Here is a 72,089-nt window from a genome sequence, read left to right on the forward strand (position 1 = left end):
GAATGCGGGTTTGACACCATGATGTATGAGTCCTTGATCAATTCTTGGATCAATCCACACCGCAGGCTCCTAGAAGAAGATTACAGACCGCACCTCACTTATGCTGAACCCCCTGCTGATGGATACTGGGATATACCAATTTCTCCAAATGCCAAGTACTTCACTGTATTTGAGCAGTTTGACCAAAGCCTTCCAGATCACAAGAGACTGCCAATGGAGTTTGAGAGACTTAGTCTTTTTCACGCTAAACATGCCTCCTCCATTGAAAACATATGGTCTAACGACAGACCATCCGCAGTCAAGAACTACAAAGTCAGGAAATTTATGAAGGCTGACTACATCCAGTATACCCTCACCAGAAGGGAGCATGACTACATCCGCACCCAGGCAGACTTTCCTTGTATGAATCTGGAAGAAATCTTTCTTATTGCCAGGGTGTTCCAAAACAAGTCAGAAAAGCACCCTAAAATGCAGATAGCGCTTGAAAAAGCCAACTCTTTTCTGAGGGATACGGTCTGTGACTTTGCCAAGATAGATGTAGATATCTACCCCACCATCCTCAAGAAGTTTGATCTCCCTCCTTTTGAACCTGTGCCAATGCCTACCAAAGGCTTCCAAGAAAGATCTCTAGGCGCAACAAACTACCCTGAACTTGGAGTCATATTCAAAAGAAAGACTGACAACGTTAAATATTTCATTCCTATGACTGCCATGCACCGCCTGACCAAGAAACAACTTGACATCTGCCGGACCGCAATTGAAAGGTCGAAGCATACTACCGCAGAAGTAAAGTTCGAGATCACAAGAAGAATCACATGGTTGGAAAACGTCAGGAAGTTCTGGTGGATTTTGATCAAGTTCCTCAAACTTGATAGCTGAACCGGAGTTAAAGAGGTCACTTAGGGGGAAATTGTTGAATCATACAAGTGACCCTCTTGAACTCAGCTACCGCAACCATCTTTCTACCGCAACGGTTCAGCACCCTGAGTCAATCTTTTTCATCAGCAACCGCATCAGCAACCGGAGTCAGCTACCGCAGTCAACTTAGCTAGATTACTTTATTTGTCTTTTATGTAATACACTCTATTATCCAGTATGCCTTGCACGGCTGCTTATAGAGTTGTAATCTAGTGTGGTTTCTAAGTCTCTATAAATAGAGACTTACTCTCTTTGTATTCAAAACTGAAGAACCGATAACTTATGAATTCTATCTGAATACACATTCTGAAGTTATCTCTCTATCTTTCTTCACTCATCTCTTCTTACTTAAATCTTATCATAATTCTGCTGATCATAATCCCTCTTCGGAGCAAGTCTTTAAGACTTAATCACTAAGCTTGATCTTCCTTATTAACTTGGAGTGAATGCATTCCTTGTTATGAATCAGCTTAAGTGTCTTCTTGATATAACAATTGCTGTCATTTCCATTCCTCTACATTTCCGCAACTAACTCTCTAACTATCTAACTATATTATTGTTGAGCTTTTAGATCCTTTGAGATTAACTATTCCACATTATACTTGTTCTAACTTTTGTTCAAGTGTGTCTCCAAGTTTTTCTATCAACATTTCCCTTGCTTTTCCGATACTATTGATGAACTTGAGATTATGCTCAAAGGGAGTTATGTCTATGCCATGTGCGGTGAGGTTATTTACCTAGATTTTATAATGATTTGTTGTAGATGTCACAGATTCACCAAGAGGGTAAAGAAAGTATCATAGTCATTTACGACACAGGTTAATATTTTGTCATTGACTTTGTCAGAACCTGCAAACAGGTCTTTGAGTGTATTCCATATCTCTTTTGCAGAAGTGAAAAGCTTGATAAGCTCAAAAACAGATGAATAGATACCAAAAACCATATTAGATAAAGCAATGTCATCATCACGTGTCTTTTATCCGTCCATTAGAGTTGGAGGTGTAGCTTGAACTTTTTCTTTCCCCAAGACTTGAGCTGCAGAATCACTAAAAACTTGTCGTGCAAGAATATGATGACCTTATATGACAGATCTTCATATTTTGGCACCTTTATCTTTTGATTTTAATAAGCTTCCCTTTCCCATTATCCAACGACCATATTCTTCCATAACTAGTAATCGGGCTCTTGTGAGGCAACCTACACTGTTTTCAATTTGGATAGAATAAAATGGTTGGTTAGGATTAGAAGCAACCAATGTTGTATTATAGTGAGTACGACTGGTGTATATGAAAAAATTTATATCCTGTTGATTCAGATTTACAAGAGAAAACAAGGTATTCCCAATCAATTATAATATGACCATATGAATTCAAAGGATAGCCACTATGGCTCTGGTACCAAGTGATAGGAATTGACATATCACAAATATGCTTCGGACAAGGTATAATGAATTATACCTTGACTAAGGAAGTTTATAACTTGTTCTAGTTAAGTCTAGATTAAATATCCAGTCAAGCCTTGAAGGATAATAACCAAAATATTCAATGTAATTATTTAATAGTAAATGAAGTAAATGCAAAAGGAAAATGTTTTTAGAAAATGACTGATGAATTTCTTAATCTGCTAAATGTTAAGGATTACAAGGGTTGGCACTCCTATATATAGAAACTAGGAGAACGTAAGGACAATGGGAACAAAAAGTACAAGGCGTGAACTGCAAATCTACAATTTTATATCTAACAAAAGATTATTGTTGATATTGTCTCCTATTCTAATGCAAACATAAGGCAAAATACAAATAAGTTTATTTTCTCATAATGCTTAAACTCGGAAACAACTATATTTTGGAACCACTAAATAGCTAGGAAACGCTTTCTATCTCTGAAAGACTTTAGCTTAGAATCTTCACTCAGTTCGGATAGCATAAGAATCATTTTTCTTGTACTATCATGGGTTTCATCAGTAAAATCTCCTTGATTAGAATATATTTTCATGTGAAATGTGAGGATCTTGTATCTTCTAGGCTTAGTAAACCTGAAGTAGCTTATCTCCACTGACAAGTACCACCTACTGTAAGCATATGATTAGCTCCCCATGTTTTTGTTATGGTTCAACATTGTTAGTGTCTATCTTCTTATAATCAATTTATTTTGTCAATCAAACACATATTATTGTTCAATAAGAACTCATGTTTGAGTATCATACCATAAGAAATGTTTATCTCAAATATTTGTTTGTGATTTTTTTAAATATAATCAATTTAGTTTGTTAATCAAACATATATTATTGTTGAATAAGAATTATGTTTGAGTATCATACCGTAAGCAATGTTTATCTCCAATATTTTTTTTCATTTGTTTAGTACGCCCTTCTTGTGTTCCAATAACAATTTTATTGCTTTTTCTTCTAAAAACCCTACTCTTTCACCATACTCTGGATAAAGGGCTGATAATTGGATTTCTTAACTCGTATTGTAACATCCCTCTTTGGAACGTATCACAATATTGCCCGTTTTGGGCTCCCAGCATGAAACTTCCGAGGGGGTCACCCATCCTGGAATTGCTCTCGCCCGGGCACACGTAACTGAAGAGTTCTTATGGGATCTGCTGCCTTCACGTCTTTATAACGTGTTGTGACAGGGAAGGTATCCACACCCCTTATAAGGAATGTTAGTTTTCCTTCTCATCCGATGTGGGATCAGGTGCAACCCACCTTTACCCCCCCCCCCCCCATTATAGGGTTCAACGTACCTATCGAACACATCGACCCATGCCTTAGCTCCGATACCATTTGTAACATCCCCCTATGGCACGCATCTTATGAGATATGATGCCCTCATGACTTTAAAACACGTTTTGATAGGGAAGGGATCCACACCCCTTATAATGAATGCTTTGTTCTCATTCCCATCCGATGTTGGATCAGGTGCAACCCAACTTCACCCCCATTATATGGTTCGACATCCTTGTCGAACATATAGACTCGTGCCCTAGTCAACTGTGACATCCCCAATTTTTCCGGTCATTTTAAAGTGTTTATTTATACATATATAAAACAAATTTTATTTATAAATGTGGAATTGGTCCCGTAAAGTATTTTCGAAGAAATACTTTTCATTAATTTATAAAAGTGTGGGATGTCATCACTTATACAAAACATAAGCATAAACATGCCGTAAGGTATCTTAGACTAACAGGCTATATCTCTTTGAATCTCTCATCTTCCGTGTACCTTTGTACCGCTATCTATTGTATAAAGAAGCTGAGTGGGCCAGGTTGGGACACCTAGTGACTAAATAGGGTTTTCAACCCACAATAATATAGTTAATAAATTTAATTATCAAAAAATTAACCAAATTACCCATCCCCATTTTCTTTTATATTTATTCTAAGATCCTTTCCTAAGAATCATCATCTATATCATCATTTCTTATATAATTATCACCTATCATCGCAATTTACACTTCCATCACTAAGGAATTTTCCTAATGTTCATTGTGTAATTATCGCATTGAGTACATGGTTCTTACATCGCCTGAACTCGTAATTTGTTAGTAGAGTACATCGCATGAATACACAGTCCATACATATCCTGAACTCGTAATTCGTCGGTAGAGTACATCGCATGAATACACGGTTCTTACATCTTCTGACTAATAATTCATCACCTACAGGTTGCAAACCTGCCAATGTTCCACTGGACTGTTTAGATTAATACATGGTAGTAATCTATACTCTAGTAGGTGACTACATCTCAATCTTCGCAAATATCGCAAGTAAGGGAAATGATATCTCCTAATCATTTGTCATCTCTCATCACCTATCACTACCCGATATATTTATAGATATATATACTTGTATACGACAATACTTATATGATAAAATCTAGTAAAATGATATCATATAAGTTCATCCAACACATGTTGCAGATGACTGGAGCACATATCATTTAATTATCTAAGTACTTCATATATATATATATATATATATATATATATATATATATATATATATATATATATATATATATATATTTATATAAGATGAAAGTAACTATGCACTTACTTGACAAAAGTGGATGACGGACGATTTCAGCAGCGCTTTGCTTCGTACTTGGAAAAGACATAGATGTTTAAAGTACTAATCCTTAGTCTAGTTTTGTAATCCTGGTGACTATAATAATTATAGTCTAGATTTCTCATTAATATCAATTTCTACATCAAGATCTATCATGTACGGAACAACCATGTATGATCATATGAGAGGTAGGGTCTGTTTCGTATACAGAGTATATTGTTTGGAAATCCCACTTTATACAACTCACTAAATCCAACCTAAAAATCATCCCCGTAAGTAAATCAATCAGTATATTGACTTGGAATCATTGATAAATCTTATTTATAGGTCCATAATAACGACTTATTACTATAAATATAAGTTACACTGAAAGGTCTAGAGTGTAGCTTAAAATACAGAGATTTTCCTGACAGAAGTCTAGAAATTGCACTGGCAGAGCTTCTACTTGATTGCTATTACTACTTCGGGGATCGCAGGGCTTTGACAAAGACTAAAACTAAGAGAATATAGGCCAAAATCAAAGGAAACAAGAGAGAGAGAGAGAGAGAGAGAGAGAGAGAGAGAGAGAAAGAGAGAGAGAGAGAGAGAGAGAGAGAGTGAGAAGAATGGGAAGTGTGGAAAACAAATGAGGGTGCCTGGCTATTTATAGAAGTTTTTTTTATCACATGTTATTCATACAAGGTATGGTATGTGTCGTGCACATCAACCTTGTTGGCTCCTATGGTTGCTCGCCACATGTCGCGCTCAGATTCGTCCACCCATGCTTCTTCTAAAACGTATCACCTTTTTATGGTATCACGTGTCATAATATTATGGATCCACATCTCCATGTCTTAGAAGAAAGGGGATCCCTGACCATGCCACAAGGTGCTCACTCATGGTGCCACGTCATCGTGTGAACTGCGCACTTCGCGCGCAACCTCTGCCTAACCTGCTGAATCTGCTCTGTCGTCTTGAGCGCTATCTCACTGCTACCCATCACTCGCTGCCCCACCTCTCCCCAACAAATAGGAGTCCGACACTTTCTCCCATAAAGAAGCTCAAAGGGAGGCATACCAATACTCGAATGATAACTGTTGTTGTAAGAAAACTCAGCCAAGGGAAAATAAGTGTCCCAACTTCCTCTGAAATCCATAACACATGCACGCAGCATGTCCTCCAGCATTTGAATCGTTCGTTCACTCTGCCCTTCTGTCTACGGATGGTACGTGGTACTGAAGTGTAATCGGGTACCCAACTCCTCATGAAACTTTTTCCAGAATCTGGAAGTAAAACGCACGTCTCGATCTGACACTATCGAGGTCGGCCAATCAATTCGCGTCAACTCCATGTGCAGTCCTCGGTAACTTGGTGATAAAGTCCATCGAGATCCGCTCCTACTTCCACTGGGGAATCTCCAGCGGTTGCAATGGACCGTATGGGCGCTGGTGCTCTGCCTTGACCCGACGACAGGTCAAGCACCTCTCAACTACCCAAGCAACATCCCTCTTCATACAGGGCCACCAGTAATCTCTCTTCAGGTCCAAATACATCTTAGTGGCTCCTGGGTGGATTGAGAATCTCGATCTATGCGCCTCCTACATCGGTATACGCTGAGCTCCGCCCGTATAGGGCACCCAAATCCGCCATCGGAAAGTCATAAGCCCTCGGCTATCCGTCACAAACTCGAACACCTGCCCAATCACCCGCTCCCTCTTGCAGTTTTCCGGTCTCACGGCCTCCGCCTGGGCCTCTCGAATGGTATCCAAGACAAGATTCATCATTGCCTTCCTCATACACACATCTCGGATCGGGGCACTCTCTGCTCTGCGGCTCAGGGCGTCGGCTACCACGTTAGCCTAGCCCGGATGATACAGGATCTCACAGTCATAGTCTTTCACCACATCCAACCATCTCCTCTGTCGCATATTCAGGTTGGGCTGTGTAACGCCCGTGTTTCTAGGCTAAGCACTAAAGATGATGTAATAGTCTTGGTTAACCTTTGTAACTCGTTTTAAAGTAATAAAGAGGAATTATGTGAATATTATTTGAATATTATGTGCTTACACTTAATTATTATGATTTAATTAATTAATGATAAAAATAAGCGTCGAAAATAAATATTAGATAAAGCCGATATCTTTTAAAAAAGTTGTGGCCGAAACAATGATTCCAGAGATATAAAGAATACTAAAATCTGAGTTATAACGAAGAAGTTGTGACCTGTTGAAGTTTCGCGACAGAACCGGCACGACGCTGTGTGACGTAAAAAGTGATTTTAGCCTTAGCGATCTAAACGAAAATTGTAACGATCGAAAATCTCAAATTATATAAGATGTATTTGGTCTGAATACATTCATGAGTAAACGCAAATAATAAAACAATATTTTTATGTTACACCTGTTTTTAGATGATATATTTTACGATGTTAGTCATCAATTATTAAATTTGGATAGTCGTAAAATAATATTTATTATATATTTGGTAATATTTTGATATAAGGATAACACTAATTTGAATTTATATTATATATTTGTAAGTTATGGTTCTTATAAACTACGTGCGCGTATATATATATATATATATATATATATATATATATATATATATATATATATATATATATATATATATATATATATATATATATAAATAAAGAGGTCAACTTATGTAATTGTAACAAAATAGACGTCTTATGTGATATTACTCTAAACAATTATTTTTAAATATTTTACATCCAAATAAAAAATAAATAGTCGTGCATGCTTTATAATAAAATAAATATAAATTTATTATTTAAGTTGCATATAGTTTATTTTATTAAAAACAAGAAAAGTATTATATGATCTTTGTATACGTTATATAAGTTTGGAGTTTGTGGCTTGTGTAAGAAATCAAAATATGATCTTTGTATACGTTATTTGTAAGTTATGGTTCTTATAAACTACGCGCGCGTGTATATATATATATATATATATATATATATATATATATATATATATATATATATATATATATATATATATATATATATAAGAGGTCAACTTATGTAATTGTAACAAAATAGACGTCTTATGTGATATTACTCTAAACAATTATTTTTAAATATTTTACATCCAAATAAAAAATAAATAGTGGCGCATGCTTTATAATAAAATAAATATAAATTTATTATTTAAGTTGCATATAGTTTATTTTATTAAAAACAAGAAAAGTATTATATGATCTTTGTATACGTTATATAAGTTTGGAGTCTGTGGCTTGTGTAAGAAATCAAAATATGTACATATATACACGTAATTACCAAACCATACAATGATATGGTGAACAAATTAAATATACATATTAAATGTAAAACTTAAGGCCAAAGGAAGGATATATTTATTATATAAATAAAATAAGTACAAGTCATGATACGTGTCTAATTTATAATGGTCTTAGTCACTTTTGGGTAACTATTAGAATGTACACATGTTTTATGGTGAACAAATTAAATATACATATTAAATGTAAAACTTAAGGCCAAAGGAAGGATATATTTATTATATAAATAAAATAAGTACAAGTCATGATACGTGTCTAATTTATAATGGTCTTAGTCACTTTTGGGTAACTATTAGAATGTACACATGTTTGAGATATGGGCATGTTGTTAGGAATGTTTGAGATATGGCCATGTTGTTAGGAAAATACGGTAGTTACCCACATATGTTGATAGTATAAATAGAAGTGTTTTGATTATCTACAATCATAAATTTTAGAGTTATTTGATAATTTGGGAAAACATCCCGGTTTTATTGGAAACGATCGTTTTAAGAAACGAAGTGCTGCCCGATTATCGTCTTATCAGGTGAGTGTATAGTCACTTTCATCTTACACATAGATATGAAGTATTTTCTATAAAATACATGCTATGTGTAATTATATTGATTGTTTATTTGAGATGACTGTTGAATAGATGTTTTATAGAAGTTTTAAACTATATATGTATTTTTATCTACAAATATGTTGGGTAAAACATGGGTAGACGAAATAGTTGATGTGTGTTAAAATGATGAGAGGCCTCGATGTTGTTGTTGTTGTTGTAGTCATATATCGGAGTATAGATGACGACCACGGGCCTTTCTAGACAGTCCAGTGGAAAGCTAGCAGGTTCGCAACCTGTAGGTGTTGGTGAACTATATGTTCGCTGGTGTACTCCATCCCCCTCATGGTTGCCTTATTTGGCATAAATTGCTGAGGAATCCCTAAAGCAGTGTTGTCACCCCGATGAAAATCCTTAGACTAGGTCCCTTACGATAGGTGTTTAGGGACGTAAAGTGAGGATAACGGGAATGGGTAATCAGGGTTATTGTTGGTTGATGAAATTAATAAATTTATTTTTAGTTGATGAATTTAATAAATTTATTATTATTTGTAGGTTGAAAACCCTATATGCTCACCAGGCTCCCAAGCCTGACCCACTCAGCTTTTTATATTACAGGTAGTGGACCCTGAGCATAGTCGGATGATGATGAGAGATTTTTGGATTATAGGCCAGTAGTTGTAAATAACTGTTGTAAGGCTTATAATGTACTGTTTATGCTTTTGATCTGTATCGGAACATGACATCCCGAGGTTTTGATATAAAATGAGAATATATATTTCTTTAAGAAATGTTTTGATAAATTTTTATCATGTTTTGTTTTGGGGACAAATTCCGCAACATCTTTAAAAAAAAGATTACTCTGATTTTATATTAAAAGCATAAATTAAATCGGTCTTTTCTGGCCGAAAATTTGGGGATGTCACAGTTGGTATCAGAGCATTAGTTTACACGAACTAGGAATTTGTAGCATTTCTAGACTTAAACTTAGAATGGTAAGTGATGATCGTGAGATGAGTGTCTACCATATTTTAGACACGAGCACTAGTATATTTTACGAAATATGCCTAAAATGTTTTTATGTGCTAAATGTTATATGTTTGCCATATATGCCATTATTTGTTCGGATCTATGGTCTGTTGCCGACCGGATCTGGAAACCTTATGTGTTCAAGATTTTAAGCATACAACTACGATATTAGAACTAGCATGTAACTTTTAGGAGTGATAATGAAGATTTAAACGTCTATCGTTAATAAAGATCTAAATTCCCCTAAATTGGTGTATAGATCAAAATGGCAAGAACTCGAAGTGGAGCTGGAAATGCAAATAGACATCAACAACTTCAACCCCAAGTGATGGAGCAGGTGCCAATAGTAGAAGCTGCACCAGAACCGATCACAATGGCTGGAGTACAAGCCACGATTTAGACAATGATGGCTGAACAAAGGGAGGAAATGAGACAACTATTGCAGAACAACAGGAATAAACCTTTAATTCTAGTTGAACAACCTGAATTAAATGACAGTCAGTCTGAGGAAGGGACTTACAGTAGATCTGTTGGTCAAACTGAACCGTTTGTGGTTAGGAGGAATAACCACGAGGACGGAGTGGAGAGAAATGGATGCAAGTATAAATACTTTATGACTTGAAAGCCATCAACTTTCACTGGAAAAGAAGATCCCGTCGGAGTAATGGATTGGATCTCGGAAATGGAATTGGCTTTCATGACATGTAGTTGCTAAGGGAAGTTACAAACCATATTTGCAGTGCGTCAGTTCAGAGGTGGCATTGTTTGCTGGTGGAATACTCTGGGGAAGACCCTAAGCCCTAATGAGCCACTGCAACTGACTTGGGCAGAGTTCTTGGTGCAATTCAAGCGCAAGTACTGCTCGGCCCAAAATGTGCTTGAGCTAGAAAAACAATTTCTGACATTGAAGAAGGGAAGTATGTCCATCGATGAATACACCAATAAATTCACAGACAAAATGGAGTTTGCTTTGCGTATTGTCCCAGATGAGCTGACAAAAATTGACAGGTACGCAAAGGGACTTCCATGGGAGTATGCGATGCTAGTGCGTCAGGCACTTACTTTGGAGGCAGCTATCTGGGCTGCCAAGTCTGTTGATGATATGATTAAAGGGAGAGCCTCCAGCAAGCTTGAAGTTGGCGAAAAGAGAAAGTTTGAAGGAACTTCAGGTTCCAATAAAAAGAACAAATTCTCGAAGACCGGTTCGAGACAATTCGGAGGAAGAGCCGAAACGAAGTGGTGTGACAAGTGTAAAAAGAAACATGTTGGGAAATGTAGCAAGGAAGTCACTTGTTACAAATATGGAAAGCCTGGGCATTATACCAATGAATGCACCTTCAATATGAAAGTCTGCTATAGGTGCAACGAAGAAGGGCACATTTTGAAGGACTGTCCAAAGAAGAAGGATGCAGCAAAGCCCAATCTCCCACCAAAGCCAAAAGCCAGAGCTTTCCAGATGACACTGGAAGCTGCAAAGGATGCAGTGGATGTCGCATCAGGTACCTTTCTCGTAAACGAATTGCCTTCTCAAATTTTGTTTGATTCTGGAGTCAACTACTCCTTTATTTCGCATGAATTTGATAGAAAACTAGCTTTTCCTGTTGATAGACTAGTTAATCCTTTAATAGTCGAGGTTGCTAGTGGCAAGTTTGTACCTGTTAGCCATCGTATGAAAAACATCTTCATTGACTTAAATGGGAATAAGTTCCACGAGGAATTATTGTCTATTGAGTTAAATGATTTCGGCATCGTGCTGGGAATGGATTGGCTTAGCGCCAATGATGCCGAAATATTGTGCAGGAAGAAGATAGTAAAAGTAAAACCGCCAGGGAAAGAGTCATTTATGGTGTATGGATACAAATGCAGAGTAAACTCTGGAATCATTTCCCTAATGAAAGCCAGAAAGTCTTTGATCAAGGGATGTACATCATATCTAGCATTTGTGATCGATGCTAAGAAGGAAAAGAAGGAGGTGCAGAATATTCCGGTGGTGTGTGATTATCGGGAAGTCTTTCCCGAAGATCTTCCCGGATTACCCCCTGATCAACAAGTAGTATTCCGTATCGACTTGTTCCCCGAAACAACGCCAATAGCAAAAGCACTGTATCGACTAGCACCAACAGAGATGAAGGAGCTTATGACTCACCTTCAGGAATTATTGGACAAAGGTTTCATTCGACCTAGTTCGTCACCCTGGGGAGCTCTGGTGTTATTCGTAAAGAAAAAGGACGGGAGCATGAGAATGTGTATAGATTACAGAGAGCTGAACAAATAAACAATAAAGAACAAGTACCCGTTGCCAAGAAGTGATGGTCTGTTCAATCAGTTGCAAGGTTCGAGCTATTTCTCGAAGATCGATCTTAGGTCAGGATATCATCAACTAAAGGTAAGAGAGCAGGATATTAAGAAAACTGCATTCAGAACAAGATATGGACACTATGAGTTCTTGGTTATGTCATTTGGACTAACCAATGCTCGAACAACATTCATGGATTTGATGAACAGGGTTTGTAAACCATTCCTTGATAAATCTGTGATAGTGTTCATAGATGATATTTTAATTTATTCAAAAAGCAACCAGGAGCATGATAAGCATCTGCGAGAAGTGTTAGAAGTTTTGAAAAAGGAGAAGTTGTATGCAAAGTTCTCCAAATGTGAATTTTGGATTCAAGAAGTCCAGTTTTTGGGTCATGTGGTTAACCAAGAAGGGATAATGGCTGACCCAGCAAAGATTGAAGCTGTGATGAAGTGGGAACAACCGAAAAGTCTGATATTGCCATATTTATACATATTTTTAGGCAATATTTAAGTACAATTTTATATATATTTTGGTTATTTGCCAAGAATAATGGTACTTATAAGGTTAAATTATATTTTGCAGCCAAAAAGAAGACATTTTGAAGAAAAGGGACTAAAAGCGTTAAAGAATGGAACTTTGGAGGTTGAAGGCTTGAAAGACAAGAAAATCAAAAAAATGCGTACTCACGAGGTGAATCTTAATAATTCACGAGGTGAGTATAGCCTTCTAGAAGATAAACATTGCAGATCATGAATCCGTGTTGTATACGGATATTTACGTATTCACGAGGTGAATCTTAAAAATTCACGAGGTGAATCAGGCAAAATTAAAAACTATATATATCCTTGATCCCTACGACTTTGAGGATTTTTGGCTGAAGGAAGAGGTTCCAGGAGACGATTCACATCAGAAATAAGGTTCTGGAAAAAGGGTTTTCAACACCAAAAGAGTAAAAGTCCATAATTAGTTTACTTGTTTGATACTTATGAACATGTTTTCTTATTTGAGTTGTGTTTATGTGTTAGTTGCTACTATGAGCAGCTAAATCTTGCTACTCTTATCTAGCTAGATGAAGCTTCCAACTTATGAATAGCATAATTTTATATGGATTTATTTAGTTGGTGATTTGCTTGTGTTTGATTTATAGTTACCTAGCATGCTTATGTTGTTGCTTTAGTTGCTTAAATTCATGTTTTGTGTAGCTTAGTGACCATTAACTGCATGAACTTGATAACCTAGTAATTTAGTGAACATTGAATTGCTAGAGCTAGGATCAACCAATATCTTAGTTAGTAATTGAAGTAATTAACTCTGCTGTGCTAGAGAACATAGATTATGACCATAATTGTGTTTGCATGATAAATCTTACATAGCATATTCATAAACATAATTGGTTCTGTGTTTAATTATGTGTGACCATACATAGTTATACATGAATTAATTAACTATTGGTAAATTTAGACCTAAATTACTACTATAATAACAACAAACTTAGTAATCCATAATTATTAGCTAGCCATAAGGACGAAGTGGATTCGAACTAGATAAGAGTGTTTTTAATTATTGATTGAATTTGAGTTAAGTTAGTCTGATCTTGCAAAATCAGATAATTTTATATGGATTTATTTAGTTGGTGATTTGCTTGTGTTTGATTTATAGTTACCTAGCATGCTTATGTTGTTGCTTTAGTTGCTTAAATTCATGTTTTGTGTAGCTTAGTGACCATTAACTGCATGAACTTGATAACCTAGTAATTTAGTGAACATTGAATTGCTAGAGCTAGGATCAACCAAAATCTTCGTTAGTAATTGAAGTAATTAACTCTGCTGTGCTAGAGAACATAGATTATGAACATAATTGTGTTTGCATGATAAATCTTACATAGCATATTCATAAACATAATTGGTTCTGTGTTTAATTGTGTGTGACCATACATAGTTATACATGAATTAATTAACTATTGGTAAATTTAGACCTAAATTACTAATATAATAACAACCAACTTAATAATCCATAATTATTAGCTAGCCATAAGGACGAAGTGGATTCGAACTAGATAAGAGTGTTTTTAATTATTGATTGAATTTGAGTTAAGTTAGTCTGATCTTGCAAAATCAGATAAAAACTGTAATGCCCGTGTTTCTAGGCTAGACATTTATATTGACATTATAGTCTAGGTTAACCTTTGTAACTCATTTTGAAGAAATGAAAATGAATTATGTGAATATTATGTGAATTATGTGTTTTATGCTTAATTATTAGGGCTTAATTAATTAAGAATAAAAATGAGCGTCAAAAAATTAAATTTTAGATAAAGCCGATATCTATTAAGAAACTTGTAGTGGGCGTGACAAGGATTACGGATATATAAAGAATGCCGAAATCCGAGTTATAACGAAGAAGTTATGACATGTCGAAGTTTCGCGACAAACCGGCACGGGTCCGAATGTCGTAGAAAGTGAGTTTATGATAAACTACTTTTTGGCCTTAGTGATCTAAGCGAAACTTGTAGTGTTCGTTAAACCGAGAGTATGTATAAAAAGAACGTCCAAATCTGACTTCGTATGAGGAAGTTATGATTTTTCGAAGTTTCAGCTTAGCAGTTGACAGCTAAAAACTCGAATTTTAGATCGAATGATTTTTAGCCGACACGACCTAAACGAGAATCGAAGGTCTCGTCATTAGTAGCACAACGGTAAAAAGTCTGACGAAAACGGACGTCGGATGAAGAAGTTATGAATTTTTAACGGATTTCCTGTCCCGGTCTGTTAAAAATAATAATATAAAAATTAAAGTCAAAATTAGCCGACGAAGTCTAACCGAAAGTTGTAGAGCGTAATTTTACCTACGCGTGCATATAAAGAACGTCAAAAACGAAGCTCGTATGCGAAAGTTATGGATTTTAGAAGTTTTTGCACAAAAACTGAGAAAATTTGCATAGTCACGAGTTGCCACGTCACCCTCGCCTCGCATGTGCCACGTGTCTGAAATGGTGAGTCATGCGAAGCCATGTGTCGGATTCTGATTTGACCGAAGGGAGGCCCAATCTGAACCTCGCACGCCACGACTCCGAGCCTCACACATGGACTGCGAGTCTGCGGTCCAATCAGCAACCGCCACCGAGGCCCTCGCACGTGCTGCCATCTGCGCACCTTCGCCTGCGGACCCCACCACCGGAGCCGACTTTGGACTCCTATAAATAGAAGCCTCCTGCGAGCCTTCTCGGATACTTTTGAGATTTCACCACTTTTCACCCCTTTCTTCATATTTTCTTCATATTAACATCCCCCGAAGCCCCGGTATCGATTATAAGCCCCGGAATACGCCACGAAGAGCCCGTAAAGCCCGAAAAATTTATCTTTTCGGTTTCGAAGGCCGACTTTTGCAGAGCCCGGTTTCTCAATAAAACTCCCGGTTTTATTAGAAACGAACGTTTTAGGAAACGAATTGCTGCCCGATTATCATCAAAACAAGTAAGTGTATAGTCATTTTCATTTTACACATAGATATGAAGTATTTACCTTATAATACGTGCTATATGTAAATATATTAATTGTTTATTTGAGGTGACTGTTGAGTTGATGTTTTATACAAGTTTTAAACTGTATAAGTATTTTTATCTACAAATATGTTGGTTAGAACATGGGTAGATAGTGATGTGTGATGAAATAAAAGTGATGAGAGGCCTCGTTGTGATTTGTGATTCAGTCATCTAGCGGAGTTTGGATGACGACCACAGACTTTCTAGACAGTCCAGTGGGAAACATTAGCAGGTCCGCAACCTGTAGGTGTTAATGAACTTGGGTGTTTATTCGCTGTACTCCATCCCCCTCATGGTTGCCTTTAGGACATGTATGGCTGAGGAAACCCCTTAGCAGTAGTGTCCATCCCGATGATATTCTTTAGGCTAAGTCCCTTGTGAAAAGAGTTTAGGGACGTAAAGTGAGGATAACGGGAACGGGTAATCAGGGTTATTGTTGATTTGTGAACTTAATAAGTTTATTATTACTGTGGGTTGAAAACCCTATATGCTCACCAGGCTCACAAGCCCGACGCACTCAGTTTTTTTATGATTACAGGTAGTGGACCCTTAGTCGGAGGATGACGTGAGATTTTTGGATTATAGGCCAGTAGTTGTGAATAACTGTAGTAAGGCTTATAATGTCTTGTTTATGATTTTGATCTGTATCGGAATACGACATCACGAGGTTTTGATATATATGAAAAATATATACCTTCTTAATGAAGGGTTTTGATAAACTTTTATCATATGTTGTTTGGGGACCAATTCCGCAACATCTTTTGAAAAGATTTCTCTGATTTTATTTTAAAAAGCATAAATTAAATCGGTCTTTTCTGGCGGAGAAATTAGGGGATGTCACAGTTGGTATCAGAGCATTAGTTTAAGCGAACTAAGAAATATCCTACGATTTCTAGACTTAAACTTAGAATGCTAAGCGATGATTGTGAGTTTAGTGTGTCTATTATATTTTAGGTAGTACACCTAAATTTAAACGAGCACTAGTTTATTTTAGGAAAGATGCCTAAAATGCCCTTATTTGATAAATGTTATGTGTTTGCCATGTGTGCCATTAATTGTTCGGATCTATGGTTTGTTGCCGACCGGATCTGGAAACCTTATATGTGTAGGATTCTAAGCGTATGATTACGAGATTAGAACTAACATGTAAACGTTTCGGAGTAATAAGGGAATTGAAATGTCTAACAAGGATAAAGACCTAAATTCGCCTTATTCGGTATATAGATTGTAATGGCAAGAGCTCGTAGTGGAGTTGCAAATGCAAATGGAAACAGGGATCAACAGCCTCAACCTCAAGTAGTTGAGCAAGTACCTGTTGTAGGAGCTGCACCTGAGCCAATGACGATGGCTGGGGTACAAGCAATGATGCAGATGATGTTAGATCGCCAGATGGAGGAGACGAGGCGATTACTACAACAGAATAGGGAAGAAACTACGATGCCTGTTGAACAACCCGTATTGAATGAAGGGCAATCAGTAGGAGGGAACTATAGTGGGACTCTTGGTCAAGCCAACCCACCGATAGTTAGACAAAATAACCAGGATGGAGGAGCTGATGGACGCGGGTGCAAATATAAAGATTTCATGGCATCTAAACCACCATGTCTATCTGGGTGTCCGACACAGGTGGAAGTCATGAACTGGATCTCCGAAATGGAGACAATGTTTGAAAGCTGTGAGTGCAGCAACAAACAAAAGACCGCACTTGCAATTCCTCTGTTAAAGTCTGGTGTGTTGAGCTGGTGGAAATTACTAGCTGATTCGATGCCCAAGGGAGAAGCTAGTAAGATGTCTTGGGAAGACTTTGTGCTACAACTGAAATTACAATACTGCTCAGAGCAGGACCTTCTGGAAATTAATAATGAGTTCCAGAATTTAAAGAAGGGAAAGATGAGCGTTACTGAATACGCTGCTAGTTTTACTGAAAAGATGAAGCTTGTTCCTTACCTAGTTCCAACTGAACTCTCTAAGGTCAACAAGTTTGCCCTCGGATGACCAGCGGACTTTGGTCCGATGGTTAAGCAAGCAACCACTTTGAAAGCCGCCATCTGGGCTGCTAAGAATGTGGAGGTTCAGATCAAAGAGAAAGGTCTGGAGAGGGCAGAAGTTGGTGAAAAGAGAAAATTTGAAGGAACTTCAGGTTCCAACAAGAGAAGCAAATTTTCTAAGTCTAAGAAGTTTGGAGGAGGAGGAAGTGAAGTGAAATGGTGTGAGAAGTGCAAGAAAAATCACTCTGGGAAATGTAGCGAGGAGGTGACTTGCTACAAATGTGGAAAGACTGGGCATTATGCCAACCTGTGTCCATCCGACAAGAGGGTATGTTTTGAGTGCCATGAAGCAGGGCATGTTTTTAAAGACTGTCCAAAGAGGAAGGATGCAGCAAAGCCCAATCTACCACCAAAGCCGAAGGCGAGAGCCTTTCAGATGACCCTTGAAGCTGCAAAAGAAGAAGTCGATGTCGCTTCAGGTACCTTTCTCGTAAATGAATTGCCTGCCCAAATTTTGTTTGATTCTGGAGCCAATTACTCCTTTATATCGCATGAATTTGGTAGAAAACAAGCTTTGCCTGTTGATAGACTAGTTAATGCCTTATTAGTCGAAATTGCTAGTGGCAAGTTTATACCTGTTAGCCATCGTATGAAAAACATCATCATTGACTTGGATGGGAATAAGTTCCACGAGGAATTATTGCCTATCGAGTTAAATGGTTTCGACATAGTTTTAGGAATGGATTGGCTTAGCGCCAATGATGCCGAGACACTGTGTAGGCAGAAAATAGTAAAAGTAAACCCGCCAGGGAAAGAGTCGTTTATGGTGTACGGAGACAAACGCAGAGTAAACTCTGGAATCATTTCCCTAATGAAAGCCAGAAAGTGTTTGGCCAATGGGTGTACATCATATTTAGCGTTCGTGATCGATGCTAAGAAGGAAAATAAGGAGGTGCAGGATATTCCGGTGGTGTGTGATTATCCGGAAGTCTTTCCTGAAGATCTTCCCGGATTGCCCCCTGATCGACAAGTTGAGTTTCGTATCGACTTGTTACCAGGAACGACGCCGTTAGCCAAAGCACCGTATCGATTAGCGCCAACCGAAATGAAAGAACTTATGACACAACTTCAGGAGTTATTGGACAAAGGTTTCATTCGACCTAGTTCATCACCCTGGGGAGCCCCTGTGTTGTTTGTAAAGAAGAAAGATGGGAGTATGAGAATGTGCATCGATTATCGAGAGCGGAATAAAGCGACAATAAAGAACAAGTATCCGTTGCCGAGGATCGATGACATGTTCGACCAGTTGCAAGGTTCGAGATACTTCTCGAAGATCGATCTTAGGTTAGGGTACCATCAACTAAAGGTGAGGGAGCAGGATATCGAAAAGACTGCGTTCAGAACAAGATATGGACACTATGAATTTTTGGTTATGTCGTTCGGATTAACCAATACCCCAGCAGCTTTCATGGATTTGATGAACAGGGTTTGTAAACCATACCTTGATAAATCCGTGATAGTATTCATAGACGATATCTTGATCTATTCGAAGAGCTAGCAGGAGCATGACAAGCATCTGCGTGAAGTGCTAGAAGTTTTGAAAAAGGAGAAGCTGTATGCAAAGTTCTCCAAATGTGAATTTTGGATTCAAGAAGTCCAATTTTTAGGTCATGTGGTTAAGCAAGAAGGAATAATGGTTGACCCAGCAAAGATTGAAGCTGTGATGAAGTGGGAACAACCAAAAAGTCCTACGGAGATTAGAAGCTTTTTAGGATTAGCCGGATATTATCGCCGATTTATCTAGGGCTTTTCTTCGATCGCTACTCCATTAACAGCTTTGACCCACAAAGGAGCTACTTATGCTTGGAATGAAAAGCATAAGGAGGCCTTTGAAAAGTTGAAGAAGAGACTGTGTGAAGCACCGATTCTTTTGTTACCTGAAGGAGTTGATGACTTCGCAGTTTATAGTGATGCCTCTAGAGTTGGGTTAGGATGTGTTCTGACCCAAAGGGATAAAGTGATAACGTATGCATCGAGGCAGTTGAAAGAACATGAAAAGAACTACCCCACTCATGATCTGGAGTTGGCAGCGGTAGTATTCGCCTTAAAGATATGGAGGCATTATCTTTATGGTACTAAGTGTAAACTTTTCACTGATCATAAGAGTCTTCAATATCTCTTTAATCAGAAGGAACTGAACATGAGACATCGGCGCTGGCTGGAACTGCTCAAGGACTACGACTATGAGATACTTTACCACCCTGGTAAAGCAAATGTTGTTGTTGATGCTCTCAGTCGGAAGGTAAATCTTGAAAAGAGAAGGCCAAGAGCGTTGAGAATTGAAGTTTTCTCGACAATTGTGGAAAGTATAAAGAAAGCTCAGGAGGAAGCTTTAGAGAAGATTGACCGGAAGGAGGAACGTTTGGGAAAAACGTTGGTGTTTGATACAAACGGTCAAGGATTGAAGGTATTCAAAGATAGGATTTGGGTACCTAAGACAGGAGTAGTAAGAGGTCTTCTGATGGAAGAAGCTCACAAAACCATGTACTCGATTCATCCCGGCAGTACGAAAATGTATAGGGATCTAAAACCCTATTACTGGTGGCCGACGATGAAGCTCGATGTTGCTAAGTATGTGGCCGAGTGTGTAACTTGTGCTAGGGTTAAGGCACAACATCAGAAACCATATGGGAGTTTAGAACCTTTACCTGTACCCATGGCTAAATGGGAAGATATCACTATGGATTTTGTGACTAAACTGCCCAGAACAAGGAACGGTCACGACATGATTTGGGTGGTCGTTGATCGCTTCACTAAGAGTGCACATTTCATAGCCGCTAACGAGAAATGGTCTATGGATAAACTTGCGAATTCTTACGTGAAGGAAATTGTGAGGCTACACGGTGTTCCGTTAACGATTGTATCCGATCGTGACAGCCGTTTTACCTCAAGGTTTTGGAGAAGTCTACAAGAGGAATTGGGTACCAAGTTGTGTTTGAGTACAACTTACCATCCGCAAATTGATGGTCAGAGCGAACGAACGATTCAAACATTGGAGGATATGCTGAGAGCATGTACCCTAGAATTCCAAGGTAACTGGGATGAACACTTACCTCTAGTAGAATTTTCCTATAATAATAGTTTCCACTCGAGCATCAAGATGGCACCTTATCACGCTTTGTATGGGGAGAAGTGTCGAACGCCATCATGCTGGCTGGAAGCTGGGGAAAAGTAGTTTATGGGACCTGAGATAGTCCATCAAACTGCTGAAAAGTTGAAAGTGGTAAGGGAAAGGATGTTAGCTGCTCAAGATCGACAAAAGAGTTATGCTGACAAGAAAAGACAGCCGATATCCTTCGATGTTGGAGATTCGGTTTTACTTAAAGTCTCGTCGTGGAAGGGACTTATAAGATTTAGTAAGAGAGGAAAGTTCAGTCCAAGGTTTATTGGACCATTTAAAGTTCTTCAGAGGATCGGGAATCAAGCTTACAAGCTAGAATTACCGGAAGAACTAGAGGGTATTCATAATACCTTTCATGTGTGCTATTTGAGAAAGTTTACGGGAGATGTGCCCGACATAATTCCGATTTCTGAGTTAAGGGTGGATGAAAACAAGAGGTTAATCGAAGAACCTGAGGCAATCGTTGACCGTAAGACTAAGAAACTGAGACGCAAGATGGTAGATTAATTAATAACACCGTTCCCTGTGATCGACACCCGACTTACCCAAGCTATACTGTAATCTGACTAGGTACACGGCCTATAAGTGCATAGTTAGTCTAAGTTTGTTAGGTTATAAATATTAAAATTAGTGGGTACTTCCGTGCACATCAAGTTTTTGGCGTCGTTGCCGGGGAACGGCTTAGTTTCTTATTTATTTATTTGCTTTAGGTTAACCGATCGTTTTTTGTGGGATAAAACCTGCAAAAAGTTAATTTTCCAGCAAGGTTTGATTTTTTTTTCCTTTGTTACAGGACTCACGACATGAACATATAGTATCACGACGTGAGAACTGTGATTTTTAGTTTTCTTTAGTTTTTAGTTTATGTTTCCATTTTAGTTCAGTTTTACGTTTTTATTTTGTTTAGTTTTCAGGAGTTCATGACCAGAGGCTCTAACACACCTTTGGTGCCACCACTTGAAGATCCAGAGTCCGCCCTTCACAAAAATAAGAACAAGAACGTGAAGGAAGATCAAACGCCGAAGAAGACACCCTTGCAAGAACTAAAATCAGCCATTTCAAGGAAGTCGGGGAAGAAGACTAAGACAGTGGAATCGAGTTCAGCCTCAAAGGATAAGGGCAAAGTTGAAGAACTTGGTCCAATTCCTATTCTACACGAATTAGAATACGAATCCGACACAGAATTTGGACTTTATACGAGTGAACCCGAGAACGAGCCGGAGAACGAAATGGCGAACATTGATGAGATGGCCATGGGTGATTACAAGAAGCACATTCGAGATGATGTGGGGTCGGGTTTAGTACATCCTACGATTCCTCCCAATGCCACAGTCGAGTTAAAGGGGCATATCCTTACTGCACTCAAGGATATCCCATTCTATGGGAAGGATCATGAAGATGCTTTTAAGCATTTGGACGAGGTCAATGATATTGCGGATTATTTTAATACTCCTAATATCCCTAGGGAGAAAGCTTTGTTGAGAATGTTACCAGTCACTTTCAAAGAAGCTGCAAAAGACTGGTTGAAGGCTCTTCCATCTGGTACGATCACCACATGGGCCCAATTGCGTGAGAAATTTCTAGATCAGTTTTGCCCACCCTCCAAAATCTCTAAACTCAAGAAGGTGATTCCCAACTTTGAGCAAAACCCGGGGGAGTCATTATACGAGGCATGGGAGCGCTACAAGGGGTTGTTAAGGAATTGTCCTCAACATGACCTAAATCTTCAGCAAGAAATGTCGATATTCTATGATGGGGTGAATGTCATGACTAGACAACTCCTTGATTCACAAGGACCATTAACAAAGAAGAACCCAATTCAGGCCAAAGGAGCTGGTTGAAGAATTTTCAAAGTACTCTCGTGAGTATCACAACCCAGGACGCGATGGCATAAAGGGCAGTGGAGGTGCACAAACTGAAGAGATGGCTGCTGTGATGGCAATGCTTAACACTATGGATAGGAGATTGACCCAAATGGACCAATCAATTCATGCAATTCGAGTTGGTTGCGAGAGATGTAGTGGCCCACATTTGAAAAAAGATTGCAACTTGGATGAATATGGAAACAAGAAAGCTCAAGTTTGCTACTCAAGTGGGGACAAGTATGATGAAGACTGCAGGAAACCGAAGAAAGAGTGGCTGCCTTACGATGAATACAAGAAGCAAAAGGAAGAAAAATATAGACAAACTGGCAGAGGGTTCTACCAAAGAAAGTAACTACTAGTTGAGAAGAAATTAGAATTAGAGACCATGTTGATGAAATTTATGGAAGCTTCAGAAAAAAGACATGATGCTACTGACACTGCAATGGAAGAACAAAGAGCTATAATAAAGAATCGTCACGCTATGATGATAGATCACCAGGCATTAATAAAAAATCAGCAAGCCTCCATCGATAACCTTGAAGTACAACTTGGTCAACTTACCACTTTGGTTAATGAGAAGATGTTCCCGAAAAATCCTGAAAAGAAGACTCAATCTCACGTAATGGCCATAGATATTGAAGAAGAGGCGATTTCTGAGTTCCTAGAAGCCTTAGAAGTGGAGCCACAACAGCCCGATCCAAAGCCAAAGAAGCCGAAACTCGAAAACGAAGAATCTGCTGGAATACCTAGTTCACGTCGTGAGCCCGCTATGCTCATGTCTAAGAGATAATCTCGGTCTACTGGAGATAATCTCGGTCCACTGGAGAGAGAACATCTGGAGTTTTTCAAGCAATTGAAGGGTATTCCTATTAATACTCCTTTTATTGATTCACTTGCAAAAGTTTCAGAATATGCTAAGTTTCTACAAGACTTGTTAGACACTCGTCAGCGATTAAAGGAGAATTCTAAGGTGATTCTAAGTGAGCAAAGCTCAAAAGCTGTGTTGGGAGAGATACCTAATAAGATGGGGGATCCTGGACGACTCTCTCTCCCATGTGAGTTTGGGAATAATATGAAGGTTTATGCTTTAGCCGATTCTGGGGCTAGCATAAATTTGATGCCTTATTCGTTTTATCAAAAATTGAATATTCGAAGTTGAAGGCTACAAAGATGACTATTCACATGGCGAACCGTTCAGTGACACAGCCCCGGGGCATTGTGGAAGATATACTCGTGAAAATTGGGAAATTCGTTTTTCCAATAGACTTTGTGGTTTTGGATTTGAAAGAAGATCCTAATGTACCAATTATACTTGGCCGCCCTTTACTTAACACTGCTGTAGCTCTGGTTGATATACGCGAGTCCAAGCTCACCTTGAGAGTTGGGGATGAGAAGGAAATTTTTGGAATAGAAGATGGTTTCCAAGGGAGTGATGCTCAAGAAGAGGTTTTCAACATTGATGAAGAGAATGAACTTGAAGAATTAGAGAAGCTCATGGAAGAAGAAATCAAAACAATTCAACAAGTTAAAAGAACAAAACCGAGAGCATCTGTTCCATATTTAGTTGAAGTCATTGCCTACACGAATCCAACTTCTTGGGTAAGCAAGGAAGATGATGAGATGTCGAGTGATGAAGAGGAGGTTACTTCAAAAGTAACAAGTCCAGTGGTGAAAGAAGAGAAGGATACTATGGAGCTTAGTGTGAAGAAAAATTGAAGACTAAAGGGATAAAACGCAAGCTCGATGGAGACGAAGTCAAGGCTAAAAAGGAGAATTCTAAAAAGGCATATATTCGTCGAGTTCAAGCTTACAAGAGGCGTTTCAAGGAACAAAAGATCCAAGCTGTGGACTCTTCAAACGATTCAACGTAAAGAGGCACGGAGTCCGGCTTACGACTCCTTCAAAAAGAAGCGCTTCTCGGGAGGTAACCCGAGCTCGGTTTGAATTTTCTTTTCCTTTTTGCATTTAGTTTAGTTTTTTCATTTTTAGACATTCAATCATCTAATCATCCAAATTAAGTGGTAGAAAGTTAAGTGTGGGTGTTCCTAAATTAAGTGGTAAAATTAGAAGAATTATTAATTAGGCTTATACTTTTCAATCAGACATAACTCGCGAGGTGAGCGCGAAGAAATTCACCTCGTGAATCCATAATGCATACGGGGAGGGGCATTTTAGCGCAATAATTCTATCAGCCCGTTATTGATAAAGAAGATGGCCAGCCACGTTAGTCCACAAAAAACTCACGAGGTAAGTCATAATAAACTCACAACGTGAGTTTTGAAACACACGGGACCACAACTTAAACAATTCAGAATCCTTTGACCAAACCACTTTTCTACCCTCACAAAGTGAAGACGGTCCCCTGGTCCCCCCCCCCCCCCCATCCGATTTTGGCCTTAATCAAACACAAGCTACTCGTGTGCTTACGTAATCTCTCCTTTAAGGTAAACATCTTGCATTTCTTTTGGTTGACTTTCACGAGTTTGTTGATTTAGGGGCTAGGGTTTTTCATATGTGTTAATGTCGAAATTTGGCCTAAATTGTGTTATTCATCCATCATATGTTACTTGATTTTGCTTAAAAATGGTTTATGAGTAAACCCTAACAACAAAATTAAGTCCCGACTTCTGATTTTTTTTTAGACCATTTCTCGCTGTGTATAGCGAACTCACGAGGTGAGTTTCATATGACTCACGACGTGAGTCCGGTGCATCAACAAAACTGTTCTGTGGTTATCTAAAATATTGGATATTTGGTTTTGTGTTTGTTGCTTGTTTATTTTTGAAGAAAAATGGCACCTTAATTCATGATATCATTCATTAGAGAGTGTTGAAGGAGGTGATATTTTGGTTAAACAAGTTTGCACCCTTAATTCAGTAAAATAAGATAGTAAAATAAGATGAAGGGATAAAATAGAAAAGTTTTTTTTTATTAAAGTTGTTGCGGTTTTTGAGTTTGAGTATTACTCTTGTAGACTTTAGTATAAACAAGCGTATTACGTTGCTTTGTAATCCATTCCCCTGTTCATTTTTCCTTTTTTATTCTTGTTCATGTGTTCTTCTTTTCTGATGTTACCTTAGTGAATAAGGTTAAGATTTCACAACAACCCTGCGTTTACAGATATTTAGATTAAAGAATTCAATAAAAGTGACTATAAAATATAAAAATTGAATATGGCGACTCAAATATGGCCCCTCTGTTTACTTATATATTAGGATTAACGAAGTCAATAAAAGTGGCTACATATGGAAAAAAATGAATACGGTGACTCAAATATAGGCATGAAAATTTATCTCATGGTTTTCAAGAAAACAATTTATAAGTTTGACTAAAGAATTTGAGTTAGATGATCACAAGAAATCAACACTAACAACAAAAGAACGCAATGCGATCAACACGGAGAACAATAAAACCACGATATAAAATTTGAAACCAAAACGGAAAAACTATTATGAATCGACACTCTAATTAAAAGATTACATTATTTATAATATCTCCAAAGAACACACGATAGAAATAGAACCTGTAAGAATGCATAAATTGTTTAGTTTAACAATGGTTAATGTTGTTACCTGATGTGTTGTTTTCTGTTTAGTATGATGCAGCTTCGAAGAAACAATGACCGAAGTAAAAACGTATTCCAACAAATGATTTGCTTGAGAAGAAAGAGACGTAAAGAGGCATAGATTTATTGGATTTTTAGATATTATGATAATCTTTAATAGTCATAATTAAGTTATTCTTAGTTAAATCAGTGAAGTGATAACGAGTTCAAATTTCAAATCCCTAAATCTATCGTAAAAAATCGGGTATATAAATTGACATTAATATGTTTTTAAAGATATATACCAAAAAGTATTCCCGATAATTCAATTTAATTTTGGCGAGTTTTAATAATCTTTATTAGATATGCTAAATTAAAACATAATATACGTTTTATGAAATTGGTGCACAAAAAATAAAAGGGTTTGACCAAATGATGATGTCAGCAATATAATCTAAAGTGCAAAATATAGGATTGAAACGTAATCGAGGGTCCTTATTTCTTATTTTACAATTAAGATTCTCTTTTTAATAATAGTTAAAGATTACACATTGTAATCCAATAATAATTCTTTTATAGGTGTTATTTTCGGAACCTATAAATAAAAAAAGTAAACATGCAATAATGAGGAACACCTTCAATAATTTTTTCTCCATTAAACGTCTGCCACTTGGTGATACATATGACTAGGCAACCGAGGCTCTAATACAGCAACTAACGGGGACTTCCTTTTTGCAGATAGTCCATACACCTCCTCCATTTTTATATCTTCACATCTCATATTTCCAGGCAACTTCCAGTTAAACCCATGCAACATGTTTCCCAATAGCGACCTCATCATCTTTAATGCTAGCCTATAACCAGGGCACATCCTTCTACCCGAACTAAACGGCAATAACACAAAATGATGCCCATTTACATCTATATCGCTACCCAAAAATCTCTCTGGTCGGAAACTGTCCACGTCATCCCAAACAGCCGAATCCCGTCCAATGCTCCATATGTTGATAAAAGCTATTGTGCCTTTTGAGATGTCGTATGTGTCCACTTTGCAATCTTCAAGGGCTAAATGTGGTGCTAGTAAGACCCCCGCTGGGTGTAGCCTCATGGTTTCCTTTAGAATTAAATCGATGAATGGTAGGTTTGTGAAGTCGGTCTCTTGGAGCCATCTCTCTTTACCAATCACCCTATCGAGCTCTTTGGCTGCCTTCTTTATCAGACGAGGTTGTTTAATCAGCTCGCTCATTGCCCATTCTATTGTTGCTGTAGTTGTATCAGTAGCGCCGATAATCAAATCCTGTAACAATGAAAAAGTTTCATGCTACCTTAACATGAAATTCATCGATTTTATTTAGTCAAATATATTAAATTTTCTGTATGAAATAATATTCGAGCAGAAAAGAGATGGATTTAGTGCAAGTTGTTCGACAGATACCTGCGTAAGCCCCTTGACAGCGTCAATACTGAGCTTAACTTCAAGATTAAGATCATCTGCTAACTTCAACAACACACTAACAAAATCTCTTACTACAAAACCCTCCTTTTCATCTTTCATCCGATCCTTATGCTCGTCAAATACATGTTCATAAAACTTATGAAATTTCTTGCTTAAAGCCTTCATCCTCTTCACATACCCTTGCAAATCCATAAACCCCATCCACGGCATCCAATCCGCAAGATGAAAAGCTACGTTCAGCACGGAGAACTCATCAAACATTTCTTTAATTTCTTCAAATGTCAAGCTTTCCTTTTCGTCTTTTGATTGGCTGAAGTACTTACGAACCAATACAGTCCTGTTAATCTGACTTAAAATCACGCGCGACACATGTTCTTTTAGCATGATGGGATTTCCTGACATTGAATGTAAACTGGATAGGAAATGATGTGTTTCTTGAACACGAATGTATTCTGTGGAATCAACTCTTTTTGAACTAAAAACCTCGTTAAGGTAGATTTTCCGACCATGCTTCCAGTGATGGTTATATGGAGCGAATAAATTGTCTTGGTGGTTATAGCTGGTATACTTCCCGGCTGCAGTCAACGGCCTGGAAGCGAAAATATGGTAATGAGTTTTCAAGAACAGCTTAGCCATATCTGGAGACGATGCTATTAAGACTGGGACTGATCCAAACTTGAGATACATTAGTTTGCCATAGGTTTGGGATAAATTGTGGAGAGACGGGTGGGGGAGGGGGCCGATTAGATTAAGGTTTCTGATGAGAGGCCACGGTCGAGGACCTGGTGGAAGGTTTTTTCTAGTTCCATGGGGATAGTTCAAGAGTTTAAAGATAAGTAGGAAGATTGAAGTAGCTAAAAGTATCCAAGAAAGAGACTCCATATGCAGATGAAGGGTGAAGGTGGATATATTGGATAATGTGTTTGAGCATTGGGGTGTTTATAACGCAATATTCGCTCTTGTGGCAATATCAGCTTTTTATTTTCGATAATTTACTCAAAAAGAAGGTTATATGAATTGAATTCCCTGCATAACAACCATCGAAGTGTTGACGCTTGAAGCATAACGGATTTGTACCGTTTTACATACACTATAACAAATATATTAATGTGTCCGATTATAAACGTATAAAATGTTGGTTTATTTCCCTTTTGATTACTTTTCTTTATGCAAAAATATGAAAGGAAGATGGAAAAACTTCCCTGTTTTCATGTGTCTGTAGTGTGTGGTGGAAGAGAAAAACAAAAAAATGCCACAAAGTTGACATCTTTTTAAACTTACATAACCCAAAAAGGAAAATACATAATAAATGTCCAATAACTTTACTGGACAATACCATCTACTCCACTATAAAATACAAAACCAAATTTATTTGGTTGACAATCTTCATTAAAGCAAAACATAAGTAAAACACACACCTAGAGTAGGGATGATGAAATGGACACGTGATTCTACCATTTGCTTCTTCTTTTGTTTTATAATAAAAGTTATGAATTATATTAATATTTTCCCCTTAATCCATAATTTTTATTTGCTTTACTCCCAAAAAATTACGCATATCCTCAAACTTCTTGCTTGTCATGGATTTTGTGAGAATATATGTCTTCTATTCCTTGCTCCTCACATGCATGACTTTTATGTCTCCATTCTCAATACACTCACGAATGAAATGAAACCTTGTGTCTATGTGTTTACTTCTCCCATGAAACACTGTGTTTTTTTATCAGATTTATGGTTGATTTGTTGTCAACATGCAGCACCACTGGACTAATTTTTTTTCCTGTTAACTCACTAAGTAACCGATCCATCCAAATCCCTTGCCACGTTGCACTTGTCACCGCCATGAATTCTGCTTCGCATGATGAAAGAGCTACACTCCTTTGTTTTTGTCATGCCCAAGTAACCAAATTTTCATTAAGGTAAAATGTCATTCCTGATGTGTTGTGTCTGTCATTTACATCCCTTGCAAGATCACTATCAGTGTACCCGGTTACAATGTCATCTCCACTCCCCGTGGTGTACATTAAGCCACAGTCAATGGTTCCTTTGATATATCTCAGAATATGTTTCACTGCTTGTAGATGCTTGACTGTGGGTCTCTTCATGAATCGACTTACAATCCCAACAACATAGGAGATGTCAGGTCGAGTGTGTGTGACATATCTCAGACCTCGAATGATGCTTCTATACTCCGCGGGATTTACCGGGTCTCCCTCTTAATCTCTCGTTAGCTCTAACTTGGGTTCCATTGGGTATTTACATGAGTTGCACTTAGCCATGCCTACTTTCTCCAGGATCTTTTTCACATAAGTTGTTTACTTTAGAGTAATATCATCCTTTTGTTGACCCATGTCACACCCCAAAACCGGAACGGTGGAAACGTTCGGGTGTGGAGGACGTCATGTTTAGTATCACAAGACATGCATCATAGAATTCAAAGTAATAAACAACCATTTCATTATAAAGAAAGTGTTTACAAAGTACGTGGTTCACATAACATAGACTACATATGTAAATAACAAAACAAGTCATGAAGCTATTATGATCCATCTTCTGAATCTTAGTGCGCGTACCTGTCTACTGGTCTCCTGAGAATATAAGTTATTTTTAAATAGTAGATCAGCATTTAAGCTGGTGAGTTCATAAGATTTTAGTGATGTAAGTAAGTTGTAAATTATATTTAGAAAAGTTCGCCTGTTCCTCCAGAAAATCCTATATTTCCTGCTTTGATGAAAGATAAGTAAAAATGACTCTACAATCCTTTCTATGAGTACTAAATGGATACAAGTTATATAAAATCCAGAGTAAACAAACAATCGATTGTGTGTATCTGCCCTAAGCCCACAACCAAACAAGGAACAGGAAATGAGGCGGAAGTCACACATCCCATTGTTTGTTAGGTCTTCGTTTTATACAACCTTGGTGTATTCACTTGGTACTCACGGAGTTAACTGTAATAGTTCCTTTATATTTGATGAAAACATTCTTTAAGAAAATCCCTTATTTCCTTTAGTAAAAATGGTAACCACAATAGTTCCTTCTATAATCACTTAGTTTATACTAGTTTTATATAATCTAATATTGAACGGATAGTTAATTGTGTGAATCTACCCTAAGCCCACAACCAAACAAGGAACAAGAAGTAAGGCGGAAATCACACATCCAACTACCTATCGGATATTAATTATATATAACCATGATGTATAAACTAGGATATTATAGAATTAACCACTTAAGGTCCTTTAAGTTATATTGGTTTAATAAAATGGATTAAACCTTGTTACTGATAAGTTTCTAGTTTACTCTACTACATGTTCTATCTGAAAAGTATGTTTTTATACTAGAAAATGATATATTGAATTTGTATACTATGACCTGGCCTATACCTAGTACTCCTTATGATTACATGGTGTATACGGAATATATATATAACTAAGATCGGATAGATATTAGACTGGGTGTATCTGCTCTAAGACCACAACCAAACAAGGAACAGGAAATGAAGCGGAAAACATACACTCTACTGTCTATCCGACCCGATTAATATATATCCCTGATGTATGCACTAAGGAATCCTAAGGTTAACATTATAGGCCCCTTTCTATATGAATGTACTAAGACTTGACTGTACTTTTTATCTTTTGTAATAATGAAAGTATTCACTAATGTTTGTAAAAAGTAACTACTGAAGCACTAACCACCTTAAAAACCAGTTTGTTGATTAAGGTTAAAATGTGATGTGATTATAACCATACTGATATGACGCGTGCTTTACCGCGACGACCTAATGGCGCCGAAACTAATGTGATATTTGTCACCCGTAGACTTGCAAGTCCCACTGTAGCTAGCAGCAAGGTGTGGGGTGTCAATCCCATATAGATCTATACACAAACTCATGCTCTCCCTCCAGGAGACTCTGGTTACAAAACACAAGCTAGCAAGTATATTGCTAAGTATATTGCTAAGTCGTGAAGTAGTGGCTCACATTAATGTTATAGTATTCTTGTATTAGTATTGTATGTTCTCTCTTTTCTAGTGTATTGTATGTTCTCTTTGTATAGTGTATAGTATGTTCCTCCTTGTTTCTCATTATAGTATGTTTAAACTCCTAAACTATACCTATTATAGTTTAGTAATATCTTTACTTAAACTGTTAATGACTTGAAGAAAAGACTCATTTTATCTACTAAGTTATGATTGTACTTTAAAAACGGAGTTTTGTAAACTATAAAGTAACATAACTTTAAAAGAGTTTTTGAAATGTTTTGATCACTTATAAGTACATAAGGAATCCTTTAAAAGATGTTTATAACAAAACATTTACGCAATTATCATTGTGTCCAACTTGTATTCCGCCCTTAAAAGCATTTAAAATAGTTTATAAGATTGATTATAGGGGTATGAACTCACCTTATGTGGGTTATTCAATCGAATATGCGCGTAAGGATCAGAAGTTCCACGAATCAATTCCCGAGACACAAACGAGTCCTAATGACATATAATGGCATATATTGGAATGAAATTAGTGTTTAAAGCAACTAACATGCAAGGAAACACCCTTAGGGACTAAGAAACACTTGGACTAAGTGTTAGAATCACATGTGATTGATCAAAGGGGAGTGTACGGCCATGGGAAATGTATTCACGACCACACTTTAGTTTACGGCCATGTTTTTTACGGTCTAGGGTGTTTACGGACAAGGGAGTTTACGGCTGTGAACTCCTCGAGATCACCCTCAAATCGTTTGTTCCAGGTATTTAGGCTAATGATTCTACTAGGTAGCATGTGTATGGAAGGAATACTCACGATTTAGAAGCCTTAGAAGGGTGTTTTCGACCACCAGGAACAAGTGTGTGTTCTTGGTGTTCTTGGTGAAAGTTGATGAAGTTGAAGATCTAACCAAAAGAGGTGATTTCATGGATGAATCAAGAGATGCTTACAAGGCCAAGAAGGAATAACAAGAAGGATGGATGAATCACTTACAATTTTTGAAGATCAAGACGAAGATCCTGATGATACTTGAGAGAGAATTAAATTGTTCTTGAGGTGAAAGTGTAAGAAATGAAGAAAAGTGAAGGAATATGATACTTAGGGGCATGAGTTCACGGCTGCCAAGAGTTTACTGCCGTAAACTCCTTGTTTGCGGCCGTAAACTCCTTGAGATGGAGTTTATGGTTTGAATGATGAACAGTAAACTCAAGCAGATACTTCCTAACACTCATTCCTTGGATGTCTTGGGCTTAGAACACTCAAACAGACCCTTAACAAAGCTAAAAGATAGCAGAAACAAGTCTACCATTTGATTGGATTGATTGACTTTACTGGATTGAAATTTTTGGGTTGTCCCATCATCCCCCCGTTGGATGGAATTTTGTCCCAAAATTAGCTTTCTTAGCAGTACTATTGGGGTTGTGCTCCTCTTATTGGTAGAATACCCACTCATAGACCTGGCAACTTTGCCCTAATGTCCATGATCGGATTCATACCTGGTCCATATATCATTACCTTGTGTATAACAGTCGTATATAATTAAGATTAGTAAGACGGTCGGATGTGCGACTCTGCCCCAGGTCCACAACCAAACAAGGAACAGGAGATAGGGCGGAAACACACATACTAAATCTGCATAATCATGATTATATACCAATCTAGCGTATACACTTATTAGTGATAGGTGGGCGGTATTTGTCCTTAGCCTCTGTGCTTGAACTTGATCTGTTAGACGAGTGGTAATTCGGAAGGTTTGCTGAATATACAGCGATAAGGTTTCGGAGGGCAAAGTACTCTTCGCATGAGTACTTCGGGGTTTTGAATACGAGGTAGACGATTCCGAGGTCTGGGTTGGGCTGTCGTTACGAATGACGAGGGTTTCGTGAATTTAACGGTCGAGGCGTTTGAAACATATGAACTTAGTATGGTGAGGACCACGCCAACTCATGACGAATGATAGCAACGGACTCTTTACTGAACAAAAGTTTGGTCGATTTGAAAGAAATGTTTGTTATACGATGATGTATCCATAGTGTGCTCGATAATGTACTATGTGTATACTTTCTAGTGCTTTCTGTTTTCTCCTTGATGTTAACACTTCTACGTATCGTACAACGATGAGCGAGTACATACAATGCAAGTGTTTTGATAACTAGTGTCGATACTTTATACTACGATCCTCCTTGGTACCACTATGATCGCCTGACATATACAAGTTATGAATAATTAAGATGAATAAGACGGTCCCAAATCCACAACCAAACAAGGAACAGGAATTAAGGCGGAATCAGTCACTCTACGTCTGCAAAATCTTAGCTATGCACAACCCTGATGTACATACTAAGCCATCATAGCTTCTCTTGAATACTATGACTTGTTCATATAAGTGAGTTATTATAATTACTTTTAAATGTTTTCCCCAAGTTTTAATCTTATATAATTCTTATTTTATTTTGAAAACGTACCGCTGCTCGCTGGCGACTCCGGGGTTGATTCTCCTACGGTAATCATCAAAATTCGTCCATCCGCTCCTGAGTTCTTGGTTATCGGGCAGTCCCTCCTATAGTGTCCAATCTCACCACAACCATAGCATGCTTGGTTTTCTTCAACATCGGGGACTTGGGAGATCGGTTGAGCCGGTGCCCTGCAGAAACGGACTGTGTGTCCCTTTCTGTGGCAGTTCAGGTACTGCATTTCCCGACATACTCTAGTGTGGTGATAGTTGCACTTTCCACACTTCGGGAGAGTTCCCGCATATGGCAGACGCTGGAGTAGCAGGTGTTGTGGCGGATTATATAGTACTCGTTTGTTGTTCCTGCGAGGTTTCCTGTGTTGTTCGCTCCTTCCTCTTTTTCCCCGACTTTCGTTTATTGTCCCCTCCCTTAGATGGCTCGGGAACGGGGACCACCACGCCATGGCAGACTCCATGGTCAATGAGTCTATGGGCTAGGCGTTTGGCGCTATCAAATGTAGTTGGGTTAGAAGACAACACATCTGTCACACCCCGAAACCGGCGGTGGAATCGTTCCGGGGCGGAGGATGTCATACGTAGTATCACAACCATTGAACATAGTAATCATAGTAAACACAACCATTACATTACATAAGAAAAGTTACATTCGTTTGAGAGTGGAGAAATACATAGTTTATATACATCAGTATATCAAAAGTAAAGACGAGACTTCTATACACTCCGTCTTCTCCAAAAGTAACGGGATACCTGGCTAACGAGAACCTGAGAATACAAGCAGTTTTAAAATATCAGCATAAAGCTGGTGAGTTGATAAGCATGTTTTGTAAGGAAAACCGGTTATTTAATCTTGTGATAAATAATTCATTTCCTTTAATAAAGATTGTTGTTATATCGAAAACCATTGTTACTGAGTTATGAATTACATAAGCATGTTTTCCCAGAAAATCCCATATTTTCAAACATGTAAGTTGGTTTCCATAGAATGAGAAAAACCTTGACTAATCATCAATAAGTTAAGAAAATCATAAGTTAGGATCCTGGAATTCCCCTCCAGTATGAAAGTAGGTAGTTTTAATACATAAAACTATAGATGAAAGAAAGAAATCCGTGAATAGACTTAGTTAATTTAGTACGTATTGTGAGTCGTATAACCATACTGATTTGACCCGTGACCTCCTTGACGTTTTTCAGGCGTCGATCGATTTTCAAAATTTGTCACCCCAGGCGTGCCCCGCCTAACTGTAGCTAGCAGTTTAGGTGTGGGATTGTCAGTCCCGAATAGATCTATCCACAAATTTCACGTTCTCCCTCCAGGAGACTCTGGTTATACTTCCGGAGAGGATTTACTGGTAACCCGAAGGGTATATCGAAGATAAGTCTCACAAGTTAGTATTAACTAAATCACGGGATAACTGGTCGTCATCAAATTTCGAACTCGTTTGGAACAAAGTAGAGTATAAATAATTACATACAAAGTAATTATTTAGCATGGTACTCTAGGTTTAACATGGATAAACTAAACAGACATAGTTTATATATATTGACTTTGCATGAAATTTGAATCCGTAATACAAGTAATAAAGTCCCCAAATTATTCCCATAATAATTTGAATGGTTTGAGAAGTTTCCACGCTGTTCTGAAAACTATGTAATTATATTTAGAAAACGTCCCTTATGCTCCGCATATTACAAAAGGGATACAGTATCTAAAGTTTGTCAGGAAATCGTATAATTACATCAGTTTTTAAGTTATGAAAACCTTTATGATTTGCTTGTATTCCCCCCTGAAAACATGAAAAACTCGGAAAAAGTGTAGGGGTATGAACTCACCAGACGAGAAATGTGCCGTATAGGATGCTAAGTGTCAATTTAGGGCTTGAACACGCGCAAGGATCCTATGTAACATGAGGAGATACATAAGTGTATCTAATTAGACATTGAACTACTAATTAAGTAAGATGATACACCCGAGGCGCGATAACACTTTATTTCAAGTGTTAGGAATGAGTCGGGTTGCATCTAAGGAGTGTTGGGCCTTGATATGGAGTTTACTCTTCAAGTGTAAGCCCTTAGGGGTGTTTACGGTCCAAAGACCACATCCCCCATGAGTTTACGGCCGTAAACTCATGGGAATGGTGCATTTGGGTGTTTCAAGGTCTCATGCTTCACAAAGAAGGGTCCTAGGGTTGAATGAAAGGCTTAGGAAGTGTTTGGGGCTTGGAATGGACCCTTTATGGAGTTTACGGTTTCTGAACCACTCCTTGGGGAGTTTACGGTCATAAACACATGGGTTTACGGCCGTAAACTCATGTGTGTCCATTTTTCATGTGTTTTGGTGGTTGTAGGTCATGCATGCAAGGTTCTAGACCCAAATGTAAGCCATAAAAGGTGTTAAGGGCACTTAAACGCCCTTTGGAGGCGTTTACGGTTTTGGGAGACCTTCCCAAACCATAAACTCATGTTTACACTTCTCAATCCATGTTTTAGGGTTGTAAGATCATTCAAGCAAGTTTCTAGGTCATTAGCCAAGCATTGGAAAGGTTTTGGGGCATCAAAACCCCTTTTTAGGGTGTTTACGGTTCATGAATGTTCATGGACCGTAAATTCATGTCTAGTCCCATAAAGACATGATTTTGGTGTTCTAAGTTCATGCATGCAAGTTCCTAAGCCATAGCTAAACATTAGAAGAGGTTTGAAAGGGTTTTGGGGCTTCAAAACCCCCTTATGGGAGTTTACGGTTTTGGGAGGTGTTCCCAAACCGTAAACACAAGTTTTTTTTTGGGGTTTTTGAGAGTTTAACCCATAGATGTGCATGCATGTTAGTTAAACAACAAGCTAGGAAGGATTACTTACGATTTTAGAGCTTGAATGAGGTGTTTCTTGATCAAAACCCGATTTTTAGAGAGAGAGTAGAGAGAGAAAGTTCCAAGGTGGGTGAAAAGGTTGAAATGGAGTCCACTCAACCATTATATGGGGTTGGGTCCACGGTTAGGTGAGAACACACCCAATTCCGACATTAAACTGAGTTTAAGATTTTACCCGATTAAATGACCGTAACCCGACTTAGTCGTAAATTAGAAATTTTTCCAAAGCATTATCGAGGGTATTATATGTGATTTTATTGATTTCCTACACGTAGGAAATTATGACAATAACCCTAGATGAATTATTTAACTTAAAAGTTAATGGGCAAATTTTAATAATAAAATAAATTTTATTAACGGAAAGGGTTACAGTGACGGAATAAATTTCGGGTTGTCACATCATCCCCCCGTTAGAGGGAATTTCGTCCCGAAATTTAGAATTAAGATACAAATCATGGATTTGGAAAGAGATGCGGATATTTCTGTTTCATCGAGTCTTCGCGCTCCCAAGTGAATTCGGGTCCCCGCTTGGCATTCCAGTGAACCTTCACTATCGGGATGCGGCTTTGTTTCGTTCGTTTGATTTCTCGATCCATGATTTCGATTGGTTCTTCCACAAAGTTCAGATTTTCGTTGATCTTGATCTCATCAAGAGGGATCACAAGGGTCTCATCGGAAAGACACTTTTTAAGATTAGAGACGTGGAAGACAGGATGGATATTGTTAAGTTCATGAGGTAATCGGAGTTTGTAGGCTACGGGACCGATCCTAGCGAGGATCTCGAAGGGTCCTATGTACCTTGGATTCAGCTTTCCATGCTTTCCGAAGCGTATCATGCCTTTCCCGGGTGAGACTTTCAACAGGACACGGTCTCCTACCTGGAATTCCAAGGGTTTTCGTCGTTTATCGGCGTAGCTCTTTTGTCTATCTAGGGAGGCCTTAAGTCGTTCTCGGATTTGTACGATCTTTTCGGTGGTTTCGCGGATGATTTCTGGACCAGTGAGAGTACTGTCAGGGACTTGTCCCTTGACCAGCTGCGTGTCGCCCACCTCAACCCAGCACAGAGGGGATCTGCACTTGCGGCCATAGAGGGCTTCGAAAGGCGCAACCTTGATGCCGGTATGGTAGCTGTTGTTATAAGAAAATTCAACCAAAGGAAGATGAGTGTCCCACGATGCGCCGAAATCGATGACGCAGGCTCTTAACATGTCTTCCAAGGTTTGGATGGTCCTCTCACTCTGTCCATCTGTTTGAGGATGGTAAGCCGTGCTCATATCCAGCTTAGTTCCAAGGGTCTTCTATAGTGACTGCCAGAATCTCGAAGTGAACCTGCTATCCCGATCGGAAATAATGGACATAGGCACACCGTGCAGTCGGACTACCTCTTGGATGTAGATTCGCGTGAGTCTCTCCATTTTGAAGTTTTCCTTGATAGGAAGGAAGTGAGCGGATTTGGTTAGTCGATCGACAATTACCCAAATGGCGTCGTGCCCACTCGGAGATTTGGGTAGTTTGGTAATGAAATCCATAGTAATCCTCTCCCACTTCCATTCAGGTATTTCTGGTTGTTGGAGTAGACCGGAGGGTTTCTGATATTCGACCTTCACCTTGGCGCAAGTCAGGCACTTGCCCACGAAGGTAGCGATCTCTGCTTTCATGTTTGGCCACCAGTATAGTTTCTTGAGATCCAGGTACATCTTATCTGAACCTGGGTGTACGGAGTATTTAGTATTGTGAGCTTCGTTCATGATAACCTCTCTGAAACCTCTGAACTTCGGGGTCCAGATTCGGTCCATGAAACAATAGATTCTGTCGCTTCTGATCTCAAGATTTTTATCCATTCCTCTCAGGGCTTCGCCTGGCATGATCTCTGGTCTTAAGGCTTCCAACTGAGCCTCTTTGATTTGCGCAGATAAATGGGAATGGATAGTCATAGTCAGTGCCTTCACTCTACGACCTGATTACTCTTTTCGGCTGAGAGCATCTGCCACCACATTGGCCTTGCCGGGATGGTAGCGGATTTCACACTCGTAGTCGTTGAGTAGTTCAACCCATCGCCGTTGTCTCATGTTCAGTTCCTTCTGGTCGAGGATGTGCTGTAGACTTTTATGGTCAGTAAAGATAGTGCACTTAGTTCTGTAGAGATAATGTCTCCATATTTTTAATGCGAAGACCACCGCTCCCAATTCTAGGTCGTGCGTCGTGTAGTTGACTTCGTGTACTTTCAGCTGTCTCGAGGCATAAGCAATGACTTTTCCCCGTTGCATGAGCACACAACCTAGGCATTGATTTGATGCATCACAGTAGACAACGAAGTCTTCTGTCCCTTCGGGCAGAGACAGTATAGGTGCGCTGCATAGGGCCCGCTTCAATGTTTGGAACGCAGTGTCTTGCTTTTCACTCCAACAAAAGGGTACGCCTTTCTGAGTTAGAGTGGTTAAGGGTTTGGCAATTCTGGAGAAATTTTGGATAAATCTGTGATAATAGCCAGCGAGACCCAAGAATTGACGGATTTCAGTGGGTGTCGTTGGTGCTGACCAGTTCTATATCGCTTTGATTTTGGAGGGGTCCACGTGTATGCCTTCCTCGCTTACTATGTGACCTAGGAAAGTTACTCTTCGGATCCAGAATTCACATTTGGAGAATTTCGCGTACAACTTCTCTGTCCTTAAGGTTTCCAGTACTGATTTCAAGTGTTGTTTGTAGTCTTCCTCGTTTTTGGAATAGACAAGTATATCGTCAATGAATACGATGACGAACTTGTCCAGGAAAAGACGACACACCCGATTCATCAGGTCCATGAATACTGCCAGTGCGTTGGTTAGGCCGAAGGGCATAACTACGAACTCGTAGTGACCATATCGAGTCCGAAAGGCTGTTTTAGGAACATCACCCTCATGGACTCGTAGCTGATGGTACCCTGATCTTAAATCTATTTTCGAGAAGTAGCTGGCTCCTTGAAGTTGATCGAAAAGGTCGTCTATCCGAGGAAGAGGATAACGGTTTTTGATTGTGAGTTTATTCAGCTCCCGATAATCGATACACATTCGAAAGGATCCATCCTTCTTTTTAACAAACAAGATCGGGGCTCCCCAGGGTGAGAAACTCGGTCTAATGAATCCTTTGATGAGCAGCTCGTCGAGCTGACTAGATAACTCTTGCATTTCTGCTGGTGCTAATCGGTAGGGAGATTTGGCTATGGGGGTAGCTCCGGGAACTAAGTCGATACGAAACTCGACTTGGCATTCAGGAGGGATTCCTGGGAGGTCTTCTGGAAAAACATCGGGAAAGTTGCAGACTTCGGGGATGCTCTAGAGGTCATTAACTTCTTGTTTCTCGTTAATTACGTGGGCTAGGAATGCATAACACTCCTTCCGCAGGAGTTTCTGGGCTTTGATGCACGAAATGATGCGAAGGTTTGAATTGAGTTTATCACCGTAGATTACAAGAGTTTCGTCCGGTGAAAGATTGAGACGTATAGCCTTTTCGAAACAAAGGATATCAGCACGATTGGGGCTCAACCAATCCATGTCGATGATGACATCAAAGCTTTTTATGGAGACTGGCATAAGGTCAATGGGAAATGAATGGTCGTTTAAGGTAAGGGTACAACCTACGTATATCTTGTTAGTGCTCTCTTTCTCACCGTTAGCCATCTCGACGGTAAACTTTTCGGTTAGTGGTTGAGGATTATGTTTAAGAAGATGTTTGAATGAATGGCTAACAAAGCTTCGTTCCGCACCAGAATCGAAAAGGATGCATGCATAAGAGTTGTCGAGAAGGAACGTACCCGTGACAACGGTGGGGTCGGCGACTGCCTCCTCTTGTCCCATAGATAGAACTCTCCCAGTGTTGTTGGTTGTTGCTGCTTTGGGGCAGTTTCTCTTGAAATGTCCAATCTCCCCACAGTTGTAGCAGGCTCGACCAACACCTACTCCAGAGGCCTGAGTAGTTTGTTGGACTGGGTTTCTGCAGTCTCGAGTCAGATGGCCCTTTTTACCACAATTGTTGCAGAGCTTTTCACGACAAGGTCCAGAAGTACGATGGTGGTAACTGCACTTGTCGCACCAGGAGGGGTACCAGTGTATCCACTGGTAGGAGCTTGAGTTGTAGGAGCGGCGGTAGGAGTTGTAGCAGCATGAACTGCCACAGTTTGTCGTTTCTTCAAGGGTCCTTGCGAACCCTGACCCTTTCGTTTGTTCCAGAATTTCTTTTTATTTTCACCGCTCCTTTTAGCCGGTTCAGGAACGGTGGCTACTTCCTCGAGATCATCACCATGATCAATCAGAGTTTGCGCCAAACATTTAGCGTTGTCGAAGGTGTCTGGCTTCGCAGCCAAAACATTTCCCTTGGTTGGCTGGGTCAGCCCCCAAATGAATCGTTCAATCTTTTTGCTTTCTGGGGAGATCATTCCCGAACAAAGAAGTGCTAGGTCTTCAAACCTAGAAGTGTAGGAAGTAATGTCGGAACCCTTCATCCTTAGGGTCCAGAGTTCGTGTTCGAGTTTCTGCATCTCGCCCCATGAGCAGTACTGGGCTATCATAAGTTCTTTTAGGCTTTCCCAACCCATAGCATTTGCCACCGATAGGGTTAATGACTTGACCCGGCCGTTCCACCAGGTTAATGATTTATTGACGAAAGTGCAAGCGGCAAATTTCACTTTGTTGGCCTCCGAATAGGCACAAATTTCAAATATGGACTCAATCTTTTCGAACCATTGAGTCAGGGCAATAACACCTCCTGTGCCGTCGAAAGTTGTGGGTTTTGCGTTCATGAAATCCTTATAAGAGCATTCTTTCTGGCGTTCCTGACCACCTTCCTGGATTTGGGGATGCATACCACCTCCCTGACCACCAGATCCACCAGGATTCATTTGTGACATTGCGGCAGCCACTGCGGCAGTAACAGCTGCTTGGAATATGACAGGATCAAACTGAGGAGGCGGTGGTGGTGGTGGAGTGTCATCGTTTCTCCTGATAGGTTTTTTTCGGGGAGGCATCTTGTTCTAAAACAATCAGGAAGAAGAGGATGGTAAGTCCTCTGGATAGAATTAAGAGATATGAAACAAGGGATATCTCATTATGGCAGTTAGAGTGTTCTACAAAGCGATAGTATAGGAAAAGTTACTAAAACCGCAGTGTTTAACATCCAAAATACTTTTGTTTTGTTCTGCTTAAGGCACGGTTCCTGGGACACGGGTATACTCGTATACTTTTGTAAAAATACATATATTTTGAAAGTATACTTTTAGTTTAGAGCACTTAGGCCCCTTAGTGTTTATAGTTGTATACCATGTAAGGTTCGGTATACTTAGTTCACTATAAACAATAGCTCTGATACCAATCTGTCACACCCCGAAACCGGCGGCGGAATCGTTGCGGGGCGGAGGACGTCATATGTAGTATTACAACCATTGAACACAGTAATCATAGTAAACACAACCATTACATTACATAAGAAAAGTTACATTCGTTTGAGAGTGGAGAAATACATAGTTTATATACATCAGTATATCAAAAGTAAAGACGAGACTTCTATACACTCCGTCTTCTCCAAAAGTAACGGGATACCTGGCTAACGAGAACCTGAAAATACAAGCAGTTTTAAAATATCAGCATAAAGGTGGTGAGTTCATAAGGATGTTTTGTAAGGAAAACCGGTTATTTAATCTTGTGATAAATAATTCATTTCCTTTAATAAAGATTTTTGTTATATCGAAAACCATTGTTACTGAGTTATGAATTACATAAGCATGTTTTCCCAAAAAATCCCATATTTTCAAACATGTAAGTTGGTCTCCATAGAATGAGAAAAACCTTGACTAATCATCAATAAGTTAAGAAAACCATAAGTTAGGATCCTGGAATTCCCCTCCAGTACGAAAGTAGGTAGTTTTAATACATAAAACTATAGATGAAAGAAAGAAATCCGTGAATAGAGTTAGTTAATTTAGTACGTATTGTGAGTCGTATAACCATACTGATTTGACCCGTGACCTCCTTGACGTTTTTCAGGCGTCGATCGATTTTCAAAATTTGTCACCCCAGGCGTGCCCGCCTAACTGTAGCTAGCAGTTTAGGTGTGGGATTGTCAGTCCCGAATAGATCTATCCACAAATTTCACGTTCTCCCTCCAGGAGACTCTGGTTATACTTCCGGAGAGGATTTACTGGTAACCCGAAGGGTATATCGAAGATAAGTCTCACAAGTTAGTATTAACTAAATCACGGGATAACTGGTCGTCATCAAATTTCGAACTCGTTTGGAACAAAGTAGAGTATAAATAATTACATACAAAGTAATTATTTAGCATGGTACTGTAGGTTTAACATGGATAAACTAAATCAGACATAGTTTATATATATTGACTTTGCGTGAAATTTGAATCCGTAATACAAGTAATAAAGACCCCAAATTATTCCCATAATAATTTGAATGGTTTGACAAGTTTCCACGCTATTCTGAAAACTATGTAATTATATTTAGAAAACGTCCCTTATGCTCCGCATATTACGAAAGGGATACAGTATCTAAAGTTTGTCAGGAAATCGTATAATTACATCAGTTTTTAAGTTATGAAAACCTTTATGATTTGCTTGTATTCCCCCCCTGAAAACATGAAAAACTCGGAAAAAGTGTAGGGGTATGAACTCACCAGACGAGAAATGTGCCGGATAGGATGCTAAGTGTCAATTTAGGGCTTGAACACGCACAAGGATCCTATGTAACATGAGGAGATACATAAGTGTATCTAATTAGACATTGAACTACTAATTAAGTAAGATGATACACCCGAGGCGCGAAAACACTTTATTTCAAGTGTTAGGAATGATTCGGGTTGCATCTAAGGAGTGTTGGGCCTTGATATGGAGTTTACTCTTCAAGTGTAAGCCCTTAGGGGTGTTTACGGTCCAAAGACCATATCCCCCATGAGTTTACGGCCGTAAACTCATGGGAATGGTGCATTTTGGTGTTTCAAGGTCTCATGCTTCACAAAGAAGTGTCCTAGGATTGAATCAAAGGCTTAGGAAGTATTTGGGGCTTGGAATGGACCCTTTATGGAGTTTAGGGTTTCTGAACCACTCCATGGGGAGTTTACGGTCGTAAACACATGGGTTTACGGCCGTAAACTCATGTGTGTCCATTTTTCATGTGTTTTGGTGGTTGTAGGTCATGCATGCAAGGTTCTAGACCCAAATGTAAGCCATAAAAGGTGTTAAGGGCACTTAAACGCCCTTTGGAGGCATTTACGGTTTTGGGAGACCTTACCAAACCATAAACTCATGTTTACACTTCTCAATCCATGTTTTAGGGTTGTAAGATCATTCAAGCAAGTTTCTAGGTCATTAGCCAAGCATTGGAAAGGTTTTGGGGCATCAAAACCCCTTTTAGGGTGTTTACGGTTCATGAATGTTCATGGACCGTAAACTCATGTCTAGTCCCATAAAGACATGATTTTGGTGTTCTAAGTTCATGCATGCAAGTTCCTAAGCCATAGCTAAACATTAGAAGAGGGTTGAAAGGGTTTTGAGGCTTCAAAACCCTCTTATGGGAGTTTACAGTTTTGGGAGGTGCTCCCAAACCGTAAACACAAGTTTTTTTTTGGGGGTTTTTAAGAGTTTAACCCATAGATGTGCATGCATGTTAAGTTAAACAACAAGCTAGGAAGGATTACTTACGATTTTGGAGCTTGAATGAGGTGTTTCTTGATCAAAACCCGATTTTTAGAGAGAGAGTAGAGAGAGAAAGTTCCAAGGTGGGTGAAAAGGTTGAAATGGAGTCCACTCAACCATTATATGGGGTTGAGTCCACGGTTAGGTGGGGACACACCAAATACCGACATTAAACTGAGTTTAAGATTTTACCCGATTAAATGACCGTAACCCGACTTAGTCGTAAATTAGAAATTTTTCCAAAGCATTATCGAGGGTATTATATGTGATTTTATTGATTTCCTACACGTAGGAAATTATGACAATAACCCTAGATGAATTATTTAACTTAAAAGTTAATGGGCAAATTTTAATAATAAAATAAATTTTATTAACGGAAAGGGTTATAGTGACGGAATAAATTTCGGGTTGTCACAACATCTCCTTGAATCGGGGTATAAACCCCAGATGTAGCTTTCTATCTTCTTACTTTCCGTGTTAACCATCCCTGGACACAGTGCTGCTAGGTCGCTAAACCTGCTAGTGTAGGTCACTATGTCCGAGCCGACCATAGTATGCTCCCATAGTTCTTGTTCCAACTTTTGAACTTTGCCCCTAGGGTAGTATTCTTCCAACATCATCTCTTTTAGGTTCTCCCAACCTATTGAGTTAGCCACTGTTAGGGTCAATGACTTAACATGGTTATTTCACCATGTCAGGGCTCTGTCGGAGAAGGTGCTGGCAACAAACTTCACTTTGCTCCCTTCTGGGCATGAACAGATTGCGAAGACCAAATCTGTTTTCTCGAACCATCGCATCAGAGCGATGACTCCACCATTTCCATTAAAGGATTTGGGTTTGCAGTTCATTAAGTCCTTGTACGAACACTCCCTTGGGTGTCCGTGAGTAACTCTGGGGTTTGTTAAGTGGGTACCGCTACCAGTTCCGTAGGTACCACTTTCGCTGATGTGACATAGAGCAACTGCCACTGCGGCTGATATCGCTGCTTAGAGAGCAGCAGGATTGAACTGAGGAGGAGGTGGTGGAGTTTTAGTTGTAGTTATCGGAGTAGTGCGTCAGTTTGATCTGCGAGGAGGCATCTTTGCTAAAAAAATACAAAGATGAGACGGAAATAAGTCTATAGAAGTGGTTTATAAGCCAAAAGCTGAAAGCCAAGGTTATCCTAGTTCTGAGTGTATCGGGTCCTGACTTTCACAGGGTTCTGGAAATAATTCATAAAAGAGTCTATACCAAATAAACTTTATGAATTAGAAATGGCTATCCTCGAATGAATATTTGTGACTTGAATAACTGTTACCAGTTGCACGAAAAGAAAATAATTCTAACACATAGTGTGAGCAGTGTCTCCACTAACTCATTAAGTTAAACAAGATTATTATTTATTAGTGTGATGCATAAGACGTTTTGGTTACTTCGGCTGATCCTTCTTTGAAAACTTCTCATGAACCTGCTCTTGTTCCTCCTTGACTCTTCTGTTGACTGCTATGAGGGACTGGTTGCATCTATCAGGGTTTGTCGTGCGAGAATGGAAGTGTCTAAAGAATCTATGAGATTTAAGTGAAACATTATGGGGTGATCCTTATAGAGTCCTCCTATAATTGCACAATGTATACAAGTTGTATATAATTTAAGATTAAATAGACCTTCGAATAAGTGATCCTACTCCAAAACCACAACCAAACAAGGAACAGGTAGTGAAGCATAGATCACAAATTCTAAGTCTATAAAATCTCAACTATATAAAACCTTGGAAGTATACACTCTAAAATTATAGATCTATCCGTAAGGGTCTTTTAAGTTATCACATAAGTTATTTATAGTGCCTAAAATACTCCTATAATATTTTAATGTAATGAACTTGGTATGTTTTAAACTTGTTATCGTGTTATACTATCATAAAATACTCCCATAGTAGTCTAACTTTATGTACTAATCTAGAAATCCCTTGAATAGAGTTAGGTAAGTTTTAAGATTGTTGTAACACCACATCACTCCCAAACACATGTCGGTCACATCTCGAAGGAATATAGTTGATCAGGCTATATTGATCCTAGATATGATTACATAACTATCCAGGTTTGACCGCAGTGTTCAACCTTTAAATACTTATGTTCTGTTCTTCTTGTGATACTTGTTCTAGTATGTATATATGTATAAGCATGTAGGTATACTTTTATAAGGTATTGTTATATCCTAAACATATATTATTATCCAGAGCACCTAAGCCCCATTGTATTTATAGTTGTATATCTTTTATCGGTTGATATACTTAGTTCACTATAAACATTGCTCTGATACCAATCTGTCACACCCCAAAACCGGAACGGCGGAAACGTTCGGGGGTGGAGGACGTCATGTTTAATATCACAAGACATGCATCATAGAAATCAAAGTAATAAACAACCATTTCATTAGAAAGAAAGTGTTTACAAAGTACGTGGTTCACATAACATAGACTACATATGTAAATAACAAAACAAGTCATGAAGCTATTATGATCCATCTTTTGAATCCCAGTGCGTACCTGTCTACTGGTCTCCTGAGAATATAAGTTATTTTTAAATAGTAGATCAGCATTTAAGCTGGTGAGTTCATAAGATTTTAGTGATGTAAGTAAGTTGTAAATTATATTTAGAAAAGTTCGCCTGTTCCTCCAGAAAATACTATATTTCCTGCTTTGTTGAAAGATAAGTAAATATGACTCTACAATCCTTTCTATGAGTACTAAATGGATACAAGTTATATAAAACCCAGAGTAAACAAACAATCGATTGTGTGTATCTGCCCTAAGCCCCCAACCAAACAAGGAACAGGAAATGAGTCGGAAGTCACACATCCCACTGTTTGTTAGGTCTTTGTTTTATATAGCCTTGGTGTATTCACTTGGTACTCACGGAGTTAACTGTAATAGTTCCTTTATATTTGATGAAAACATTCTTTAAGAAAAGCCCTTATTTCCTTTAGTAAAAATAGTAACCACAATAGTTCCTTCTATAATCACTTAGTTTATACTAGTTTTATATAATCTAATATTGAACGAATAGTTAATTGTGTGAATCTGCCCTATGCCCACAACCAAACAAGGAACATGAAGTAAGGCGGAAATCACACATCGAAGTACCTATCGGATATTAATTATATATAACCATGATGTATAAACTAGGGTATTATAGAATTAACCACTTAAGGTCCTTTAAGTTACACTGGTTTAATAAAATGGATTAAACCTAGTTACTGATAAGTTTCTAGTTTAGTCTACTACATGTTCTATCTGAAAAGTATGTTTTTATACTAGAAAACGATGTATTGAATTTGTATACTATGACCTGACCTATACCTGGTACTCCTTATGATTACTTGGTGTATACGGAATATATATATTATATATATATATATATATATATATATATATATATATATATATATATATAACTAAGATCGGATAGATAGTAGACTGGGTGAATCTGCTCTAAGCCCACAACCAAACAAGGAACAAGAAATGAAGAGGAAAACAAACACTCTACTATCTATCGGACCCAATTAATATATATACCTGATGTATGGACTAAGGAATCCTAAGGTTATCATTATAGGCCCCTTTCTATATGAGTGTACTAAGACTTCACTGTACTGTTTGTCTTTTGTAATAATGAAAGTATTCAGTAATATTTGTAAAAAGTAACTACTGAAGCACTAACCACCTTAAAAACCAGTTTGTTGATTAAGGTTAAAATGTGATGTGATTATAACCATAATGACATGACACATGCTTTACCACGACGACCTAATGGCGCCGAAACTAATATGATATTTGTCACCCGTAGACTTGCAAGTCCCACTGTAGCTAGCAGCACGGTGTGGGGTGTCAATCCTATATAGATCTATACACAAACTAATGATCTCCCTCCAGGAGACTCTTGTTACAAAACGCAACCTAGCAAGTATATTGCTAAGTCGTGAAGTAGCGGCTCACATTAATGTTATAATATTCTTGTATTAGTATTGTATGTTCTCTCTGTTCTAGTGTATTGTATGTTCTCTTTGTATAGTGTATAATATGTTCCTCCTTGTTTCTCATTATAGTATGTTTGAACTCCTAAACTATACCTATTATAGTTTACTAATATGTTTACTTGAACTATTACTGACTTGAAGAAAAGACTCATTTTATTTACTATGTTATGATTGTACTTTAAAAACGGAGTTTTGTAAACTATAAAGTAACATAACTTTAAAAGAGTTTTTGAAATGTTTTGATCACTTATAAGTACATAAGCAATCCTTTAAAAGATGTTTATAACAAAACATTTACGCAATTATCATTATGCCCAACTTGTATTCCCCACTTAAAAGCATTTAAAACAATTTATAAGATTGATTATACGGGTATGAACTCACCTTATGTGGGTGATTCAATCGAATATGCGCGTAAGGATGAGAAGTTCCACGAATGAATTCCCGAGACACAAACGAGTCCTAATGACATATAATTGCATATATTGGTATGAAATTAGTGTTTAAAGCAACTAACATGCAAGGAAACACCCTTAGGGACTAAGAAACACATGGATTAAGTGTTAGAATCACATGTGATTGATCAAAGGGGAGTGTATGGCCAAGGGAAATGTGTTCACGGCCACACTTGAGTTTACGGCCATGTTGTTTACGGTCTAGGGTGTTTACGGCAAAGGGGTTTATGGCCAAGGGAGTTTACGGCCGTAAACTCCTGGAGATCACCCTGAAATCGTTTGTTCCAGGTATTTAGTTTAATGATTCTACTAGGTAGCAAGTGTATGTAAGGAATACTCACGATGTAGAAGCCTTAAAAGGGTGTTTTCGGCCACCAAGAACAAGTGTGTGTTCTTGGTGAAAGTTGATGATCTTGAAGATCTAACCAAAAGAGGTGATTTCATGGATGAATCAAGAGATGCTTACACGGCCAAGAAGGAATAACAAGAAGGATGGATGAATGACTTACAATTTTTGAAGATCAAGACGAAGATCCTTATGATACTTGAGAGAGAATTCAAGTGTTCTTGTGGTGAAAGTGTAAGAAATGAAGAAAAGTGAAGGAATATGATACTTAGGGGCATGAGTTCACGGCTGGAAAGAGTTTACGGTCGTAAACTCCTTGTTTGCAGTCGTAAACTCCTTCAGATGGAGTTTATGGTTTGAATGATGTACAGTGAACTCAAGCAGATACTTCCTAACACTCATTCCTTGGATGTATTGGGCTGAGAACACTCAAACAGACCCTTAACAAAAAAGATAGCAGAAACAAGTCTGCCATTTGATTGGATTGATTGAGGTTGTCACAACCCACTTCAATACCCGGGTAGTATGACAATGACCCAAGGTCACTCATTTCAAACTCCTGTTGCATTTGTTCTTTTAATAGTTTCACCTCATTACTACAATTTCCTATAACAACTAGATCATCAACATACACCCCAACCATTAAGAGCTTTTTATTCCTTTTTCTTGTGTAAACTGCATATTCTTGTGGGCATCTCATAAATCCCAATTTTTCAGACATTTGTCCAGACGGGAGTTCCAAGCTCTAGGAGCTTGACAAATACTATACAAAGCTTTTGACAACTTGTATACTTCTCTTAGTTCGTTACTATTTACAAACCCCTTCGGTTGAGTTACATAAACTTCTTCTTCCAAATCACCATTTAGAAATGCAGATTTTACATCAAGCTGGTGCACAATTCATCCATTTTTACCTGCATGAGCAAGGAAAATACGTATTGTTTCAAGTCAGGCAATAGGTGCGAAGACTTCATCAAAGTCTATCTTGGGTTTCTGAAGATAGCCCTTTGCTACCAACCTCGCCTTGTGCTTCAAAACATTTCCTTCTGGATCATTTTTCAGTTTGTAGACCCACTTGAGACCAATGGGTTTTCGACCTGGTGGGAGTTCAACGATATTCCAAGTTTTATTTCTTCTAATGGCTTCCAATTCACTTCTCATTGCATTTACCTAATAAACATCTCACTAGCATGCATGAATAAAAGTTCATTGAAACACCCATAAACCAGAACCCAAAAAATTCGTTTTTAATTATATGTAAAACCATATTTATCAAGCATTCCATCAAAACATAAGTCACATATCCAAAATCATCACAAGCAATGTATCATGTCAAAGACATATCAAAAATATCAGAGTAATCATCCCAGGCTGAAATATCATGGTGTGTGCGATGCAGTCATCCCGAGCTCTTCCCCTTGCTACCAGAAGCACCTGAAACCAAATCTGTAAACCGTAAGCACGAACCTTAGTGAGTTCCCCATACTGCCACATACCTTACACATACATACATATTGTGGGCCCCGCCCGGAATCGGATTACAGCCGGCATCGGGCCCCACCTGGCATCGGATAGTGTCCGGCATCGGGCCCCGCCCGGCATCGAGCCAAGCTCGGTATACATATGAATAGGGATGGCAAAAAAGCCCGAACCCGAAGGGGAAACCCAAAAGTCGTTCATTTTGGGTCGGGTAACGGGTTGTTATTGGGTTCGGGGCAGGGAGTGGGTTATCCCCCCCCCCCCCCCCCCGCCCCGATATTATTTATATATATATATATATATATATATATATATATATATATATATATATATATATATATATATAATACATTCGAAGCATTTTGATGTTAATTGCACGTGTTTAAAAATAAAATACTTATTGTGGACAATCTTTTTAGTTACTAGCAATATGGTGTGAATGATCATTTTTGTATGTTTTTACATATTACACTAAACTTAAATCAAATAATTTTTAATATAATGTCCAGTTTATTTTATTAAAGTGACACATCATATTTTTAATTTAAAAGAGATGCTAAAACATGTATTTTTTATAAGATATCGGGGTACGCTTAAACGAAATAAAGATTTCGTTATGAATTTTTGTAAACCCGATAAGATACCCGAAACCCAAAGGGGCACCCCGATAAGATTCCCGAAAGATATCGGGGCCGGTTTGGGAAACCATGCCCCGCCCCGAACCCGCCCCGTTGCCATTCCTACATATGAACATATCAACAAATACACATATAATAATCACATATTACAAGCATCTAAGACATTCCTCGGGCCCCACCCGATATCGGACCGTAATCCGGAAAACATATAAACATTTCCTCGGGCACTATCCGACATCGGACCGAAATCCGGAAACATACACATACAAGCACATGCAAGAATCACGAAGACATCAAGCATACAAACATTCCTCGGGCATTCCCCGACATCAGACTTTGTCCAGAAAGCATACAAACATTCATCGGGTATTTCCCAGCATCAGACCTTAGTCCAGAATTGTCACACCCCGATCCTTGTCGGAATCGATCAAGGCGTGATATATTGTTCAAAGTCTCATGACAACTATGTTATAATATGATTAGATTCAATTAAGTACTAAGTATGCAAACAAGATCCACAACATACAAATACAAATCCAAATACGAACAACATTTATTACATCAAATTTAAATAGTCTTGTGGATTTCTAAGGCACAACCTATTTTTCATCAACTTCATTCTTCAAATCTGCATCATGGGTAAAAACAGGTCAACTACGAGAGTTGGTGAGTAATCTAATTTTAGTAGAGAAAATTGTGAAGTGGAAACATTTATAATTTGAAATTTGTTTTCTTTTGAAGTCGCCAAACAATTGTACTTGAGATAACGGTTTATAAATCAAAAATTGATTAACAATTGATAACAACAACAATAAGTCCTCACCCTATATATATACATATGTATATATATAAATATATATAGGATGGAGCATCTAATCATCATACACACTCAACCACGTGCGATCAATCACCTTAGCGTCCCAAGGCGGGGTGGTCAACCCAATAACGCTATTATTGTCCATAACGTACCTCAAGAATACGGATATAGTCATGGAGATTAGACTAAAAATGATAATGCACTACAAGTACATGTAGCGTAAACAAACAATAGTTATACAATTAATGACTCACGTATAAATGTCCCAACAATGTCTCAATTGTGATAAAACAATAAAATGAAGTTGGAACATATTAGAACCACATGATACCCCCCAAAAGTATTGAAAATTATAAAATATGGGGTAGATTACTCACTTTAGTCCCAAAACGAATTGCGTGTGTCGTACGATAGACGATTCGGGTCAAAATGTCGTAGAACCTAATATAATTAATAGTTTTGGTTTAGGAACTGCTAAACGAGAATGGAGTATTAATACAAATAATTAGACACATATTCTTATATTAGATGAATTAACAATAATTCATTTTGATTATAATATTAAGGTATTTATTTGTTAAATGAATTTTAAATTGAATTACTTACTTTGCATAATTAATATATATTTTCAATTTAGGCCAGATTTTAATAATTTGTTATTAAAATAATAACTTGCCCAACTATAATTATTTACAGATTTTAACAATTATTTATATGAAATAATCATTAAAATTCATTTTTACATGCTTAAATACTTAGGAAAATAGTTTTAAATAGTAAACAGTATTGAAAAATTATGAAATTATTACGAAATCATTATTTCATACAATATGAATTACTGTAAAATTTGTATATTTTTCTGAACTGTTTTAGTATTTATTTAATATTTTAATGATTAAACAACACCAAATTCGGGAAAAACAGTAAATGATTCTCAAAAAATCTGTAAAATTCACCATAGTTTTATAATATGATGTAGAGCCCAGTGTATAAGTTTCAGATATTTGTGACTATGGGAAGTATTTTTTATATATTTCATTATTAATTAATCAACAAAATCATAAATAATAGTAAACAGTAATATAAATGCATGAAACTTCATATATCATGTTTAATCAGTATACAGGTCATCCCAGAATTTTCTCAGAATTTATTGAATGCAAAAAGTATTTTATGTGAATTATTGCCCTACTTTATTGCAATAATTATGATAATTCAATAAAAATAAGTTATTTTCTGAAAATTTCCAGAACTTCTTATTTTATTGATGGTATTCTGAGAAAAATCAGGTTTATGCAAAAAATGAGTTTTAGATATTTTGGTGGATTTAATTTGTTTCTTGTATGAATTTGAAACTTTTAACAACATACCTTGATGAATGCTTCAAGAGGGATGAAGATTTGAGTATAATAGATTGTTCTTGGCTGGAATATGAGTATTTCTTGGATGAATTTCGAGATTGAGAGTGAGAGAAAGAATAGAGAAGGTTTAAGTGGTGAAGAGAATAATGTGTTGGGAGAAAAAGGAAAGGAAAGTGGATGGGAGGTGTGAGTTAGAGACCATGAGAATAATCTTTTTGCTTTTGGTGGTCTTCATAATTTCCCACTAACACAAGCATCTTTTACATAATTAATATAAGAGTTTTATAAAATTTAATGTAAAGTTTATAAAAATAGAGTTTTATAAAATTTAATGTAAAGTTTATAAAAATGGAGTTTTATAAAAGATGAGTTATTATTTGATTATAACAATCTACTTTGATTTGAAGTTTAATTATAGCATTCAAGTTTGATTCTTTTAAATTTAATTAGAGCATTATACTTTGATTTGATTTTAATATGGTATCATAATTTAATTTGATTATAGTTATAACGTTGTACTATACTATGTTGTTATTAACGTCAATTTATATCGTAGTGTATGAGTTTTGATCCTATTAGCGTCAAGTAATCTTGAGTAGGGTTTGAATGAGATTGAGAGAGGTTTCGTTTGTGATCTTTTTGAGTGTCCGGCTTCGCAACGCAAGGTCCATAGACCCCGTTAAGCCATGATTTAGTGTCCTACACAATCCCGATGATTGTGCAATAGTGTTTTATCGCTTTGGTTCGTTGTTTAGCACTGTTAAGGCTAAAGAATATCAAACACATGAACTTTCCAAATGATGTTTTCTCATTAAGATGGCGAATTGTTCAGTGATTACATAACGTAAACCCTAACATACAAGGGTTAATAGAGTTGACCGGTTTAACTTGTTGACTTTGTTTGACTTTGACTTGACCGAAATTTGATGGTTGTCACATCATCCCCCCGTTAGAGGGAATTTCGTCCCGAAATTTGCATTTTGACTGGGACTTCAAGAGTTTGGAAAAAGATGTGGAAAATGTTTCGTAGTATAAGAAATTGATTATGGTGAGGAACAACCCTCCCGATGTCACATGACGACCTTGGAAATTTCTTATTGTAACTTGAACTGAGTCAATTTAAAAGGAGTTTATTGTTTTGGGATGATAGAGTATTCTATGTGTGCTTTTATAATCCCTGTTTTATCCTTGGTATTACCACTATGAATATTTTATAACGTAGTTAGCGAGTTCCATCATTACGAATGTTTCAACAAATTTTGACGAAATTTGCATTATAAGTCCTACAAGTTCTTTTATAGTCGATTGACGTAAACTAGTCGTATATCATTAAGATTGCAAGGGCATTTTGGATGGGTGACCCTGCCTTAAGCCCACAACTAAACAAGGAACAGAGAATGAGGCGGAATCACACATTCTAAGTCCATAGAATCTTAATGATATATGACCATAATGTTTACACTAGCCCTCATAGATTCCAGGGGAGTAGTATTATTGGGCTAGAAGTAGGAATTGTAGTTCAAAATAAAATAGTTATAAGCCTGCTATCTTCAAACTTGGGCTTTGGCCCCTCCCGATTCCTAATCAGAATGGTCCAATACTCCCAATTCTCCAAGCGACCAAGCGGTATCAAGAAATCAAAATCGATTCATCCCCATTTTCCCAATTCGCTGCCTATCTTGCCTGCTTTTCGTTTGTCGCTGTCTCGCCAAGTCAGTCGCTTGGTCTCACTCTCGCCAATCGCCATCGCCAAGTGCCCAAGTCCCCATTCACACTTCACAGAAATCAGGTATGTAATCCCGAGACCCAAATCCTGTTCAGATGTTCTTTCTTTTCTGATTGTAAGATTGTTGATTGTTGGTGTTGGCGTATTGCACTGCTGCTGCTGTTTTCTGTCAATTTGTTGCCTATTTATGCGTTACTACTGTCTTACTGAGTTTCCTTTTAATTTGGTTGTCATTTGAGATTTGGCGATTTGCCAATTTGATTTATAAGTTATGAACTTATAGATTTGGTTATTGATTTGGTTATGCTTAACAGCTTGTCAGCTTCAAACAAAACTGAAAAGTGACAACAAAGATTGATTTGGTTATTGTTAAATGAGTTATTGGTTATTGTTCTAATTTTGAATTTGATTTTGTTTTGATTGGATCAATTGTTCCTTCATTTTGATTTTTCTAGATATAATCCTGGGAAAGATGAAAACATTGAAAGAGAAATTGTTGTCTGCTTACTAATATATCATTCATAATCTGTTTTTAAAGACATTAAAGGCTGTCGAGCTGAGTTGTAATTCTTTTTCTAGGTGTTTTTGGTGTTTATTTGTAGAAAACAATCTGTTTTTTTTTTAATTTTTAATTTCAGTTTATAATATTTTCTCCCCCCCCCCCCAAATTAATTGTTCAAGCTCCGCCACTGATAGATTTACTAGTAAAAACCCTGAGTTTTTTTTTTACATAGATGATAAGACTTATTTGGGTTTTGCCGTGTTCTCAAGATTCATGGTTTATATACTTGAATCGATGCTAGTTTTAGTAATAAAAAGAAATTTAGAATTTAAACGTCGAGGTTAGAAGCTTGTACTGATATTTAAGGGGTTAAAAAATAAAGTTTTATTAGTTACCTATAGTGACACACAAGTCATAATTTGCATGTGTGAAGACTTGGAGTACTTTCTATTTGGTTCGTGTGTGAAGACTTGGAGTACTTTCTAACTGGTTCATGTGTGAAGACTTGGAGTACTTTCTAATGAAAAGTGTGCTACTGGGGAAATTTGAAACTGGTACGTAGCTTCAAAGTCAAGAATATGCAGTAGGCATGTGATGTATTAAATGCATGAGGCACATAAGTCATAATTTGCGGCAACATATATGCATATGTGTGTGAATTGAAGAAGAAGGTTACAGCTCAAAGACCATATATATTCATTTTCTCTTTATTTGTTATTAATTACTTCTCCCACTTCACTTATATAAATCATCACATTCTTACCGCAACTTTTAACTTCTCCCTCACAAATGGATCCACCTGCAGATCATCAAAACCCCATATATGACCTCGATTGGTTTCCGTACTTTGATCATCAAGATCTTTTCAGGTATATATAAACGTCACTCATTACCCCATCTTTCGCACAAAAAAGTGATTTTGTCTATATTGATCAAAACATGGTTTGGATTTGTAGTGATCAAAAAGAGTCTTTCATCGTGTTGGATTTGATTATCTTGAGTTTTTTTTTTTTTTTTTTTTTTTGGATTTTTGCAGTGGTGACATGCTCGACCATCATGATTACGAGTTGTCGGAAAAATTGCATGAAGTGCTCGATCAGAACGTTTCCACAGTACTTAACAAAGATCAAAACATCATTTCTAGAAATGAGTTTCACGATTTGGATCCCCTTAAAGACATAAGCTTATGGGATTGTTGGGAGGATGGTAATTTACCATTGGTTAGTTTCAGTGAAAACTGTAAATCCGGTGGTGAGGCTACAGGTAGTTCTAGTGCTGCCACCACTGATCACGGTGGCCGGAAGGTGGCAAATAGATTGAGACCATTGGAGTTTGAAGAGATAGCGAAGTACTTTGAGATGCCAATAATCATGGCAGCAAAGGAACTAGGGATAGGGTTAACATTGTTGAAGAAAAGATGCAGAGAGCTAAACATAAACAGATGGCCTCATAGAAAACTTAAGAGCCTTCAATCCCTCATTCAAAATGCCAAGGTAAACTACGATAATAACCTTCTATACATTACTCATGCATGGATGCATGCACTTGGTAACCAAAGTAGTTTTGGTATTTTCTAAAATTTTAATTATTAGTTTCTTTATAACATAAACATAGGCCCTAGGCATATGCCACATCGAATCAATTGTTTTACTACGATTTCTGATTTATATTTACATAAACTTAACTCATTGTAAATTTTATGAACTCACACGAAAAATATATTGCATCTACCTAAAAAAACTAGGAGTTGGGATTAAAGGAGGAGGTAGAGACGTTAGCAGGGCACAAGAAGATGATGGAGAAATTGCCAGGTATGGAATTGACAGAAAGAACAAAGAAGCTTAGGCAAGCTTGCTTCAAAGCTATTTATAAGAAGAGAGGACTTAACAATCCTTAGTCCTTACCTTTTCTTTTAGCCATTTTGTTATAATTAGTGGATTTTAATCTACATTGTATGTGTTTTTCTCTTGATAGATTGATACCCTTTTTAGTTTCATTGTGTTTGTCTATTGATTTTTTTATGCAGAAAATTTTGTATAATTTGGGTATTATAGTTTGTATTATGTATTTAGCTATATTCTAGATTGCCGACACGACTACGCTGACGCCTCTATACCAGAGGTCTATATAAATAGACTTATGAATTTAGTAGGAATAACTTGATTATAATCTTGTGATTTGTTCCATGTCTGATCCACTCCTAAGATTCACTCGACATGCCCCCAGTTATGTGTAATTAAAATTTTATTAGACTATTGATCCTAATGAGTCTACCCTAAGTCCACAACCAAACAAGGAACATGTCAACTATGAGAAACACGCATATGGACTTGTGAGTTATTTGTAAATTGATTAGGGAAATAAAGTTTTTTTTTAGACATTGTTGGGTAAAATAATTGTAAAACACTTGTTGGGCCATGGTTAGGAGTGTTGGGCACCTTTTGGGCTTTCCATGGTTACTAAATGTGAAACATGTAGCACTTGCGTGGGCCCCCACAAAACTAAGTTTTCACATTTCTTTCCCACTTCTAGGCCCATTAGGGAACTTAATAGTCCAATGAGTTGGCCATTTTGGAGTGTATCCTTTCGGATACGTTTGATAAGGTCGGGTATTTTGATGGCTCAAAAGTAATGTGAATGACGCGCTTTGGCCTATAGGTTTGGGAACTCTCGCCTTTGGTCCCCAGATAAGCAAACTGGTCCCTCGGTTGATTGGGATGTATACGAATGCTTACCTAGTCAGGACTTTCGGGTTAGCGGCACCTCCCCCTTCCAGTTACTACGCGTCCATTACTATGATCCTACCCAACTAGAGTGGATGAATTTGAATATCCTATGAGCTTTAAGGAATATATATGTATATACATTTTTTTTACCACTTGAATATGTGTGTGATTTTTCAGAGAAAGAGGAGAATATTCACCAGTGTACGCACACATATAAGTGTCAGGAGTAATACGTATGCACTTAAGGGAGCAATTAACACACAAAGGTATTCCTAGGATTTTCTAAGTGTGAATTGCATGCAGTTGTGTGTGCATTTTATAAACTAGCATACGATAGGACCCTAGAGGCTATAGAATAGGTCAAGGCAATTAACCTAATTCCCTATAGTCAAGGGCTCTGATACCAATCTGTCACACCCCGATCCTTGTCGGAATCGATCAAGGCGTGATATATTGTTCAAAGTCTCATGACAACTATGTTATAATATGATTAGATTCAATTAAGTACTAAGTATGCAAACAAGATCCACAACATACAAATACAAATCCAAATACGAACAACATTTATTACATCAAATTTAAATAGTCTTGTGGATTTCTAAGGCACAACCTATTTTTCATCAACTTCATTCTTCAAATCTGCATCATGGGTAAAAACAGGTCAACTACGAGAGTTGGTGAGTAATCTAATTTTAGTAGAGAAAATTGTGAAGTTGAAACATTTATAATTTGAAATTTGTTTTCTTTTGAAGTCGCCAAACAATTGTACTTGAGATAACGGTTTATAAATCAAAAATTGATTAACAATTGATAACAACAACAATAAGTCCTCACCCTATATATATACATATGTATATATATAAATATATATAGGATGGAGCATCTAATCATCATACACACTCAACCACGTGCGATCAATCACCTTAGCGTCCCAAGGCGGGGTGGTCAACCCAATAGCGCTATTATTGTCCATAACGTACCTCAAGAATACGGGCATAGTCATGGAGATTAGACTAAAAATGATAATGCACTACAAGTACATGTAGCGTAAACAAACAATAGTTATACAATTAATGACTCACGTATAAATGTCCCAACAATGTAAAACAATAAAATGAAGTTGGAACATATTAGAACCACATGATACACCCCAAAAGTATTGAAAATTATAAAATATGGGGTAGATTACTCACTTTAGTCCCAAAACGAATTGCGTGTGTCGTACGATAAACGATTCGGGTCAAAATGTCGTAGAACCTAATATAATTAATAGTTTTGGTTTAGGAACTGCTAAACGAGAATGGAGTATTAATACAAATAATTAGACACATATTCTTATATTAGATGAATTAACAATAATTCATTTTGATTATAATATTAAGGTATTTATTTGTTAAATGAATTTTAAATTGAATTACTTACTTTGCATAATTAATATATATTTTCAATTTAGGCCAGATTTTAATAATTTGTTATTAAAATAATAACTTGCCCAACTATAATTATTTACAGATTTTAACAATTATTTATATGAAATAATCATTAAAATGCATTTTTACATGCTTAAATACTTAGGAAAATAGTTTTAAATAGTAAACAGTATTGAAAAATTATGAAATTATTACGAAATCATTATTTCATACAATATGAATTACTGTAAAATTTGTATATTTTTCTGAACTGTTTTAGTATTTATTTAATATTTTAATGATTAAACAACACAAAATTCGGGAAAAACAGTAAATGATTCTCAAAAAATCTGTAAAATTAACCATAGTTTTATAATATGATGTAGAGCCCAGTGTATAAGTTTCAGATATTTGTGACTATGGGAAGTATTTTTTATATATTTCATTATTAATTAATCAACAAAATCATAAATAATAGTAAACAGTAATATAAATGCATGAAACTTCATATATCATGTTTAATCAGTATACAGGTCATCCCAGAATTTTCTCAGAATTTATTGAATGCAAAAAGTATTTTATGTGAATTATTGCCCTACTTTATTGCAATAATTATGATAATTCAATAAAAATAAGTTATTTTCTGAAAATTTCCAGAACTTCTTATTTTATTGATGGTATTCTGAGAAAAACCAGGTTTATGCAAAAAATGAGTTTTAGATATTTTGGTGGATTTAATTTTTTTCTTGTATGAATTTGAAACTTTTAACAACATACCTTGATGAATGCTTCAAGAGGGATGAAGATTTGAGTATAATAGATTGTTCTTGGCTGGAATATGAGTATTTCTTGGATGAATTTCGAGATTGAGAGTGAGAGAAAGAATAGAGAAGGTTTAAGTGGTGAAGAGAATAATGTGTTGGGAGAAAAAGGAAAGGAAAGTGGATGGGAGGTGTGAGTTGGAGACAATGGGAATAATCTTTTTGCTTTTGGTGGTCTTCATAATTTCCCACTAACACAAGCATCTTTTACATAATTAATATAAGAGTTTTATAAAATTGAATGTAAAGTTTATAAAAATAGAGTTTTATAAAATTTAATGTAAAGTTTATAAAAATGGAGTTTTATAAAAGATGAGTTATTATTTGATTATAACAATCTATTTTGATTTAAAGTTTAATTATAGCATTCAAGTTTGATTCTTTTATAAACGTTGTACTATACTATGTTGCTATTAACGTCAATTTATATCGTAGTGTATGAGTTTTGATCCTATTAGCGTCAAGTAATCTTGAGTAGGGTTTGAATGAGATTGAGAGAGGTTTCGTTTGTGATCTTTTTGAGTGTCCGGCTTCGCAACGCAAGGTCCATAGACCCCGTTAAGCCATGATTTAGTGTCCTACACAATCCCGATGATTGTGCAATAGTGTTTTATCGCTTTGGTTCGTTGTTTAGCACTGTTAAGGCTAAGGAATATCAAACACATGAACTTTCCAAATGATGTTTTCTCATTAAGATAGCGAATTGTTCAGTGATTACATAACGTAAACCCTAACATACAAGGGTTAATAGAGTTGACCGGTTTAACTTGTTGACTTTGTTTGACTTTGACTTGACTGAAATTTGATGGTTGTCACAAGAATCATACAATCATACACATATACCGGCCAACATTGGTGCCTTAGACCCGTTCACACAAGAGGAAACTCAACTCGAATGCTGGACGAAAAACTGAACGTTTCTGCTCTGCAACTGGCTCTACTCAAACCCCTAAACAGAGTAACCAGTCCATACTTAGTTCCCTTTAAAAGTCAATTTAGTCAAATTTAAGGTCAAAGTCAACGCTAAAGTCAAAGATAACGCCCTATGTTGACTCAACTCGTCTAGTTATTGTTCAACTCGGTGAGTTGCTATACATCACAGAATCGTGATTTCTCGACCCAAATCGTTGAGTTCTTCCTTATCACAGAATCGGGACACAGCCGCTCAACTTGTCGAGTCCATTCTTGAACTCGTCGAGTTGTTCGGTGTTCAACATATCAACTTGCCAAGCTCACTCGGTATCCAAAAAACGGGCGAATCCGACTCAAATCACCAAGTTGGCTAGAGAACTCGTCGAGATAAGGGCCTCGCCCACACTCAGCTATCTATGAGATACGGGCCTCGCCCAAACTCAGCTACTAGGAAATACATACAAGTATCACACAGACAACAAGTATAATCAAATCTATCAATCCATATCCGTACTCAAATAATGCTAAGATACAGGCCCAACCCACACTTAGCTGCTAGTCAACATACATAACATCTACAGGCCGGCCTTGGTGCCTTAGACTCGTTCAAACCAGGAGGAAACTCACCTCACTGTCGGATGATAGCTGAAATATCTCTGCTCTGCAGCTGGCGCTACTCAAATCCCTAAACAGAACCACCATTCCATACTCAGTCCCTTATAAAAGTCAACTTAGTCAAATTCAAGGTCAAATTCAAAGTCAAAGTCAACGCTTTGAGTTGACTCAACTCGTCGAGTTTACCCTTCAACTCGTCAAGTTCCCATGAATCACAGAATCATGAAATCGCGATGCAAGTCGTCGACTTTTCCTCCAACTTGCCAAGTTCTTCCCTTTAACAGAATCGAGACTTTTTGAACCAACTCATCAAGTCCTTCCTTGAACTCGTCGAGTTCTTCCCTATCACAGAGTCGAGACTTTTCGCCTCAAGTTGTCGATTTCTGCTATGAACTTGCTGAGTTCCTCATAGTTCTTAATCTATTAAGCTTTTTCTTCAGTTCTAAGGGTCAAGAATGTATATCCATAATGTTTCCATGGTATATATTTGTAAAGTCTACAACTTGATGGCTTTGCATGCCTCAAATGGTCCCAATATCGAGATATAGGAACCTACGTCTATGGACATGGTCTTTTCTTGGAAAAGAATGGGTATAAGACCCTTTTTATGAATCTAAGGACCAAATATCACTGGAAATGGAAGTCTTTAGCATCAGAACTATGAAGGTTATCATGTTTCCAACAATGGGGTCAAAAAGACTCATAAAACAAGACTAAAAGAGATCTAAGCTATGAATCATCAAGTTAGGGACTTTTTACCTTAGAAAGTTACGAAAGATGGACGAGATCCCAGATCTAGTGCTTCTCCTCAAGCTTAATGACCTTCTTGTTCTTCCAAGTCCTTCACCAAGCACAAAAGACACCAAAAATCCACTCAAAACATCAAGTTTCTCACCAAGGAGCTCATAATAAGATTTAGGGTTTCAGGGAGGCTGATGAGGGCTGGTGGGAAGAGATTAAGTCCTTTAAATAGGGTACAAAACCTTGGAAAGTAGGGTTTCATCACATCCGGTCTACTCGTCGAGTTGAGGCCTCTCAACTCGTCGAGTAGGTCACTTAAATCACACGGTTCTGACAATCTCTACTCGACGAGTTTGGGGCTTCCAGCTCGTCGATTCGCTCTATAAATATGAATAAATTTTAGTTTAAATGCATACCAGGAACCAGGCGTTACACTTTACATCCATACACGACATCAAGGGGATAAAAAACACTCGAATCAAGCTATTCAAGGGACTTGGAGCATGAAGGAGGGCCAAGACTTGATAAAGTTGGCAACTTTAAGTCTCTAAAGGCCCTAAGGTGTCTAGATCTGAAGCTATAGCTTCATGACATGCCCAAATCCCAAAATAATCTCAATATGGACCAAGAATGACAAAGTACTTCCATAGTGGATATCTAAGAAATAGAAAGTCAAGGTATTGACTTTATACCTCAAAATGGATGCCACAACAGAGAAATCACCAGATCTACAGCCTCTTCCTTCAGCTATGCACCCTTCTCTTAAAGCTCCTTCAAATGAACACCAAGAAAGCAGTGTTAAAACTCTCATACACTCACAATGATGGCAAGGCACGATTTAGGGTTTTCTTTAGAATGGGGGGATGGTGAGGGAGGCTGAGATGAAGCCTTAATGTCTTTAAATAGGGTTCTTCACCCCATAAATTAGGGTTTCATATCTGCCATCTTACTCGTCGAGTTGAGGCTAACCACTTGTCGAATAGGTTTCTCAAAACCCGCGGCCCAAGCAATCTCTACTCGACGAGTTTGGGGCTACCAACTCGTCGAGTTGCTCTATAATATTGATTAACTTAGGGTTTTAAATACATACTAGGATCCAGGTGTTACATTCATCACGCTCATCATAAATATCATCCAATAAACGATACTTCCAGCCTACTGATGTATATTTTCCTTGTGTATGGATCAAATAATCTATATGCTTTCATTCCTGTCTCGCATCCTAGGTGCACCAAAAGTTTGCTTTGATCATCAAGTTTCTGAAGATGACTTCATGTTGCTCTTTCATGAGCAATACATCCAAATACTCTTAAGTGATCAACTTGTGGCTTTCTTCCAGTCCACATATCATAAGGTGTTGCATCTTTTAAGGCTTTTGTGCTCACCTAATTAAGAACATAAACAACATGATGTACAACCTCTCCCCATAACGTTTTTTTTAAATGCATACTCTTGAGTATACTTCTTGCCATCTCTACAACAGTGTGATTTCGTCTCTCCACCACTCCGTTTTGCTGTGGAGAATATGGTGTTATGTAGTGTCGGTTTAGACCGGTTTCTTCACAATATGTGGTGAATTGTTTTGATAGAAATTCACCACAATGATCTGTTCAGAAAGTCCCTAACTTTTCACCTGTTTCTGGTTCAACAGATACCCATTAATTTTTGAAAACATTGAAGGCTTCATCCTTAGTCTTCATCATATATATCCACATTACTCTAGGAAAATCATCAACTAACAACATAAAATATCGGTTACCAGCAGGTGTGGGTGGTGAAGTAGGACCAAAAAGGTCCCCGTGTAATAGCTCAAGCCTCTGTTTTTCCTTGAAGCTTGCTTGTGTTGGGTATGATTTTTGTGTCTGCTTTCCCACTATAGATCCCTCTCACAATCGAGTAGGGTTATCTATCTTTGGTAGTCCACAAACTAATTTCTTGTTTGACATTTGTTTGAGGGAAGTAAAGTTAACATGACCCATTCATGGATGCCAAAGCCAAGGTTCTTCACAAGTCTCTCCAAGCAGATATCTGGAACCAACTTCGTTCAAAATTATTTTATATAGACCGTTTGTAGATAGTTTTACCTTCATGAGTAGTCTCCCTTTTACATCATGAACCCGCATAAACGATACATGTATCAAGATCCAGTCACCATTCTCTGCTAGTTGACCTAAACTTATGATATTATTACACAAGCTTGGGATATAGTACACATCTTGCAACTTTTATTCCTCTCCATTCATTCAGTGGAATATGATAGAACTTTTCCCTTCTATGCGCACCTTGGACCCATCTCCAAACTTTACATAACCATGAGTTGTTTGGTTAAGATCATAAAACTTATCTTTCTGACCGGTCATGTGGTTACTGTTGGATTAGGTGTCTAAGCTCATAACTATAATTGGTATGTACTTGACCCAAGAGTAGCATGGTCCATTTTCGGTTGCATATCACTAGGACAATTTGTTAGGATGGAATTTTGAGAAGAGGTTATTTATGATTTATTAATATATTATAAGTTCTAATATATTAATATGAAATCATATGATTTAATTAGTATTGATCAAAATTTAATTTGGAATTAATTTAGTGATCAAAAGAGACTAATTAAATTAATAGGGACTAATTATGTAAATTAGTTATATATATATATATATATATATATATATATATATATATATATATATATGGTTTGGGCTTATGATACATGATGGACTAAGTTTATGGATGAATCCATAAAGAGTTAGCCCACTTGAATCATGGATCATGGATGATAAGCCCAAGTGTATGGATTAGGGTTTACCCATGACTCTTGGATTCCTACACTATATATATATATATATATATATATATATATATATATATATATATATATATATATATATATATATATATGACACCCTATAACCTAAAATTGGTTGCACCAGTTTTGCTAGAGTGTTCTTGGAGAGCCATAACCGATTTTAGTGTGCATAACTCTCTCAAAAGTCATCTTTTGCCCAAGGTGTGTTGTGAACCATTTGAGGTGCAACATTTGGGGCACTAAGTTCTTAAAGGCCAAAACTACAAGCTACAGCAAAGAGGTAATTCTATAACTCATTTTTATGTTGTTTATGTCAATTGTATGCTAGTTGTAGGCTTAATGCTTTGGAAACAATATTGCATGTATAATTAGAGAAAACATAGATCCAAAGAATTTAGGGTTGTATGTGCACCATAGGATGTTGTAGTATACCGAAACCCAACAGTGGTATCAGAGCCTAGGATTGTTTTCTATTATACTTGATGTTTATTGGTTTTCAAAGTTGAAAAAAATCATTTTTTTTGCATTATGACTGGTGAACTCGCCGAGTCCACTGGGTGACTCGACGAGTACACTCATAAATGGACCAACTCGACGAGTCCAGTTCATGTACTCGCCGAGTTGGTGCTCCAGTGTGCAGAATTTCGAGCTTTGGCCAGAAATTGGATTAGGATCATTACCCCAAACTGTTTTTTGAACCATGAAATCTGTTTTTTTCATAAGGTAATGATCATGCTTGTCCAATTAAAAGATAATTGTCATAATTTCAAGATTTTTATTATTTTATATGATTAGGCTAATTTCTTGAAGATTGATGATGTGAATTATCTTGTTCTTATGAGTTTAACTAGATCATGTATGTATTATTTGATTATTATGTTAATTAAAATAATGATCTAAATGATTTTAATGATATCCATAACTTGTCCTCAAGTTATGGAAAATAAAAAGTCTCATTTTTAAGAGTGATTTTAAATGGTTTTAAATTCTTCCATAATTTGTCCTCAAGTTATGGAACTTGAAAAGTTTTTCATAAAAACCACATTAAACTCATATGTTATGGAAACCAAAAGTTTTGACAAGGTTCAAAACTTGCCCTCAAGTTTTGGAATTTGTAAAGTGTCACTTTGAATACTTTAATTCCAAACCCTCGTATTTTAAAAGTTTAAAATACACCCTTATACTTTATAATATTAAAAGTTTATTATTATATATATGTATACGACAAGCCGGTCTTACCGTTAGTAGGCCTCATTCATGAAGCCGATCTATAAGGGGGGTATAAGGTTACTGCATATTAAATGGCAGTTTAACTGGTGTCCACTCTCACCCACCGCTTCCTTGACTTGTGGAGGGTCGTTAGCCGAATGGGTAGGATAGGAAAATAATTCTCATTAAAAGTATAATGAAAATACCAAGTAACTAAACACTTATAAATTCCCAATCTTAGTTACTTAGGAAAAATGTGAATTTGGTGCTAACCCATGAAATTGCACTCTGCACCTTGCCAAGTCGTTAGTGGAGCGTGTGCGGTTAACCGACACACTAACTTGGACTAACAAGGGTGGCAAATGGTAGCTCGATGTTTGTCATAGATCAATGGAGCATGTGTGGTTAACCGGCACCTTGATTAGGTGATAAATGACATCAAGAGTACCAAGCTAATTTGCATTGTTATTCACACCTTGTTTGTGATCCTCGGCATCCCAGTCACAAACCTGAAGGTCACAATCGAGATTTAAACATGCCATTGAAAAGTTCGATAAATCTCAAAAGATTTAGGATTTTCAATTCATTTAAAACTTAATAATAAATTTCGTTTTTCATGGTGGAAATTGGTAAATCGTCATTTACCTACCCTCAAATATTTTACAATTGGATTACGGCATCCCTCTTCCGAATTGTAAAATATTGTGTTGGGTCCTAGCCATAATATTTCATTGGTTGTTATATTAAGGACTTAACTCAACTAAACTTGAATTTCTCCCTTGTAGATGTCTAGTTCAGACTACTATGGTCTTCCCGAATCTTTTCATTATAAAGATGATATTCCACAAGACGATCGAGTTGAAAGATTAATACCTTCTTCGTGTTGTAGTGGAACTTCTCTTCCTTCACCTCCTCCAATAATTCTCCCTGACCCACAAATTCAAAGACTTGAAAAGTTCATGGCCACTCAAGCCCTATTTGCTAGCAAACACCAAGATGGAAGGTCTGTGTGTGCACATGTCTTGGAGATGAAGTCACACATTGACAGACTGGGAATGTTGGGTGCCATTGTTTCAAGGAAGTTGGCTGTTGACTTGGTTCTTTAATCACTTCGTAAGTCATATAGCGGGTTCTTTAAGGACTACTAAATGGGAGATCACGACAAGACCCTTATTGATCTAACATATTTGCTTGTTGCTGCTGAATCAGGAATGATTTAGCGCGCAGGTATTGCAAATTTGATTGGAAGATCTATTTCCTAAACTTCCATGGACATTGACAATGGCAACATTGGAAGTCCAGAAAAACTTTCTCTTCCCAATGGAAAGGGATCGGCCATGGTCAAGTCATTTGACCAAATGGTAAAGAGAAAGGCTAAGTCTCAGATAGTCCCATGTATTCCCAAAGAGTCCATATATTTCTGTTACCAAAAGAAGGGGCATTTGTTGCGAAGCTGCCATATTTACCTAAAAGATCGCAAGGATGGTAAAGTAAAAAAAAATTTGACTCTACTTCAGGTAAAATCCACTATCTAACTCTATTAAGTTCCTAATTGAAGATTCTTAATACATGATGTAATGTAATTACATTTTGATGTTTTGTTGAATCGAAGAAATGAAAGGAAACTTAAAGGAAGAGTAAGCTGATCGCGAAGAGATGGATTTCGATCGCATGGTTCGATGATCAAAATTTTGAGCTGGTGCTTAAGAGTTATGATAGATTACTTAGGAATAGATAACAACATTGTTTTTATTTGTAATTTCATTGTAAGAAAAAGTTTTTTCCGCATTTAATAAATAAAGAAATGTTTTTGAAATTTATCTTATTTTAAGTTTCCTTACAATGGCATTGATGAAAATTGTTGTTTATATGTTTCCACTGATAGCAATATTGGAAAAATGTATTTGATTCTTTTGTTTGTGGTAGTGTCAATATTTATCAAATAAGGAAAGATTCTCATCACCCAAGGTTCAGCTGGATAGAAACTTGGAATCATGCAACTTGCAATGTGTGATGAATGAGAACCTTTTTTTTTGGGAAATTAAGACTAATTCCTTGTTCACATGTATCTGTGAGTCAAGTGAAGGACTAGGGGATCATTTACACTTGGTTGTACGTTGATCAGGTCCACCTCAAAGAACGATAAGACTATTTGTTATGATTTACTAAAGTTTAGTAAATATGGTTATGCTTGCAAGATTAAGTGTAATTCTAAATCATTGGAAAAGTTTCAATGTATGGAGAAACGAATAAGAAGAATCAAATTAGGCAGAAAGATAAAAATTTCTCCAAACTGAAAAAGTAGGGAGAGTACTTCAGCATCATGTTTTATGATCATCTTAATGATTATGAAAAACCATGTCACAATTGATCCTCTAAGGACATCTTAGTGCATTTGTATGGCTAAGAAGACGAATCGTGAATTGTTAAATCAAGAATATAAATCATACTTCGTTCCAAAATCAATATTGTAACTTGAGTGACATAATCTTAAGAAAGGTTTATAACACTCATCAAATATAGAGTAAAATGTTTCTTACTCTTGTACATTTGAAATTGGTAAGTTGTGATGTTTTAGATAAAGCAAAGACCAACTAAGCCTAATTGTGTGAAGTGTTTATCTTAATAAGAAACCACACTAACTCTTGAATATTTGTTTGTCAAGTAATTTTCCTTAACAAAGTGAATCTTATATGTTAAGAGGTTAGTGGGAGTCTTAAGGATGTTGAATAGCTTCAAGAACTAATCAAGAGTAAACCTAGTGTTAATCACTAGCACACGACTTGAGGTTTGTAACCTATCGTGTTGACATATTCTTGTTTCTGTGCCCATTCCAGCTAAAGTTGACTATGCATGTGCGGTTAGTGCGAGTCTTAAGGATCTTGAATAACTTCAAGAACTAATCAAGGGTAAACCTATTGTTAATCACTAGCACACGACTTGAGGTTTGTAACCAATCGTGTTGACATATTCTTGTTTCTGTGCCCATTCCAGTTAAAGTTGACTATGCATGTGAGTTCTATGAGTTCTCAGTTGTTTGCATAACAACTTAGAAGCAATGGCAGACCCTTGTGATGCCAAGTGGCAAGAAATTAAGATTGAACAAGTTCAATCCATATGAGTTTGAATTTGTCATAGACCTTGTCTTACAATAATGGTTGGGAATGACAGATTTACATGGATAGGAACACATACACCATAAAGTTTAAGTGTCATAAGGTTTCTCTCCGCTTCATGAAAATGATTGTGAGGAAACGCTTTCACTAAGTAAATTTTAAGGAGATAGCAATTGTGATATTTTCAGTCTCAAATTTGATTATGATTACGGCATCCCTCTTCATAGTTCGAATTATGAGAAATGGCAAAAGGTCTAAACATTTCAGACTTATGGTTGTAAGTTCTAAAATTGTTTAGAAACACATGTGAGCTATCTAAGGAAAGGTGTATGAGTTTGAGAAGCCTAGATAAAGTCTTATCGAAGCATATTATATCAGAAATATAAACTTTGGTAAGAAAGTCAAGAAGTATTGATTTCTAGAAGTCCAGCTGATTTCTGGGTACATGTCAAAGCTAGTTGGAGCATAAGTGTTATGCTACTAAGATAATAATTATTATGCTAATGGGAGCATAATTATTATGGTAAGTGTTGCGAGTTAACAATGTTAATTATAGAAAACAAAAAGTATCAATTTGCAAAGATGCAGGGGTTGAAAAGTTGTTTTGCTATGATTAAGGGAGAGGAATTATACTTCATTTCAATTCTAAAAGCATAGATTGAGTTTTTTAATCAAATTTAGTCAAGGATATATATGAATTCTATGTTGGAATGGTTCAACATAAGGAAATTCTATATGTATGGAAATGTTAATTGCGTTCTCAAATTCGATTATGATTACGGCATCCCTCTTCATAGTTCGAATTGTGAGAACATGGCAAATAGAAATATTATAAAAAAAGACTGATCAAGGATCATGTCTTTATGTAAGACATTATGAATCGTGTCCCATATGCTTCAGGTATAGGATCGATTGCATATTCTATAATATTCTCGTGTTCTAATTTTTCCAAATGCCTAGGACATTAAGAGGGAAAAAGGAATAGAACCGGATATGACTAAAGTGGTTAAACAACTATTAAGGACAATCTAAGGTTCGCCAAAGATTGGTTGCTTATGGACAGTTGGAAGTATATTCTGAATTTTGGGAGGACCATATTGAAATACTCTGATAAGAGGTAACTCTTGTTCAGAAATGATAGTCAAAATGGGAATATGGAAATGTTTCCATAAGTGGAAGTTATTCTTTAAATCTGTGTAAGATTAGAAAACTTAATGCAAGAAGGATGTTCAACGGAATGTACTTTGAATGTGAGACTGTTTCCATGTAATTGCTCTCAATTGGAATACATTGAAAATGTTTGTTGCCAAGTCTCTGTGACTTTGTGCATAGTCATTACAAGAAGATCATTGCATATAAGTTTACAATCTAACAGATTATAGCGAATGGCAAGAATTTGGTATTCTTACATTTACGATAAGGATTTGGAATTGTGAAATGAGTGTCATTGAAATGTTGTCAATTGATCTATTTCACAAAGGAAGTACCATAGGTAAACATAGTATGCATGCTTGGAGCATGGGATAACTATTGTTTTAGTTCAAGTATTAAGTTCATTAGTCGAAATATTATATAATCAATAATGTGTAATCAATATGGTGATTAAATAAAAGGTGCTTTATTTATATTCACAAGTTCTAAGACGATATTTGATTTGA

General features: G+C 37.2%; 1 protein-coding gene, 1 long non-coding RNA gene and 1 other non-coding gene across 3 annotated transcripts; 1 reads left to right on the plus strand and 2 right to left on the minus strand.

Annotated features, from left to right (window-relative positions):
• Nucleotides 1-8,639: 8,639 nt before the first annotated feature.
• Nucleotides 8,640-9,629, plus strand: LOC145169372 (uncharacterized). The gene is made up of 2 exons (XR_013742451.1): nt 8,640-8,823; nt 9,394-9,629. It is a non-coding gene; the product is annotated as an uncharacterized LOC145169372 (long non-coding RNA).
• A 12,860-nt stretch (nt 9,630-22,489) lies between these two features.
• On the minus strand, nt 22,490-22,596 carry LOC145110126 (small nucleolar RNA R71). Its single transcript, XR_013709506.1, has one exon. It is a non-coding gene; the product is annotated as a small nucleolar RNA R71 (small nucleolar RNA).
• A 4,314-nt stretch (nt 22,597-26,910) lies between these two features.
• On the minus strand, nt 26,911-28,853 carry LOC145109293 (trimethyltridecatetraene synthase-like). Its single transcript, XM_079046445.1, has 2 exons — nt 27,721-28,853; nt 26,911-27,582 (listed from the first exon to the last, which is right to left on the minus strand). The coding sequence occupies exons 1-2, from the start codon at nt 28,621-28,623 to the stop codon at nt 26,941-26,943; spliced, it is 1,545 nt and encodes a 514-aa protein (XP_078902571.1). The 5' UTR covers nt 28,624-28,853; the 3' UTR covers nt 26,911-26,940.
• Between the last annotated feature and the right edge of the window lie 43,236 nt (nt 28,854-72,089).

Source organism: Lactuca virosa, chromosome 4 (assembly GCF_052849685.1).
Source record: "Lactuca virosa cultivar CGN04683 chromosome 4, Lactuca_virosa_CGN04683_v6, whole genome shotgun sequence".
Classification (NCBI taxonomy): Eukaryota; Viridiplantae; Streptophyta; class Magnoliopsida; order Asterales; family Asteraceae; genus Lactuca; species Lactuca virosa.

Excerpts from the sequence above, each read along its gene's own strand:
- LOC145109293 (XM_079046445.1), bottom strand. The coding sequence starts at position 28,623 with ATGGAGTCTCTTTCTTGGATACTTTTAGCTACTTCAATCTTCCTACTT. Across the intron at positions 27,583-27,720 it reads CTGTCAAGGGGCTTACGCAG|GATTTGATTATCGGCGCTAC; the intron begins GTATCTGTCGAA and ends TCATTGTTACAG.